The following is a 72089-nucleotide window of genomic DNA, read 5'->3' as shown; positions in this document are numbered from 1 at the left end:
AGCAGCCTCAGTACTATGATACGGTCTAAATCCTGACTGGAAATCCTCACATATACCATTATTCTCTAAGAAGGAATATAATTGTGAGGATACCACCTTTTCTAGTATCTTGGACAGAAAAGGGAGATTCGAGATTGGTCTATAATTAACAAGTTCTCTGGGGTCAAGTTGTGGCTTTTTTATGAGAGCCTTAATAACAGCCAGTTTGAAGGTTTTGGGGACATATCCTAATGACAATGAGGAATTAATAATAGTCAGAAGAGGACCTATGACTTCTGGAAGCACCTCTTTTAAGAGCTTAGATGGTATAGGGTCTAACATACATGTTGTTGGTTTAGATGATTTAACAAGTTTATACAATTCTTCCTCTCCTATAGTAGAGAATGAGTGGAACTGTTCCTCAGGGGGTCTATAGTGCACTGTCTGATGTGATACGGTAGCTGACGGCTGAATGGTTGCAATTTTATCTCTAATAGTATCGATTTTAGAAGTAAAGTAGTTCATAAAGTCATTACTGCTGTGGTGTTGGGAAATGTCAACACTTGTTGAGCCTTTATTTTTCGTTAATTTAGCCACTGTATTGAATAAATACCTGGGGTTATGTTTGTTTTCTTCTAAAAGAGAAGAAAAGTAATCAGATCTAGCAGTTTTTAATGCTTTTCTATAGGATATGCTACTTTCCCGCCAAGCAATACGAAATACCTCTAGCTTTGTTTTCCTCCAGCTGCGCTCCATTTTTCTGGCTGCTCTCTTTAGGGTGCGAGTATGCTCATTATACCATGGTGTCAAACTGTTTTCCTTAACCTTCCTTAAGCGTAAAGGAGCAACTGTATTTAAAGTGCTAGAAAAGAGAGAGTCCATAGTTTCTGTTACATCATCAAGTTGTTCTGAGGTTTTGGATATGCTAAGAATTCGGATACATCAGGAAGATAACTTAAAAAGCAGTCTTTTGTGGTAGAAGTGATGGTTCTTCGATACTTGTAACAAGAAGTAGAATTTACAATTTTGGCTATATGAAGTTTACACAGAACTAAATAATGATCTGAGATATCATCACTTGGCTGAATAATTTCAACACTATCAACATCAATTCCATGTGACAGTATTAAATCTAGAGTATGATTTCGACAATGAGTAGGTCCTGAAACATGTTGTCTAACACCAATAGAGTTCAGAATGTCTATAAATGCTGATCCCAATGCATCTTTTTCATTATCGACATGGATATTAAAATCACCAACTATTAAGACTTTATCTGCAGCCAGAACTAACTCGGATGTAAAATCACCAAACTCTTTAATAAAGTCTGTATGGTGCCCTGGTGGCCTGTATACAGTAGCCAGTACAAACATAACAGGGGATTTATCATTAACATTGGTTTCTCTGGATAATGTTATATGAAGCACCATTACTTCAAACGAGTTATACTTGAAGCCTGCCCTCTGAGAAATCCTGAAAACGTTGTAATAAATTGAAGCAACTCCTCCCCCTTTGCCTTTTAGACGCGGCTCGTGTTTATAACAATAATCTTGGGGGGTGGACTCATTTAAAATAATGTAATCATCAGGTTTTAGCCAAGTTTCTGTCAAACAGAGCACATCTATATTATGATCAGTTATCATATTATTTACAAAAAGTGTTTTCGTAGAAATTGATCTGATATTCAATAAGCCAATCTTTATTATTTGTTTATCCATATTGCATTTGTTTTTTATTTGTTGAACCTCAATTAAATTGTTAACCTTAACTTGGTTTGGACGTTTTTTGTATTTTCTAGTTCGGGGAACAGACACAGTCTCTATAGTGTGATATCTAGGTGAAAGAGTCTCTATGTGCTGAGAATTAACTGACCTCTGTGACGGGAGGCAGCTAGCAGACGGTCGGTTTAGCCAGTCTGTCTGCTTCCTGACCTGGGCCCCAGTTAGTCAAGTATAAACACTAAGACTATGTGCCATATTTCTAGACAGAAGAGCAGCACCACCCCAGGAGGGATGAAGACCATCTCTTTTAAACAGGTCAGGTCTGCCCCAAAAGCTCGTCCAATTGTCTATGAAACCTATGTTATTCTGTGGGCACCACTTAGACATCCAGCCATTGAGTGATGACAATCTGCTAAGCATATCGTCACCACGGTAAGCAGGGAGGGGACCAGAGCATATTACAGTGTCTGACATCGTGCTTGCAAGTTCACACATCTCTTTAAAGTTATTTTTAGTGATCTCCGACTGGCGAAGTCGAACATCATTAGCGCCGGCATGAATAACAATCTTACTGTATTTACGCTTAGCATTAGCCAGCACTTTTAAATTTGCCAAGATGTCAGGCGCTCTGGCTCCCGGTAAACATTTGACTATGGTGGCTGGTGTCTCTATATTCACGTTCCGTACAATAGAATCGCCAATAACTAGAGCACTTTCATCAGGTTTCTCAGTGGGTGCATCACTGAGTGGGGAGAACCTGTTTAATGTTTTGATGGGAACAGAAGAGCGGTGTTTTGACCCACGACTACGCTGCCTCACCGTCACCCAGTTGCCCTGCTGCAGGGGCTCTGCTGGAACCGGACAATGTACAGGAGTCCCTGAGCTAGACGCATCCAAAGCCATATCTAGAGCCCTAACATTCTTACTGTCCTCAATTAAAGTTTGGATGCGTGTCTCTAATTCTGAAATCTTCTCTGTCAGCCTAACTATTTCCCTGCATTTATCACATGTGAATCCCTCATCAGTGACAGAGATAGATAAACTGTACATGTGGCAAGAGGTGCAAATAACAATTGTAGGAGAAGCCATTACTCACCGTGCTTGATGAAATATTCTTACTGCGGTTGTTTGATGAACTTGTGGAAAACTGCAGCGTGAGAGAGGAGAGGAGAGGAGAAAAGAAAACGCTAATGACAAGCTAACCACAAGCTAATCATCCAAGATTTATGGATGATTATGTGTGTGAAGAATAGAACATTGTTGTCATGAAGTTCCTGTTTTTTTTAAAGCATTTGGTCAAAACTAGATTGTTGTTCAAGTAAATACAACTTAGAAATTCCAAGTTGCAGGAAATGTTAATTGATTTAGCTAAACTTAAATGAACCGTTTGAAATATGTACAAAGTATGTTGTAATTAATATTTTTGTTGTTGAAAATAGTGATTCTGAGTTACAAGAACCTGTGTGTAAATTTACAACACTAAATAAACATCAGTTTTTCTACTGAATGCTTGCTTATGGATAATTGTGTTATTTGAGTTCACACTGAGACACTAGAGTGAAGTGTTCATGTTTTATGAATGGGAACATAAAATATCAGTACAATGAGGCCAACTTTGGAAAAATAATTTAAAAAATTGTAATGTGTGTGAATATATGCATTCCAGTATAATTTATATAATAGCTAGAATATTAAATTTCTAAACTACTAAATTAATTCATGAAACATTACAGGATTTAAGTGTTTACTCATGGTCCATTGTTAATTTAGAATTTGGCCTTTGGATTTAACTGTATTAATGCATTAAGCCATTTTTCGATTTATGCTTTCTGGGGGAAAAAAACACTTAAACTCATAAACAATTTTCTTTTTGTCTTTTTGGTTTATACTGTCAGTATCTTAGTGCCATTAATGATATATGGTGCTTACAAGAAAGCTGTGAATTGGTTGTTCCTGGTTGTTGTTTTACATGTGCACTTCTAAATAACATTGTAAGTTCATTGATTAGCTATATTGCAGTGTAATTTAAATTTTACTTGTCATAGTTCCGTCAACTTTCTGAAGATTATGAAATATTCGGGGATTTGGAGGTGCTAAATTGTTCCAACATGCAGGTTTTCCTTCCTTTTTGCTCTGAACAAAAACCATCAAAAACACAAATCTACAGCACTTAAGACATTTGACAAAATCACACACACATATGGCAAAATATATTAAAGACGACAAGGCACGTGACGTCACGTAGCTTCTTATCACACATCCTTGGTCAAGGCAAGGTACGTGACGATCAAACCCAACTGATTGCTCTGTTAACAGGTAAATGCATAAATCACACCTCATATAAACCACACCTCATAACTGTCGACTTTGGCAGGTAATCCTGTCACATTCCAATCGCCATGGAGTGCATGTTACTATACTAGAAAAGGTGGTATCCTTACAATTATATTACTTCTTAGAGAAAAATTTTATATGTGAGGATTTCTAGTCAGGATTTAGATCATATCATAGTACTGAGACTGCTCTCCTTAGAGTTACAAATGATCTGCTCTTATCATCTGATTGTGGGTGTAGCTCTCTATTAGTTTTATTGGATCTTAGTGCTGCGTTTGACACAATTGACCTCAACATTCTTTTGCATAGACTTGAACACTTTGTTGGCATTAAAGGAAGTGCCTTAGCATGGTTTAAATCGTACTTATATGTCCGCCATCAGTTCGTAGCAGTGAATGAATATGTATCATATCGATCACAAGTGCAGTATGGAGTACCTCAAGGCTCAGTACTAGGGCCGCTACTCTTAACGCTTTATATGTTACCCCTGGGAGATATCATCAGGAAACATGGTGTTAGCTTTCACTGTTATGCTGATGATACTCAGCTCTATATTTCTTCGCAGCCTGGTGAAACACATCAATTTGAAAAACTAATGGAATGCATAGTGGATATACAAAACTGGATGACGAGTAATTTCTTACTGCTAAATTCTGAAAAAAACAGAGGTGTTAATTATAGGACCTAAAAACTCTGCTTGTAATAACCTAGAACACTCTAAGACTTGATGGTTGCTCTGCTTCTTCTTCATCAGTTAGGAACCTAGGTGTGCTATTTGATCGCAATCTTTCCTTAGAAAGCCAAATTTCTAGCATTTGTAAAACGGCATTTTTCCATCTCAAAAATTACGGCGTATGCCCTTAATGTAAAATGCAGAAAATGTTAATCCATGCATTTATGACCTCAAGGTTAGATTATTGTAATGCTTTATTGGGTGGTTGTCCTGCACGCTTAGTAAACAAACTACAGCTAGTCCAAAATGCAGCAGCAAGAGTTCTTACTAGAACCAGGACGTATTACCATATTAGCCCGGTCCTGTCAACACTGCACTGGCTCCCTATCAAACATCGTATAGATTTTAAAATATTGCTTATTACTCATAAAGCCCTGAATGGTTTAGCACCTCAGTATTTGAATGAGCTCCTTTTACATTATAATCCTCTACGTCCGCTACGTTCTCAAAACTTTGATAATACCTAGAATATCAAAATCAACTGCGGGCGCTAGATCCTTTTCCTATTTGGCGCCTAAACTCTGGAATAACTTACCTTACATTGTTCGGGAGGCAGACACACTCTTGCAGTTTATATCTAGATTAAAGACCCATCTTTTTAACCTGGCTTACACATAACATACTAATATGCTTTTAATATCCAAATCCGTTAAAGGATTTTTAGGATGCATTAATTATGTAAACCAGAACCGGGAACACTTCCCAAAACACCATATGTACTTGCTACATCATTAGAAAAATGCCATCTACGCTAATATTTGTCTGTTTCTCTCTTATTCCGAGGTCACCGTAGCCACCAGATCCAGTCTGTACCCAGATCAGAGGGTCACTGCAATCACCCGGATCCAGTACGTATCCAGACCAGATGGTGGATCAGCACCTAGAAAGGACCTCTACTGCCCTGAAAGACAGCAGAGACCAGAAAAACTAGAGTTCCAGATACAGATCCCCTGTAAAGACCTTGTCTCAGATGACCACCAGGACAAGACCACAGGAAACAGATGATTCTTCTGCACGCTCTACCTGTCAATTTCCTTGTGGGTGATAGCAGGTAGTATGAGACGCTTGGACCTCACAACACTTCTGCAGCTGGTACATTAACTGGTTCTCAAATTATTTCCCATGTCATGGTGAATCTTTTCTGGGAATCCGAAACGTAAAACAAAATCATTAAAGATCTTGTCCACCACTGTCTTGGCTGACTTGATTTTAGTGGCATAGGCTTGTGCAAAACGAGTATAATGATCTATGACTCGTACTCGTACCCTCCCTTACAGGTTTCCAGGTGTAAAAAGTCTATAGACACTAGCTCAAACGTTCATGTGGTGACAATGGGCTAGGTGCACAAGATGGCGCCGGTGAGCTTCAGCGACGCGAGTGTGTGCGTACTTATTTCCGGTCTTGCGACGCTCGCATTGACTGTAATGGAAACTTGCATACGGATCTTGGCTAGATGTATATAATTAATGATTTTCAAATTTAACAGCCGATAGTGGTATATCAAAAACATGGAGAAACATCCTCCCTATATTTTGCGTACCTCTGTGTGGAAATTCATCAAGATACAACGCGGAGATTGCTTTATTCTTCTGTTGATTATGCGGATCAGAGTCAGGTCAGGTCCACAGGGATTTCTTCTTTCAAACACAAACCATTCAAATATGCAATACTTTTCATTTTCGAAGAGCTGGTTTTGTTCTGTTATGTAAGATAAATGTTTCTGACTGTCAAACAAGACGCACAAAGATTTCTGATAAAGCATGTTTTATTAACTTTATTTGATAACATAATTTATAACTAACTGTACAATTAAACGTAATATAATTATGGTATGTTTGCATTAAATAAAAGATCGCTGTTTGCATTCATGTGTGTTTTTATCTGTTTATTTGTTTTGTGAAAGATCTGTAGCATAAATCATTATCTGTCTATGAGCAGCCATGTATATTGTTATTGTTTTGCATTAATTATCAGATTAAACATATTAAAATGAGTCACTTATTTTTTCCTGTGTAAAATAATAAAATATGTTGTGAAAATAACGATGAAACAGACTGATGTATGTGTACAATTGAGAAATGGATATTTCTGAAGATAAATCGCAGACCAAGTCTCACGAGGTAAATATTTAATATAAAAATAATAATAATAATGCAAACATTTTCGAGAAATAAGTAATTTGTACATTTACATATTTGGTAAGATTAAATACATTATATAGCTGTGTATACACGCCATGAGTTCAACTTTCATCTCGTGAACAGTAGGGAACATTAGTGTATTTAATTCATTCACCGGACCCAAACATACACAAGTTTCAAATCCACTGGCTCAGTTAACATTTGTAGTATAGTGATAATAGCAGTGTATATCTTATTTGCATATGAAGTGATATTATAAATCCTGTAAACATATAGAAGGTAATATTTGGACTTCTCCGGTTCTCTGCACTGACTTTAAGCACAACCGGAAATATCTACGCACATCCAAGATGGCGGAGATATGCAACTAGCCCATTGAAACAAGAGGAGCTCTTGTGACCTTGTGTGGTTTCTTCCGCATTAGGCGCTCACATTCCTTGGCAATGAAGTGCTCGGTGTTCCTCTGCAAACGAGCCCAGTAGAAGCAATCCCGAATCAAGTTCACTGTCCTCTCTACTCCTGAATGTGCCATTTCTTTATGAAGCTCCTTAAATACAGTCTGGTGATACTCTTTTGGCAAACGAGCTGATCTCTTCCACCGGCTTTTCTGTAAAGTATGCCATGCTCATTGATGTACAATTTTTGCCACTGTCTCAGGAGCATTTTCACATCTGTTGACTCAGTTTTAAATACTTGTTTCGGTGGTCTCTGATCCTTACTTTTATACTGAAGAACTCGGCCTATTACAGGATCTTTTCGCTGACTTTCTAAGATCTGATTTAGTGTGAGCGGTTAGTTTGACGTAGACACAGCAGCATCACTCACCAGCTGGAGAGTTTGTAGTTGAGTTGCAGTAACCCATGCCAGTGGAGTGTCTTGACCCACCAACAGTCCCTGAATAAATGCACTGATGACCTCTTGACTCACTCTTCCAGTGCACTGCTCCATGAATTGATTGATCTCCACTGGCATCCAGGACAGACCATCAGCGTCCGTGTTGCTCTTGCCAGGGCGGTACTTTATGGAGAAGTTGAAATCTGCCAGCTGAGCCACCCATCTTTGCCCTGTGGAGTTGAGCTTGGCAGTGGAGAGAACATAAGTCAACGGATTATTATCAGTATACACTGTAAAATGTGGAGCATGGTACAGGTAGTCTCTTAAACGTTAACATATTGCCCACTTTAATGCTAAGAATTCTAACTTCCCTGAGTGAAGGTGTTTATTCTTCCCAGGCATAGTTAGACTTCTGGAAGGATAACCAATAACCACCAATTTACTGTTCTGTCTCTGGTACAACACTGCACCCAGCCCCTCTTGCGATGCATCACAGTGCAGAATGAATGGTTGGGTGTGGTCTGGAAAGCCCAAGATTGGTGGGATGGTCAGTTTGTCAATGAGGAAGTTCAATGTCTCTTGGTGGTTTTGAGTCCACTGTATAGGTGTGTTTGACGGGGGGCCACCTTTGTGTTGTCTGCAGCTACATTTCCCTCTACCTCTTTAATCCACAGCTGATGTTTCCCCAGGAGGTGATGACAATAGCTGGTAAAGGGGTTTCGCCAATCTGGAAAAATCAGGTATGTACACACGGTAATGACTTACTCATTACAGCCTTTTTCATTTTTTCTTGTCACTCTTGTTCTAGGTTTGCAGCCTCATTCACTCGCTCTATCAGCTCTTCATCTTTGGTTCTAGGGTTGCTCAGGTAAGGCTTAAGTTGCAGCTTCACAGCTTCACAGCTTCACTTAGTAGTCCGGTCTCTATTGAGCGGAGGAATTTTCTTTGAATTAATTCTGGGCTGAACTGCTCACCTTCATCTTCCTTACTCAGTTTCCACAGTAACTTTTCTCTGAGCTCGATTCCTCTGAATAGAAAGTTCTAGGCTGATTCTTTTGGGTCTTGTGAGATGTTCATGAACTTTTGTAACAGGTCAGATGGTGTATCGACTTTGAAATGCCCCCTCAGTATTGCCTTTAAGGTTGGAAGTGTGAGATCTCGTTTAATTTCTAACATGTTTCTCAAGTGAAGGCCTGGGCTCACTGCAAGTGTTACAGCTTCATTGATTTCTATCTCGGAATGACCTTTTCGCAGTCCGGACTCATTCTGGTTCTAGGCTGGCGTAAGACAGTTTCTCTCGCTGTCCAGCTACCCCAATTTGTCCACAGATCCCGAAACTCTCTCCTTAGACTCACCTCAGGCAGTGCAGGTGCTGTTACTGTACTAGCTCTGGTCTCCTCCTTCAGCCGCTGTTCCATTGTGACAATCTCTTCCTCAAGTGACTGACACGCTTGAGCTTGTTCCATCTGCAGTCTGGAATACTTGTCTTTCAGCAGGTCTAACTCATTATCTCATCTGGTGTAATGTTCGATGCAGCTCTAGTTGACTGTATGAGCGAGTCTATTAGCAACAATAGATCCTCCAGACACTGAAGAAACACCTCTTTATCCTCTGCTTCTTCAATATCATCCAGCGTTTTCTCTGTCAATCTAATGAGAGCCCGTCGTGTTTCTTTTTCAAACCCTCTGGCCGGCTCCTCATATTTTAGGTGTTTACAAACTGTAACGAGATCAGAGTTGCTCAACTTCAGTATCACTATGCTGATTTGATCACGCAGCTATCTATGCCTGCCATTTTCCACAGGTTTTTTTTCTTTTTGATTCGTCACTGGAGCTTACTCGTAATTTGCAGCTCCTGGCTGTCTGGCTCGCCAAAACATTTTTAATATGAATAATTTAAAGATGAAGTAATCTTTTATTATTTGCAACATGTAAATCTGTTACTTCATGGAACGGATCCTTCCTTCACCCTATGTTTAATATAGCACCACAGAATCAAAACTTTCTGTTTGTTACTTGTGATTTTTGATGCAGAAAATCAGCCTGACAAACGATCAGATAATTTCTAAGTCATTTTGAAATTGTAATTCCGCTATCTAAACACCAGAGGGAATTCGTGGTTCAGAAATTTCAGGTTACGCCCTGCTTTCTGATTCCAGCTTGCATGAGTGCAAATTCGCCATCCTGTGGCCGTTTCAGATAATGCGCTCTAATTGCTAATTTTTCCCCCTTGAGGTAATGAATTAGCTGTTTAAATTCTCGATAATTATTTGCATTTACAGCTTTGCTCCTGCGAATATTATTACAGGGAAACAAAAGAATTTTCCCTGCCTTTGACTGTTTACATTTACTTTGAGTTTGGTTCAAACATGATTTGAATTAAAATGTAATTGTTTAATAGTGGAAATCTAGATGTTTCAGGTCAACTACTGATTGACCCACTTAGAAGGTAAGCCATCTAGTGGCAGTCTCCTCTTAAATCGACTAACAGACCTCTGTCTTTTCCATTCTGTTTTGAATTGCATGTCCACTTTTACCCTTTTTGATTAATCTCACCCCTGGTTGATTAATTTCATAATTATGAATGATAACTTACAAGCTATCATGGGTTATTATAGGATATTATTCAGATTTTCCTTTTAATTCTTACATGCTTATTTTAAATTTTGATTTAAACCAGTTTAGAATGTTTAATTTGAATTAAGTTTTCTGTTCAGCAGGTTAAAGACAGAGAAGCAGTACTCCCCCCCTTGTGTGGTGAAAACCAACTACTCCTTCTCCCTTGTTTCATTCCTGTCTTTTATTTTGATTTTTATTATTTTTCTTCGCTCTTTTCACTTAGGTTATTTTGATAATTACCATTATTATCATAATTACTTTGTTTTGTTTTATCATTATTAGGTAAAGCTGTTACCTTTCCTTTCTACATATATAGTTACTCAATTGATGTTAAACAAACCAAACCTTAATTAACTTTAAGTTTCCTTTGTTCATCCTTTGTGTATTTGATTGTAGAACTCCCTTGGTGATTGGACAGTCATCTCAGGTTTCCAGTGAGCAAGGGGGCCGACCGGCGTTACCAACACTGGCCGTGAGTGAAACTCGGTCCCTCTTATCTCTGTCCGTTTGCGGCACGCAGTGGAGACATCAGCAATTTGGCACTCCAACGGTGATCAATCAGTCCAGCCGACACACGACGCAATCTCTGGGACCAGTACCTAAACCGGGGGCTAAATCGGGGCCCACTTTCTTTTCTAAGAGAGGGTTCTGGGGAACAGCCCAATTTTGTAGTGCTGTCTGGCGGTTGACATCTTGGTGTTGCCGGTTGTGTTAAAAGTCACAAGCTGTTTGAGAGGGTGCAGCGTCAGAGTAACGGAGGGCCAGGGACACTGCGGTTGAGTGTTTGGGAGCGCCAGGGAGGCTGACCATGCCGCTGGATTCCACCAGGTGAACCAAAAGTGATAAAACCTATCCTCTTATTATAAGCCACAGAATATTAGATATTCCCCCGGATATATTTTAAGTGTTTGACCCTTTTGCTTCTTTAAGCCACACCATATTTCTAGGTTTCCTACCCAGATAGCCCACTCACCTGTTGGCCCTATCTTAAAACCTAGCAGTAGGCTTAGGCCTCCTTATTCTCACTAACACATTGGTGTTTCTATTGTTTTTATCTCATTTCAAGTGTTGTTTCACTTTGATCTTTTTCTACCCTCTTTTCTGTTGTGATTTGTTTCTTTCATTTCACATAGAGACAGTAACCTGTGAGCCACCAACGAAGTTAAATAGTAGAGCGACCACCAGCAGCCGGTGTCATCACACGACCCGCTAGGCTACTGCCTGTCAAATCTCCATTTCAGGTCCTTCGTTGACCCAAGTTAATTGGCTACTTAACTGTCTGACTGTTTGCATCAGTTAGCCCCAAAATTCTCATAAACGGCACAGCCTGTATGAATATAGCTCGTTAAAGGTAGAACGAACTTGCATTGGTCTTTTTGTGTGTGTGTGCTGTGCTTCTCTCACCGACAGAGAGTCAGGATGTTCCAGGCATCCAGTCCAGCAGAGAAAAAGGGGGTGTAAGCTCACGGCTCAAGAAATCACCAGCCAGCTTACAAGAACAGCTGTCAACAACAGAGGGGAGAGAACCCTTCCAGAGAACGCATGTCACCAAACCCTGCACTGCTCACAGAGAACTTCACAAGCTAGCCAGAAGCATCTCTACATTCAATCCAGATCCTGCAGGAGGACATGACATTCATGCTTCTTTACAAGCCATTGACTTTCATTTGCAAACTGTCGCTAACGTGACAGATGTGAACACATTGTACCTGTTAAAAATCACGTCCAGCCGTGATGTGCAGTGTTTTCTGGATCGTCAACCAGAGATTGTCAAAGCGTACTATCAGCAACTGCTACAGACTTTGATTCTTGAATTCTCTGATCCAAACTCAGACCATGGGCTCCTTATTGCTATGGACCTCAAACAGGGCCGATTTGAAACCCACAGACTTTCTGTAGTCAGCTACGAAAAGCCTACGTCGGAGCATGCAACGAACCAGGTATGGAACAGGATGTCAACTTAAAAACTCTGTTCCTCCTAAACCTACATGCCAGTTGGAGTTTTTATCTCAGAGTCCCAGCGTGTCCACGTAACAGGACTACACGAGTTACGGAACTTAGTCCACAAAGCTTGCACCAAGCAAAAGACTATTTGTGAAAAGACTGTGAAAAACCCCAAAGTCTCTGTCTCTGAGCACTGCTTGGAGTTAACCCTAGATGGCGCCCTACAACACCACAGTCACAGACATTTTTACAGAGAGTCAATACCGTTCCAAGCCAGCAGAGGGCAACACAATCGTGGTGGTGCTCATCCAACGCACCAGAGCGAGCGATTCCCACCATCCAGGACACAAAGCCCCAACAGCCGGCAGTGGAACCACTCTCGACACGACACTGGTAAGCTCAATCCTGAGCCCACGTCAGAAAAACACAGTGCAGCCACGTCTGAGACAGCAGAGATCCTGAGGGTGCTGAAAGTGCTTCTTCACATGAAAACTCACAAGGAAGATGAGCCTAGCACCCAGAACACGGCCCGTCATCTACAGACCACAGAGCTAACTGTCACAGCACAAAGTGACAACAACACCCAAGCTCCGCAGCCGACAGCTGCACACCCTGACCGAGACAGCACAGGTCCTCACACCAGGTACCACAAACACAAGGTACCAGAAAATGCTGTTTTGACTACCTGCCTTCGCAGTGAGCTACACAAGACCGGTCCTCACCACCCACCGATCGTAACACCTGCCCTGATGCCAACATTCCTGGGCAGCCTTGTCAAAAAGGGGGTGGGCCGAAAAGGAGTCAACAGGGAAGACCTGATCGACACAGGATTAAACCTGATGGTGATCTCATCTCACCTTTTCAAAAGACTCCAATTTGAAGCTAAGAGACAAGATCGAACTCTTAAACCTCAAACTTATGAACTGAATGTACAGGTGTACAGACAGAATGACATCCAGTTTGAACAGGTTGTTTCCATTCACCTGACAATTGTTCCGATGAGTCTAATACATCCCATGTATGTCCCACCAATGAACACTCATACATTGCTCATCGACAAAGACCTGCTAGAACACTTTGACCCTTTTCTGAACTTCAAACAGCTAAAAGACTTTGCTCAAGTGCGAGAACCTCTTTCTCTCCAGCCACACAGGTTGCTAGAGCCAGACTGTCAGGTCGCAGAGGTCACGGGAACTCCCACAGAGCCAGACGGTCAGGTCACAGAGGTCACGGGAACCCCAGCAGCCAGCCATGAGTACAACGCCCTAACGACAGGCCCAAGTTCAAGCCTCTGTACCTTAGTCAACAAACAGGGTACGGTGGTACCAGCTTACACCAAAGGGGTCGCTGTTCGGCTCAACCTGCAATGTGCTCAAACCTTACACCTCACGCTGGGTTTCTTCCAATCCTCACCTGAATGTGTGGAACTCGGACTCACACTTACAAACAACTAGCATGTCAAACACCAACACCTGTTCTAGCAATGTGGAACCAACACCTGATACACAATGTGATCGGGTACTGGAAGAAGGTAAAAGGACACTCGAAGTTACCAAGTCTAGACAAGGACTTTAAAGATCACACTGACACCCTTGCCAAAACTGGCACACTAAACAACATTCTGTGGTCACTCCCAACCCACCCACCCACATTCAAGGTTGAAGGGATTACACACAGCATAAGAACTTTACTAGCTAAACTGCCTACCTCAGAATCTCTTACGGTGGATCCGTTGTCTACACAGACCAACATAGCGGACATGCGGGCTTCTGAAACCTCGATAATGACTTTGCTTTACCACCTCTCAGACCCCTCCATCCACCCTGGCAACCAGTCTACAGTCACTGACAACCAAAGCCCCAGACCACTGCATGATACACAAACCATGCTGCGTGCACAGAACAATATTGTGGGTTGTGCACCGTCTGACATCACAATGCCAGGGCTTGTAATGCCACGGAGCAAAAGGGGGATAATGCCAATATATTTCCATGACGCAGCATGTGCTGCACCACGCAGCACCAGAGCCACTGACAACACACTGAGGCATGCGTCATGCCAGCAGCAAGATGTGGCAAAACATGGGCGAGGGCGAGCTAAACCCAGTTGCCACCCACGAAGCAAAGAGACTGCCCTGTCCAACCAAAGACAGGCCTTGTTTGTTTCTCTCCCTTTCTCTCTCTCTCTCCCTATTATCTGTACCAGGATGCTGCTGTGGTTTGCCGTGCCGTGCTGTCAGCCAAAGAGAGGACAGCTGCCACAGAGAAAACCGCTGAGACTCCTTACCACCGATGACAGGGCACACTACCCCAGCACTGTAACCGAATACAGCTGTACAAGGTTCCAATGGAGAGAGGACTCCCTCACTCACACCGAGGCCGATGTCAAACACATGTCCAGCCAACATGAGAAAGTGACTGTTACACAAATGGAGTTAAGTGGACACCACCACCGCTCCAAACAGTTCCCGGGAGCTTTGCTTAGAGCCGCTGCTGCCGCCAGAATGTTTAACATTGTTATGTCCAGTGTCAGTGCAGCGAACCAGACCGTAAACTCCTTGAAACCACTGTTTACTGTCTTCCAGAAGAACTTTACCCAGACTCAGCTGTTTACAGCATTAACAACAGACATGCTGTGGGAGGTTAGCTCCTCCAATGACAGCCTAACCACGAGTAAAACCCCACCATACATGATACCCTTAAGCCTTGTGTCAACTGTACTGTCTTACGCCATCGCCATGCCAGCTGACCTGCTACAAATACACCTGGCCAATTCTCTGGACAGCGCCTTCCTACGGCACGTCAACCCCAAACAGAGAGAAGTGAATGTGCTCCTGAACCAACCCATCAGCGAGTCAAGCCAAGTCTACAGACCTAAAGACATTGTCAGTGTCAGGATGTGGAAAAGCAACACCCACACCAAGACACACATTCCAAATGTGATGGCCTACCACGACAGTGACACACAGCTGTACCTGGCCCCAAACATGCACATGTGTACTGTGCCAACCTGCTCGACCAAGTAATGAAAGGTACCACCCAACACATTGACATTACTCCTGTCGACACAGCCCTCCAAGCACAGCCTCGTCACCCCGTTCTGAACCCGTCATCTGCGGTCCGAGCCTGGACTGCTGCCGACACTGCACGGTGCATCTCCACCGTCATTGGTCCCGCCCTGACTCTTGGCGTGACCTTCATCCTATACAGGATACTCAACGAGATGCAAACCTCTACAGCCAAACTCACGACAACTGTGGCTGGAGGTCTCCAATGGAATCCCCGGAAAGGGGGTGCCAAGTCAAAGACAACACCAAACCTCATCAAGCTGAGTCCTCAGCTTCAGGAACCACCTGCCATCATGACCCACCTGCTACATGACCATCACGATTCACCTGTCATCTGCCCATCCTGATGATTGCCGTCCGATGATGTCCACACAGGGACTTCATCTGATGAAAGGGGGAGGTGTAACAGATATGCAGGTCATCGATTCATGGGTTAAATTCAGATGAAACCCTGTTTACACTAAAATGCCTGGCCTGGCGCCATCCTGGCTGGACTTAAATTAATTTACGATACCCGTGCAAGCCTCAAAGGAGAAATGAAAACCCCCAACCAAATTCCTGAAGACAAAGGAAACCTTTCGTAGAAGTTCCTTACTTTCATCATTTTATTAATAATATGTATTTTGAATATGTTTTGTGTGTACTAGGGGTGCTCCGATCACGATCGGCCGATCGTTAATGCGCATCTGGTGAGTAAAGCCGATTTTCTAATCAGCGGTTAATTCCATCAGGTGCGTGATTTCACATAGAGCAGCTGTTACTACACAGAGCCGTTGTTAACTGAGAAGATGGGCCAATAAATGCTGGAAATTAACGTGATTTGCGCATCTTCTCTATTAACAACGGCTCTGTGTAGTAACAGCTGCTCTATGTGAAATCACGCACCTGATGGAATTAACCGCTGATTAGAAAACCGGCTTTACTGAGGAGATACGCATAACGATCGGCCGATCGTGATCGGAGCACCTCTAGTGTGTACCATGGTTAACCCTTGTTATGCAAGGATCTGTTTTCTCCTCACCAACTTTCTCAAAGAAAGCCATGTGCTGCAACCCCCAGTCCCTTGCAGCTCGTAAAATTTTACGACCACACAGGACTACACAGGACAGGAAACCTAATCCTTACAAAAGAATGGTAAAATGTACTCAAATGTAGTCTTAATGTGTATATTATTGTTTTTGAGGTTTCCCATATAAATTGGGACTATCTGCAGTGTTATCATGTGTTAATCAAATCTTTAAATGTGTGTAATTCTGCATTTGAATGTAACTTCATGTTTTGATAATTTATATATATTATGTTTAGTATTTTTCTAATCGTCATGCTGTGACAGACCCATTTATCTAGAGCAAAGTAATGAAAAATGTATTTAATCTGGAATTACGAACTTGCTAGAATATCCCTGATGAAATCTGACCAACCTTAAATCATTAGGGGGGGTTGTTTCCACAGAGACAAAGGAACTTTTTCCCGCTGCAGATCGCGGACGTTCATTGGCTGTTCACGCGAACAGAGGCGGGAACTATCTCGCGATATCTTCTTCTCGTTCTTGGTTCTCGGACACTCTGCTCTCTTGTGCGACCCTCCTTCAGAAGCTTTCGTTTTTGTTGTTTTCTTTTCTTTTCTTTACTAAACTTTTTTCAACTATTCGCCTCTCCACACAAGGAAGACGAATTCTGGAACATTGTTTGTTGAACCTTTCAAATACCGCGCGAAGACAGAACAAAGGACCACGTGGCTCCATGCTCACGCCAAGATCCAGCGCAGCTTGCATGCGCGTCACACGGCCTCCGGCACACGCGCGCAGTTTTCAAAAGGACCAGCGCACAAAGCGTCACAAAAAGACAACGCTCACACACGATGGGCCATGCAAGTATCACTTTTCTATGGAGATTTAAATGCTGCTTTAAAGTGTTGCTATGATCTGATTGTTGTTGGCTTCCAAAAAGGTTACTGACTGATTTTCATACCTGAGCTCATTCTGTGATCTCTCTCGCGTTCTCCATTTTCTCTCTCCCTCTCTCTCTCGCTCGCTCGCTCTCTCTCTCTCTCTCTCTCTCTCTTTTATTTGGATTCCATTATGTCTTGTATAAAGGTTACTGTCTGTATTGTCGTACGCATATTTACTCTGTGTGATTTGTAGTTTCGATGTATCACTAGTTGAATTATTAAAAACCCTATATTCATGTTTGGCTTGGACTCCACCCCACTCACATTACGAGTCACTGAAAGGTCTGATCTTTAGCTACAAGCTTTAAATTTAGAAACTAAATTTATCATAAGGATAGGATAATGTTTTCATGGCCAGAGAATATTTTTCCTTGAATCATAAGGAGTGATAACTTTATTCAGGTCAATCTGGTTTGCTGGACAAACCACTGTTTGATTTGCAGTAATTCACAGTAAGAGATATCACAATAATTGATATGAAGAATGGAATATTGACATATTAATGAGTAAGTTACAGTGCCCTGTAATTAGTTATTGGTATAGACAACTGAGATATTTTTCATAATCAATAAAATTAAATGTAACTGTCATCTGAGATATATATTAATCATATTTCTGATTAATTATTCAAATTCCCTATATATCATTTGAGTTAATTACTATGTAAAACTCGTTGTTACAGCGGCGAAGCTGGTAATCAGCTTCAAAGGATGAAGCAAGTGCCGGCCAGAGAAGCCGGAAATGTGGCACTGCGACGCAGCGTCTCGTTCCTTCGAGGAACCAGGGTTACATACGTAACCTTAGACGTTCCTCTTCAGGAACTCGAGCTGCGTCGACAATGTTTGGGGAACGAGAATGTGCCTAGTGTGGAAGAGCACAGCTAAAGCAAGAGAAGGAGAAGGAGCCTGACAGAATCGGGGACAAACTGTCCAATGGCCAAACTTCAGAAGGAGTGAGTCTTGACCCCCAGGAGAGAGATCAGAGGACTCAAAGCTTAGGATAGCATCCTGATCACCGCTTAGCATAAGCTTCTTCTGGCCGGAGGCCTCAGCCTCAGCGCACCATGGAGGAAACATGTAACCAGAGGGTTTCTGCTCACTGACTGGCCACCGAGAGGGGCGCGGTAGGCCACCATGGCCGCCACGTAGACCTTCAGGGTGGAGTGGGTCAACCCTGCAGAGAGCCGGCAGGAACTCCAGCACTGTACCATCCGGGCAGTTAACTGGGTCGAGCTGGCGGTCTCCACACCAAGAAGTGAAAAGCTTCCACTTCAAGGCATTCAGTTTCCTCATTGAGCGAGCTCTGGATTGGAGAACGGTTTTACAACCTCGGTTGAGAGACCGGAAGCTAAGAGTTGTGCCTGCTCAGAGACAACACCTACAGCCTCTAAGCTCCATGCAGGGGCGCACCCTCTGCCTGCAAGAGGAGATCTCTTCTGACGGGAACCTCCCATGGAGTACCGTCAAAAAGAGAAATCAGGCCCAGGAACCATACCCTGCACGTCCAGAACGGGGCTACTACAGCAGCCGGACTCCGTCCCGGCGCACTCTCTCCAGAACTCCCAAGAACAGAGCAATCGGGGGAAAAATGTACAGATGAAGCCTCGGCCATGTCTGTACCATGGCGTCCAGTCCAATGGAGCTGGATGAGTCAGAGGAAGCCAGAGGGGACAGTGCAATGGCTCTCGAGTCGCAAACAGATCCACCCGAGTCTGGCAAACATCTCCAACTCTGCTCCATCACCTCAGTGTAGAAGCCGCCATTCCCCGGGCCTCGGCCCCTGCCTCAACAGGATGTCTGCTCCCATATTAAGATGCCCAGGAATGTGAACTGCTCTGAGCGAGAGGAATTCGTCCTGGGCCCACACAAGGATCTGGTACGCTAGTTGTATAAACAGCGTGAGTGCAGACCTCCTTGGTGGTTGATGTAAGAGACCGCCACTGTGTTGTCGGTGCGCACCAACACATGGTGACCTCTTAGGTCTGGGAGAAATTAACGAAGTGCACGAAGCACGGCCAGCATCTCCAGGCAGTAGATGTGCCATGTCAGATGGCGACCACTCCACAGACCACGGGCAGGGTGGTCACTCATGACCGCACCCCAGCCGGTGAGGGATGCGTCCGTCACTAGCATCCCGCGGCGACAAGGAGCTCCCAGCACCGGGCCCTGGGACAAGAACCAAGGCTTCCTCCACATATCCAAGGCACGTAGGCAGCGCCGCTTGCGAAGTGGGTTTCCCCTCAGGAAGAACCCCTTGGTCTTGAGCTACCACTGTAGGGGTCTCATGTACAGCAGGCCAATAGTATTCACGTTGGACGCAGCTGCCATCAGACTCAGCAATCTCCGTGACTGCTTGACAGTGAGTGACCGGCCTTCTCTCACTCTCGCGACTGCAGTGAGGATCGACTCCATCTGAGCAGGTGACATACATGCCTGCATCGTGGTCGAATCCCACACCATGCCCAGATAAGTGGTTCTCTGAACTGAAGAAAGCACACTTTTCTTGGCGATAAGTCTTAACCCCAGCTTAACCCCGAACCGTCATCTGCTCAGATTGAGCTGATATCAACCAATCATCAATGTGGTTGAGTTTGGGAAAGTGTGGGGTGAGAGTGCAAGGCCAGTGGAAGATCCTTATTGGTAGGCTTTTGCCCCCAAAAGCAAACCTCAGGAACTTCCGATGAAGAAGGATGGAGATAAGTGCATCTTTTGATAGATCGTGACACACCAGTCCTCGGACTTGGCCTGTGCAGGCATACTAAACTTCAGTCCCCTGACTGAGAGGTTCAAAAAGCACTGATCTAGAAAAGGACACAACATCCCATCCTTCCTCGGAACAGTGAAGTACCGGCTGTAGGACCCGGACTCTGCAACCCAAGGAGGGACCACCTCGATGGTCTCCACCTTCAGAGAGAGTCTACTTCTGTTCCATTACCAGAGCCTGCTTGGGGCCCACCAGAACTGGATTCTGTGGCCTCTCACTACAGTGTGCAGGACACACTGAGACACATTTGGCAGTAGCTTTCACGCTGCAATATATTCCACTAAGGGAATCAGCCTCTCAAGACTGATCTCTGGTTGCATCAGAGCAATTAGCTCGGTGCCCTGAAGCGTCAACTCCCTCGAGAGCTGACACTGCGCGCTTCACTCTCAAGCAAACAACACATGTGTCCCAAGGTTTTTTTTTTGTTGTTGTTTTGGCAGGGAAAAACACACAGCCTGAACGCTGCCTGCTCTCGCCCAAAACTTCTCTTGATTGAAGCTTTGACAATGGAGTTTATCAGTGTACAAACGACACTAAATAAGACTCACAAACAGATAGCGACTGACACACACACAGGGCGCTTGCTGAAGACACAAGGCTGATTACCAGCTTCGCCGCTCATGCTTTTATGCTTCCTGGTCTCTGACGTCACCCGCCTATGACGTCCCGCCTTTCCTTTGGACTAATTATACATGTTATTCAGAGACGTCACGCTGGACGCGTTCCCCAAAAGTTCTCGACGCAGCTCGAGTTCCTGAAGAGGAACCAAGATATAATACTGACCTATTTTCCTAGATCGCCAAAATGTTATTTCCACTCGTGATTAGATTTTGCATATTAGTGTTCTCTGATCTCGGTACAAAAATAACTTTTCCACTTTTTGATTCTTTGTAAAGTTTGGTTCTTTGTGAAGTTTCGCAATGTCAAAACATGTAAGTAGTATGGATAATCCAGATAATTACACATAATACCTTAACCTTTATCCTTTTATTTTGTGATCTACTCAGGGGCGTAGCCGTCATTTCAGAAGTTCATTTCATATATATATATATATATATATATATATATATATATATATATATATATATATATATATATATATATATATATAAAATACAAAATTCAATATTGCTAATTATATTGTATGTTGCTTAAAATTATATATATATATATATAGAGAGAGAGAGAGAGAGAGAGAGAGAGAACTAGAGCTGTGTATATATATTTATACTTACACACACACGCGCGCGCGCGCGCACACACACACACACGCGGGGTACGCCCATGGATCTTTGTTTGGGGTCCAAACTTGTATTTTATGATATAAAAAACATGTTGCTGAATACAAATCCAAATAGACATGTACTACAGTCTGAGAACCAATAAGGGAATCTTATTGTTAAACATATTATTAATTTTTATTGTGTAAGTAAAATTGTATTTGGGGCGGGGGGCTGGGGGATGGTCTCAGTGAATTTCGTTACAGGTTTGCCAAATATGACGTTAGTTCATGTTTCCTGGTGTGAGCGTAGCCTATAATAAACGTGAATAGGTTTGAGTACTCCCTCATTGTGGAAGCGAGTCAGGGACCAGACACACATCGACCATGCTGCAGCTGAAATGGGTACGGTAAGATAGTTTTGGTGTTCATGTACCGCTTATGTGTTCTCTTTGTAATGAGGTTTATTCAGTCAACTTTTTATTGCATTTACACGTGTAATTAATATGCCTTGAACCTATAAATCATAATAACGTTTATTATTAGTAGTAGTAGTAGCAGCCTAGTAGTAGTAGGCTATAATTACTAGCAGAATAATGTTCATGTAAAATTTTATAAGGTGGTTTTATTGGCAGCTGGAAATATAAACATGATATTGCACTTTCTCTGTCGTCCTATATGTTGATACATTTGTGAAATTAACTGAAGCGCTTTTATAATTTTGCAACCTCTGACTTTTTCAGTCAAATATTTAATTGGGTGCTTGCTTATTCGTATTCTCCGGTATGTGACTTCTCTCACAGTGTGTCTGTATGCAGGTATTCTCCGTTATATATCTTCTCTCGCGGTGCTCTGTGCGTGAGGCTTATGTGATCAGGCGTTCCGGCAAGGCCGAATCATCAGATGAGTCTTTTTCGGGATGTAGGTTTATACTTCTTTAATACCAGAATGTTTTTTTTATACTAGATTATGTGCACTTAATGTATAAATTATTATACAGTTCTAAAATTAAGCTGTATGCAATTAGTATATAGCTTCAAACCACTTATTGTATTGGTTTAATACATATGAATGTGCATCCAGTATGTTAATTAAAAATGTGCATATGAAGAAATAAATAACATTTGGTTTTCATTGACATTTTAAGGACTCTTTCGCTATATGTTTATACCTAAAAAAAAAATTGTTTTATTGTACTTAAAGTGGACCCCTGAAGGGGTAACATAGCATGGCCAAGAATGTTATAGAGAGTTACCACAGCTGCTACCAAAGGTACCTATATGTACTGCATGAGTTTCTGTTTCTGTGGGCTGCTATTCATAAGTGGTCGGCCATATTGGATACACAGATCAAGAATAAAAAATTACACTGGGTGTCAGTGTAAAGTCCAAGACCATCGGCTCTATTGGGGCATTTACTAAACAGCAAAACTTAAATACAAACTTAACGAGAACACTTTAAATTTATAGAAATTAATAGAAAATGTAAACGACAGTTTATATTTGTAATATTTTGTAGAGTGAACTGTGATTGGTCTTTTCTTAGATACGCCACCATTTATAGTCCTGAAAAAATAATTAGCATTTTGAACTTTTTAGAATGAAGCCTTTCGATTAATCAGTAAAATAATTGTATTTCATAAAGATTCATTATGACCTCATTTTAATCACAAACTTTTAAATGAATGTCATGAAAAATGTTAAGCATAACTGATCCTAGATTAAACATGTTTTAAAAAATTTGAAAATTTACTAGGTTAATGTGCAGTCAGAAAAAAAAATTATGTGATAAAAAAAAAATAGCCATTTAGTTTGACAGGTCTTGAAATGTATAAAATGTACATCACATGATGATGTGTTAAATGCATGCAATAACTTTGTCTTCAAGCCATGTGAAATTAAAGAGGTTTCACATTAGTTTGATTTGAGTTGTTGAGCCAAATCAACTAATCCTACCTAATTGTAAACGTCAAGACAGCACTCTAGTTTATATATTTTAGTGGAGCATGGACAAAAGAGCAATTGATCTTGCTTGATCCATCATTCATTGTTCATTCTAGAATTTAATTTCATAATGTCATTTGTTCGTTTAAACGTTCTAGTATAAATGCATTCACATTATTATTTTATTATTTTTTTGTAATTAAATAATTTCACAAAAATTGGTAGTAGTAATGAGCAAGGAATATTCAATAAATTGTTTCACTTACTGTTGCTCTCTCAGCTGGTGATTGAAAATTAAATAAATATTTGCTTTGCTCTACCCTAATTCAATACTGATATATGCAGAGAACATGAATTGCATACATGTGTCAGGGCAGAGCACATACAAATGTTTGCAAAAGCATAACAAGCTTTGTATTTTGGTGATGTGTGTTTTTAGATTTAAAATATCTCTTTAATCTGTATGTTCTATGTCTCTTCTCTCTTAAACTGTATTCGGTCCCCGAAGTTCTCTCTGACCACCCTTTTAACAGCCTGTCAGGTTCCTGCAAAAACAGGTGCTTTGAACTAGTGGAAAGTGAACCCCCGAACTGTCGCTGTGACAACCTGTGTAAAACATACAATACTTGTTGCTCAGACTTTGATGAGCATTGCCTGAAAACAGGTAAGAGCTACAGTATCTACAGTACATTTTTTACCTTTAATTTTGGAGATACACCAAAGTCTGAGGCTTTATGGTGTAAAATGAATTAGAAATGTTTAAGATTTTGCACTGTTAGGTCACTAATGAAATTGTGATATTAATGTCTCATTTGAACAGATGAACATGGAAAATTCTCAAATCTCAAAAATAAAATAAAATGTATCAAGGTTTTCCACAAACTTGAGGCGTACCAAATACTTAGACATTTTCAGTCTTGTTTTCTCAAATAATGATTCTCAAATTAATGAAGCATTTTATTTATTCTTTGACCCCACTGTACTTTTTGTCTGTCTAAATGACAGATGCACCTCAAATTGCTTGTACCAGGCTGTATCAGTTTCCCTAATTTCACATTGCTTTGGTTTTATCTACAAGAAGTTTTAAAGACATTTTTTGTGCCCTTAGCGGGGGGCTTTGAGTGCGGTAAAGAGCGATGTGGTGAAACTCGTAATGAACAGCATGCCTGTCACTGCTCAGAAGACTGTATGACCAAAGGAGACTGCTGTACCAACTACAGGTCTCTCTGCAAAGGTAGGAGGTTTTAAGGTTATTTCTGCAAACTTAATCTGAATGTAATTCGCAGAATGATTAGCAGAAATAGTTTATGTGGTGGAGTACTCTTTTTGATTTAGAAGTGCCAGTCACCCATAGCTGTTATCTTTTATCCAAACTGTGCATCATGGATACAGTATTTAAATAATTTCCCATCAAGTTCTTAAGATAAACCACTACAGTTATAAAAAGGTGGGGGTTGGAATGCTTGTGAGTAACTGTAGAGCAAGAGCACTGTATTGCCTCACCATCAGACGTATTTGCATGTCTATCAATGTCACCATGTGCTTTATTGACTGACTTTCTCCCTTTATTAGGTGATGCTCCCTGGTTGCAGGGAGAGTGTGAAGAAATTAAAAGTCACGAGTGTCCAGCTGGGTGAGGGACATCACTGAATGGGCTGCCTATCCACCCCACCTTTTATATTCAACACTTTAAGTGTATAACTCTTATATCTTAGGTTACAGCTGTACTTAACATACTAGAAGATAGGCTTTTTTATGCTGTGAAGTCCTGAATGATGGCAAACACTGTGGTGTTAAAATATGGATTTTGGGCTTCTGTGTGACCAAACAACCATCTGGGATGACAGGGTGGTTTGCATAACAATTAATGTTAATGCATGGACATTAAGTGTGACTTTTTGAGCCTAATCATATGAATGGTGCCTATGGAAGGCTTGAAGGCTGTAAAAAGAACTGTCAAATTAAAGGCTTACCTGTCTACACAAATATGGGCAAATTTTAGCAACAAATATTAATTTCATTTTGTTTGTATTTGGTGTACTAATGTTTATTTCTATGTATAGGTTTGTTCGGCCACCTGTCATCATGCTATCTGTTGATGGCTTTCGTGCGTCTTACATGAAAAGAGGACGCATGGTGATCCCCAATATCGAGAAACTCAGTAAGACTTATGTCTTGTCATAAAAATTTAAAATAAAAACTGCCCAATCACTGGCCAACAGTGTACAGCAGTTGATTTTGCAATTGAGTTTGCCTGTGGTAAACACTGGATCTCAGACAAAGTAAAATTTGGGCCCATTCTTGTTCAGAGAACATGTTCATGTATTCCATGTGTGCTAAATTACCTCATTAATTGTACTAAACTGATTGCCTTTGGCTGATTCTAATAAAGACTTAATTTCTAATTTCTCTTGTAGGGTCATGTGGAACTCATGCACCATACATGAGACCTGTGTACCCCACCAAAACCTACCCAAATTTGTATACAATTACAACAGTATGTATTTAGTTTGTGTACTTTGTGTTACATTTTTGCTCATAAGTGTATATACCCCTTGCATAATCTGCTAGATGTTTATCTTTAAAAAAAAAAAAGAAAAAATAGGGGGGAGTTTTTGTGGTAGGATTAAAATATTAATATTATAGATAATATTATTTCTGTTGCCTCTAAAACCATTTGCTTTGAACATATTTCTTTTGTTTTTTCTTTGATTTAGGGGCTTTATCCTGAGTCTCATGGAATTGTTGGTAACTCCATGCATGATCCTGGCTTTGATGCCAACTTTAACATTCGTGGGAAAGAAAAGCTCAACCATCGTTGGTGGGGAGGACAACCTGTGAGTTGCCCTTCAATATCTTTTTTTTAAGCACAGTTCATCCCAAAATAAATTGTGTCATCATGTACTTGTCACGATCATTACATGGAGTGCCCATGAACTTTTGTAGAGGGCACTCCAATCAGGACCATTCCACATCAACCACCAGATGTCACTCGAACTCTAGCACCTCTCATCTGTTGCACCACACCCGAACTACATTCCCCATGAGTCACTGCATCACAATCACCCTGCCACACCTGCACATCATTTATCAGCCAATTTCCTTGCCACACCTGCACCTCATTTACACACACATATAAGCAGCACACTCACTCTCACTCTCTGCGAAGTCTTGATTTGCTGTGTCTGTCATTTCTGAGCGTTTCCCTTGTGTTTGAGCTCTCTGTACCTGACCTTTGGATTGTTTATACCAACTCTGATTCTCTGCTGCCTGTCCCCGACATCTGCTTGTTCCTGTTTTCGATTCTGGTTATCCCTATATACCTGACGCCGTTGCTGATCATTGCCTGTCTGACCATTCTCATTAAAAGTTCTGCACATGGATCCGAACCTCTATGTCTCATCATTACAGTACTCACGTTCCATATAGGACTGCCTCATAATATTTGACTAAACATTATTAGTCAACTGATCTGGCTAATAATTTATGTCCGGAAAACAGTCGTAAGTGGGGGTAAAGGATGACCTTCAAAAGGTTGCCAGACTTTACTGGTAAACGCTTGTCTATCGTTTATCGACAATCAACATGTTTTATCATTTAAAACATGTAGGTGATTAGTAGCCTAATATTAGCTATGGCTGCTCATTTTAATATTAGAGTTAACTTAGATAAATGTGCACTTTGTATTTTGCACTTCCAAGTTTGCTTGCAGAGGGTGGAAATTAAATCATACTGAAGTACATACTTTTATGAAGAATATCTCTTTGGATTTGAGACTTTAGTCTTTGCAACTCTTCAGATCTTCTTTATGCACCAAGAGCTTGTAACACATTTAAAAAAATTAAATCGCATCACATAAAGTGATGTGACATTCAGCCAAGAATGGTGATCCATACTCAGAATTCGTGTTCTGCATTTAACCCATCCAAAGTGCACACAACACAGCAGTGAACACACACCCAGAGCAGTGGGCAGCCATTTATGCTGCGGCGCCCGGGGAGTAGTTAGGGGTTCGGTTCCTTGCTCAAGGGCACCTAAGTCATGGTATTGCCGGCCTGAAACTCAAACCCACAGCCCTAGGGTTAGGAGTCAATCTCTCTAACCACTAGGCCACAACTTCCCACATATCCCTTTAAGTGCTTAATTTATGTTTTAATTTCTTATTATTATGGTATAATATTTTTTAATGTAGTACAATGTTACAAATAACATTCTCAGCCCTGAAACTCAAACCATTTTCTCTCTGTATATGCATAAGAGTAATTAAATTAATAAAATAAACAATTGATTAGTTGACTAATAGCTTAAACGAATGACCACTAGTTGGCTAGGAAAATCTTTTGTCAGGGCCAGCTCTAGTTCTCTCTCTCTCTCTCTCTTTATATATATATATATATATATATATATATATATATATATATATATATATATATATATATATCTGAAATGAACTTCTGAAATGATGGCTACGTCCCTGAGTAGATGTACCGTATTTTTCGGACAATGAGTCGCACCTGAAGTCGCATCAGTCCAAAAATACGTCATGATGAGGAAAAAAAACATATATAAGTCGCACTGGACTATAAGTCGCATTTATTTAAAACCAAGAACCAAGAGAAAACGTTACCATCTAAAGAGAGAGGGCGATCTATGCTGCTCAGTGGTAGGCTACAGGAGCACTGGGCAGCATAGAGCGCCCTCTGGCAACTGTAGACCGTAATGTTTTCTCTTGGTTAATTTCTCTTGGTTCATGTCAAATTAATTTTGATAAATAAGTCGCACCTGACTATAAGTCGCAGGACCAGCCAAACTATGAAAAAAAGTGCGCCTTATATTCCGGAAAATACAGTAAGTAAACAACAGTCAGTGCTCTCTGGTAATCTTGACATTAAATCTAGCTTTGAATTTGAAATATGCTCAAACTTCAACTGTAAAAGTTCAATCCAGTGGTACTCATGTACATATGTAGACTACTTTAAGCCATATTCATATCACCATGGTGAAGTCCTGGCCTAATGGTTAGAGAGTTGAATTCATAATCCAGACATTTGCGAGTTTGAGTCTTAGGCCGGCAGGAATTGTGGGTGGGACTAGTGAATGTACCACGTTCTCTCCAACCTCAATACCACGACTGGGGTGCCCTTGAGCAGGAGCTTCGGACTGGGGGTAAAACCAGTACTGATTACCAGGGCCCCAAAGGAAGAGAGGGCCCTTGAAAAGTCTGGAATATATATTTATAAAGTATATTAGGACTTTCTGTGTATAGGGCCCGGGATCTTGTGCAGTGCCCCTGCCCTTGAGCAAGGCACCAACCCCCAACTGCTCCCTGGGCACCTCAGCATAAATGGCTAACCACTGCTCCGAGTGTGTGTTCATGGTGTGGATGTGTGTTCATTGCTGTGTGTGTGCACTTTGGATGGGTTAAATGCAGAGGACGAATTCCGAATATAGGTCACCATTGGCTGCATGTCACATCACTTTCATTTTAAACTGTGAACCATTGTGTTCAACCATTCTGTTGACGAGAGATAATAGATTATAACTAGTACCTCAGTGGCACAGTATTTGTTCATAATGTCAGTGAGATTTTTAGATCTTGTGCAAGCTACATGAAAACAAAAAGGACATCTCCAACACATCTGTCAGCTATTAACCCAACAGCTGGAGCCAATTTACTTTTTTCAACTTTATTTCTTTTGGCTGATTCTATACCCTACTGACTTAGCTATGACGGTAAATGAGGCCATCATAGATGGAACTTACCCAGTCTCGTCTCTGCAGCTTTGCCAAAACACTTGTGAAAATTACCCAACACATAGAATGATTGTCTCTTATTTGTGAATTTGAATTCCTACAATTTGTTTAGTTTAGTAATTTTATATATGAAATGAGATATGAAAGAAAAAATATTTCCACAGAAGACACAGAACACATGTTGTTTGATAACTTTTATTCCTTCCATTTCTAGATCTGGATAACAGCAGTGAAACAAGGAATAAAGGCTGGTACATTTTTCTGGCCAGTGTAAGTCAACATGATCCAAAGTCAAATGCAAACAATGTCTTTTTGAAGATCATATTTAACTTAATTCTGTAACATGGTTAATCAAATAACTTGTGTGTACCATTTATGTTATGGACATTAGCTGTAGCTCAAATTGTGTGGTTTGTTGAGGAGAGGGTGCCATTTCATGATTTTAGCCTGGTAGATATTTAAATGTAGGAAAGAAATCCCATAAACGTATAACGGATGAGAACTTATATCTAGGAACCATAATGTCATGGAGACTTGGAGGTAGGCATGTGTGCCATTAAAACAAACTCCCACAACACCCTAGAAACCACAAAGCAATGACATGTGAAGTTTGTACAGGCAAGCACCACACAAACTTTCTTAAAAGAACATGAAAATCAAATTATACAGCTCGAAGAAGTTCTTCAAGCCTAAATTACAAGTTAATTGCAAGATATCATAAAACGGAGGAAATCACGTGAATGTTTTTGTTCTGATGTTCTCTCTGGCAAGTCCTGGACTTGCCTGGGACTGCAACACAAATGGTCCCCTCATCTGCACTTACAAAGGGCCTTTTTTTTCACTTGGACTTAGACAGAGACAGCTTGAACTGTTTTACTAGTAATTTATGAGAAAAGGTTCTATGTGTCAACTGCATTCCACATTCACCACTGTGGATGGGCAAAGTGCCTTTAGAGCTACTTGCTTAGTCCTCAATCCTTGAAGAAATTAAATTTTTCATTTTCATCTGAGCCCATAGGTTGAGGAGGCCTGATTTTAGCGCATTAATTTACATAATATTGATACAACTGGAAAGGAGGTCAGGAAAAGTGGAGGGGGTAGTGGAGAAAGGGTTTCCTGTAGAGATTGACTGAAATAATCATTCCTGCTCCGGAGTCTCTCAATGCCCTACATAATCACTCAAAGACTCTTAACCGTATACATACATATTTACTCTTACATATTTAATTGTACTGCCCTGCTGAAAAATCTTTTGGAAAATTTAAGTTATATATAAATTATATATGTGTATGTACCAGTTCTGATGTGTGGTGCATTAACAGTGGGATTCCATTGGAAAGGAGAGTTCTGACCATGTTGCAGTGGCTTCACCTTCGGGATACAGAGAGGTCTGTATGTACTTAACACCCCCAAAATGCCTTGTGAATATTCATTATTGTTTGAACAATTAATTTTACTCCACAAAGAGCATATTCAGAGCTCTGTGTTTTATAGTGAATGTGACATGAAACTTTGCCTACAGAAACATTGCTACATGTATTTCTTTTTTTTAGGTTCATGGAGTTAAGACTCATGTTATTAGTTTTTATTTGCCTTAAGGTTAGACTTTGCCTTATAGTAACTCTGACCCTACAGCAGTACTGTCACTGTTTGTTTTGTTTTATTTTTTGGGTGAGGGGGGGGGGGGGTTAAAAGGTAACAGTGTGTGTGTGTTTGCAGGCCATATGTTTATGCAATGCATTCTGAACAGTTGGATTCCTATGGCCACAAACTAGGACCCCACAGCACTGAGGTAAGCAGAGTCTACAGGAAATAATAATAATTAATAATAATAATTCCTTACATTTATATAGTGCTTTTCTGAGCACTCAAAGCACTTTACTTAGAATGGGGTAATCTCCTCAACCACCACCAGTTCTAATATGCTGCAAATGTAACAGTAATGGAAACAAAATCTCAACCCAGATACAGACTCATTGCAAAAACTGCTTACATTCACTTTCTATAGTGTGTGAATTCAAATTTAGTTTCAAGCAAATCTGAAGTTTTAAGACTATTGATGTTGCTGGTGTATATTTGACATTGAGCATTACACAGATGTTGTTTCATTCTACAGATTGACAGTGCACTGAAGGACATTGATAAGGTGATTGGTCAGCTAATGAATGGCCTGAAACAGATGAAACTGCACCGTTGTGTCAATATCATCTTGGTTGGAGACCATGGTACCACATTAAGAAATCCTTGTTTGTGGTTTCTATAATTATACAATTTTATTTGTAGATAAATTATAAATATTTTATATATATTTCCTTCTTCAGGCATGGAGGAAGCTCATTGTGACCGGACAGAATTCCTGAGCTCATACATGTACAACACTGAGGACATCATCCTAATTCCTGGGTCTCTGGGAAGAATCAGAGCCCGAAATCCAAACAACTCAAAATGTTAGCAATTAAAAAGCAGAATGAGTTCTGGCCTGCCCTGGCCTAGTTATCTTAGAAATCACAACATCTTGTTAACAGGAAATATTGTTATGCGTTTTTATATATATGCCTGGGTTGATCCACATAAAAATAATCTGACAATTTGAGAAAATAATTTTTGTCCCTTAAAATCAATTTGTTGATGTTGTTGTTTTTACAAATTTGGTTAAATTTTAAGTTTTGTTACATTTCTTTTTTTTTTTAACCCAACATGAAACCAAATTTACATTTGTGACACAATCAGCACACGTTAGTCCTTAGAAAAATGTTTTATACTAAATGTGCCTAAAGAATTTTCCCTTTGTGGCTGATGTGTGAGCTGGGTTAATTAAATGTCACATTACAAGAGAAAAATGTGTTGAGAGCATGTGAATTTGTAAGGACATTAGAATAGATTACAGTGCACAATTTATAGAAATTAATTTGTTTTAAAAGTATCAGGCATCAAAAAAAAATTTTTTTTCTCTCTCTAGATGATTCAAAAGCAATTGTAGCAAACCTCACGGTGAGTGACTTTCTGTAAAATACTTTATAATAGTATGCTTTTGTAAATTTACATTATACTTTACCAAACCTTTTTATAAGAAAACTGTTTCTGTTTGTCCAAATTAAGAGACTCCATAATTAATGTGATGACCTACATCTGTTTTTACTCTGCTCTTACATATCTGTGAAGTTGAGCAGAACATAAAAAGTTAGATAAAACTCTTTGCAAAAATATTTTCAATAAACAAAGTTAGTTTTGAGGAAATTCTGATATTATTTATCTGAATTTAGTCTCAAGTAGTCTCTAAATATATTTTGGGACCACTTAATTGATTAATTTAAAATGTAATTTCAGTACAGAATGCACTGTTCTTCTTCACAAACATGAAACTTGTTTCTCCTACAGTGTAAAAAGCCAGACCAGCACTTCAAACCATACTTGAAGCAACATCTTCCCAAACGTTTGCACTATGCCAACAACCACAGAATTGAGGAAGTTCACTTGATGGTTGAGAGGAAATGGCACATAGCACGGTATATTACCTACCACATAATAACATTTCAGTCTTCATGGCTACAATGGTTAAAATGTCCAAGTTTCTTGATTGATAGAGATGCTTAAACCTACTATGCAAAATAAAATTAAAAAAATTCTAATAAAAATACCAAAACATCCCTAAAACAAGATAAAAATTAGTTAAAATGTTGTGTATCACGAAAAACAAAACAAAAAACAAAGATTTTTTTTTACAGCACTGATTAATCAAGTTTAATGTTAATTTAAGTAAATATTAGTTTATATATATATTTGCATTCCTTTTTGTAAACTGTTACCCTTTTGTCTTATTTTAGCATGAACCTAAATTTCTCACTTAGATTTCTGCTTAAGAAAAATGTGCCTAAATCAAGATATATTCTCTGAAAATAAGTATTAATATCAGTTTTGCCAGTGATTTAGATTTGTCTTGTTTTAGGTTTGTTCAGATATTTTGCTGTTCGAAAAATACTAATAAAGGAAATTATTTTTATAAATAAATTATATGCAATAGAAGTACCTTTTTAGTTTGTCCCTTGCCTTAGATGCTCCTAATGACACCATAGACCCTAGTATGCTCATTTGATACTTAAATGGGATCCTATAAACTCCAAAAAAACTAAACAAAACAAAAAAACGATGAGGACACTGTAATTATCCAATAATTTCCAATGCTTCCAGCATAGATGTGGATGCAGAAACAGAGAGGCAGATCCAGAAACAGTACCTTACAGCAGGGTTCAGACAACCTCCTCTGTTTAGTTTGGCCGACAGTAGAGCCCCAAATGAAAGCAAGCATTGAGGCAGACTGGTGGAGATATAGTCCTGTCTAATTGGTGGTTCCATGAAGTGATCTACTTTATAAGTTGGGCAGCCTAGGTCTTTTCATGAAACATAGCATTAAATTAACTAGTCAGGTTTTAAAAACTGAAATCAAATAAAATATTTACGAGCAGTTTCTCATTTGTTATTTGAAAATGCCACATGGGACGAACACTTATTGCTGGAATCCCTGGATTTACTGTAGTGTATTCTCTCCACTGAGTAAAAATGAAGGGTTTACAGTCGGGTGATTACTCAGGTTTAGTGTACTCAAGTCATTTGGGTTCTGCCACGTAGCTTTACCCAGCATGCTCAGCAACTTTTAAATACTGATTTATTCTAAGGAATTTAAACAGTGGACTTTTATGTTTAGCCTAGTATTTAAGCATTTCATCTACAAATACTAACTTGTCGTTAAAAATTCATTGACTCTAATAAATAAATATTTGAAACAAATTTTTATGTAGGAGTGGGAGGAAAACAAGGTTTAATGTTTATATAGTTGAAAAATGTTTCTCATTGACATGAAGTACCCTCAATTTCTCAGTGATGTTGTGTCTCTCTGATAAAGGAAGTTCTATGAATCAAAAAGGAATCCAGGGAAATGTGGGTTTGCTGGTGATCACGGATATGACAATAAAATCAACAGCATGCAGGTTTCTGTTTTTATTTTCATATATATTTAACTGAAAATGTTGTGTTAAACGTTGTGGTTAATTGGTGACTTTGATCTACTTCTCAGACCATTTTCCTTGGGTATGGACCATCTTTCAAATTCAAGACAAAAATTCCACCGTTTGAGAATATTGAGCTTTATAATGTCATGTGTGGTGAGAACATCTTTATTTTCTTCATTCTGTAGTGTTCCTGATTACAACATTAATTTTGAGTTTCAGTACAAAAGCACTTCTCTATATTCATAGTTTTGCATAATGTAAACTCATCAAAGCATAAACAAATTTTTGCAAAGTTAACCACCATAGAAAAACTTTACAGTGGCCTGACATTTTTACATGTAAACATGTATAGTTGTAATTAAATTAAATTTGAGCAGGACATGCTTTAAGGAAGTTTAATAATAAATACAAAAACGCATACAACACCACGCTGCTTAATTTATTACCCATAATTATCTTATTTCTGCTTGCACAATATTTCTTTATATTAATCAATGTATTAGTGGCGTAGAGAGTAAAGTGTGTCTGGCATCAGGGATCAGTTAGGTATGATATGAATTAATTAAAAGGAGATAATTTAATATAAATGTAATTCGAATTCAAATAAATTCCTTTCTATTTTTCAAAAATGAAGAATACCCACAACAAATATGTAAAAATTGTTCAATACCATAAAAATGCATACTTGGCAACTCTAATAACTTGTTTTTTTTAATGCTGTGCACATAAGATATTTTGCCTCCATGTTTCCCAGATCTCCTTGACTTGAAGCCTGCTCCTAATAATGGTACTCATGGTAGCCTTAACCAGCTCTTGAGGGCCCCTGTACACATACCCAGCATGCCTGAAGAAGTGTCCAAGCCAAACCCTGCAGGACCAATCACATCTCTTAACGTTGACCTGGGCTGCACCTGTGAAGACAAGGTCAGCAACAGAGTATTTTCAGATCTTGATAAATCTTCTTACGTGTCTATTAGGATATGTTTATTCTGAGAACTTAAAATTATATGTTTGCTAAGGATTATAATTACTGCCATTACTGTTGTTCATACTTAAATAATATTTAGTTTTGATGTGTAACTTAAAGCATTTTCCGTTTTTATCTGGCGTGCATAAAACAAACTCAAGCAGTTTCACTAAAGTATGGACCCACATCTTATTTTGGGACCCCTTGGGAACCACTCAGCAGTGTGCTAGCCACCATCTAGAGTGCTATGTGATCGCATAGCAACCATGGGCAAGCACTACATTCTTGAGAAATTATAGAAGAATATTGGTTTCTGTTGAAAAATGGCAGTTCAGGAATATTGAGCACCATTTTATTATTGGAGTATTAATTAAGAGGTGGATAACTAGACTCTAAAGTATCTACTGTTACATCTTACATAATATCACAATTTAATTTGAATTGCCAAACACTCAAAAAATCTCATAAAGTCTGCTTCATGTTCATGTGCACATGATTTAATCAGTTATCACCAGTTATCACTGTTGCATTCTTTAATGTCTGTATTTTTTCCCCTTTGAGTCCTGCTCACAAATAAAAGTTGGCTGCCATTGCTTTTCTCTAGAAATGTCTAAATCAAGGGTTTTCAAAGTGTTTTCAGAGCTTCCCCAGCAGTGCAAATGGAGTACTCTACAATTCATAGTTATAAAAATGCCCAACTAGAGGGCAAAACAAACCTGTTCTCCAATGAATGCCATTCATTTTTACAAAGTTTGTACTAAGTACTAATGTAGTTATTAAAAGACAAAATTCATTATATACCTCAGTGTCAATGTGAACTATATGTAGGTTAACAGAATCACCCAGAATATGAACACAAAGCACTAAATTGTCCATTAAGCATTTTCCCATAGAAAACCATTATAAATATAATAATAATATGCGTAATATGGCTTAATACATTAAGATGTATGTTCATATTTAAAGGTCATCTGCTTGCCTGTATATATGCTATATTTTGATATTTGGTAATTTAATAACACTTAATACATCAAACCATGTTAAACATTTTTCATGTTAGATGTTTTAGAATGTCCCAAGTTTTAGTGACTTTTTATTGATTAAGTGATTTTTAATAGGCAGTAGGTGCAGTTTGTTCACATATCACATAATCAATGAACAGACTTTAATTTGAAAAATGACTGCTTACAGTGGCAAATAATTTTCCTGCTTGCCAAATGGAATGTGGCTACTAGACCAAATAACTGGTATCTTATCTTCTTTCGGCTTTCTATACCATCTGGCCTTGGCTAGCTTGGAAACAAATCTCCCGGGCGAGTATTGCAGCAAGACTTCTCTCGCGTTCCTCCCCTCTCTCCCACAGACACCTGCTGATTGTTGACTCTGTCTAGGACCTGACCAAGGCTGTCTCCATGGCAACTTGCTGTGACGCTGTATAATCTGTGGACTGAGGCATCTAGAGAGAATCACAACTCTCCAGGCCTACTAATACTCAGACTCTTACATATAAACAGATATGCACTCACCTCGCACCCCAATCCCTCGCCGACTTGTGACGGTACGCTCTCCTCCAGGGCCCACTCCTGAGGGCCAAACACCCCGACGGCGTGGTGGTCTCCCTCTGCCCTGAGGGGCTGGATGATCCAGATTGCCATGTGGAATTCCTCCAGGAGTGTGGGATCAAGAATATAGTTTCTTGGGACCCAGGATCAATCCTCCGGGCCATACCCTTCCCAGTCGACTAGGTTTCCGGCAGGGCAGGCGTAGTCTGATGTCTCGGGTGGATAGCCATCCGGGTTGGTAGGTTGAAGTAGGTGTCCTACAAAGGTCGGCTGCCATCTTCTGCCTGCGCACTGCGCATTGGAGGTGGTTTAATAAGCCTCATACCAGACTCTCTCGCTCTCCCGGAACCAGTAATATACAGCAGGAATATCAGAAGGTTCCCCAGACCCAGGGAAGAGTGGAGGCTGGTAAAGGAGTATGCATTGGAAAGGTGTTATCCCTGTGGATGGTTTGTGGAGGGAGTTTTGGGCGTACTCGGCCCAGCCTAGGATCTGGTGGCCATAGCAGAAAGTCCGGAGAAACCATCCTATCTCCTGTATTTTCCGTTCTGTTTGACCATTTGATTGGGGGTGGTAACCAGATGAGAGGCTTATGGGTCACACCCAGGAGAGAAAAGAAAGCCTTCCATACACGGGAGATGAACTTGGGTCCACGGTCTGACACGGTCTGAAGCTGGTATGTTGTGGGCGTTCTGGTGCACTATGGCTGCCGTTGCATCATCCAGGTGGATGCTGCACACTGGTGATGGATGAGGAGATTCCCCCGACTATGTAAAGTGCTTTGAGTCCTATATAAATGTAAGGAATTATTATTATTATTATTATTATTATTACTATGTCCTCTGGGAGACCAAATGGGTGGAATACCCAAATGAAAAGGAGCTCAGCAGTTTCTAGGGCTGTGGGCAGACCCTGTAGGGGAATGAGGCTGCAGGATTTAAAGAATCTATCCACTATCTATCCACTAATCCACTAGGATACAGGTGTTACCGTCAGATGGAGGCAGATCTGTGATGAAATCCACTCCTAGTGGTGACCAAGGACAGATGGGAATGGAAAGTGGATGGACTTTACCGGTAGGTGACGGGGACTCTTGGATATGGCGCACTCGGTGCATCCATGGACAAACCTTCTGACATCTGCTGCTATGTTGGGCCACCAGAAGCGGTCTTTGAGTAGCAAAAGAGTTGCGTCAGCCCCAGGGTGACCAGTACCTATGGATGTATGGGTGGTTAGAATGAGCGCAGTGCGTTGGTTACGTGGGAAATACCGAAATCCTGGGGGGCAGCCTGGCGGAGCAGCAGGAGGGACTTCCACAGCGACTTGCGGAGAGGACCACTGAAAGGGGCTGGAAATAAGTTGAATAGGTATTATGTTTTCGGGTTCTTCTGTACCTTCCTCGGGACCATGGAGACGGGACAGGGCATCGGCCTTGATATTTTGAGGTCCAGGTCTGTAAGAGATTGAGAAATTTAACCTGGTGAAGAAAAGTGCCCATCAAGCTTGGCAGGAACTCAGCCATTTGGATTCTCTAAGATACTGTAAGTTCTTATGGTCCTTGAGGACAGTAAATGGATGAGTCGCACCCTCTAGCCAGTGTCGCCATTCTTCCAGTGCTAATTTAATGGCCAGTAACTCACAATTTCCAATGTCATAATTTCTCTCCGCCGGGCTGAGCATCCTGGAGAAGAAGACACATGGATGGAGTTGAGAAGGAGTAGTGATAGCTTCAGTGGCAGCTGGAGTCCAGGACAGAGACTTGGGCTTATTATGGGGGAGATTGGTTATAAAACTGGTGATGGTACTGTAATTTTTTATGAATACTCTGAGCACTGTGTGCATGAAGTTTTGAAAGATAGAGGGGGCATTGACAGGGACATATGGCTTGACCTGGTATTCGTAGTGGCCAGTTGGGGTCACGAATGGCGTCTTCCACTCATCTCCCTTACGAATGCGGATGAGATTATATGCACTGTGTAGGTCTAGTTTGGTGAATACAGTGGCTCCTCTTGAGTTGTTCCAGAGTGGCTGGGATGAGGGGAAGTGGATACCGGAACTTGATGATGATCTGGTTGAGTGCTCTATAATCTATGCAGGGCTGCAAGCATCCAACTGGATGGGACCCCACAGTAAAGGCAGAAGCCATGGGTCATCCGTCTTTGATGTTCTTTGGGTGTTTAAAGTTGGTCTGCATGGGTTCGGGATCGTTATCAGGAGGGATCTGGGTATCGGCACAGTGATAACGAGTTGTTGTGCTGGCTGGTGAGCACTTCTGGAGGCAGGATTGTATACGATTTGCACATCTGGTGGCTTGCTGAATAAAACTTTCAAGATCTTGGGAATCATCGAACGTCGCCAGTTGGAGGTGGAGTCTGGGTTCTAGTCCCAGACGGAAGCCTTAACGATGCCTTGTTCCATCCACTGGCGGCTGCAATGGTTCTGAAATGTAGGGTGTACTCGTGCATAGACATTTTGCCTTGTTTTAGGTGGTATAATTGCTCACCGATTGTGGTACTGAACACTTTTCAGAAATGTGCGATGAAATTTTCATAGGTTTGGGTTGCGGGACCAGCTTGTGACCAGTAAACGTTGAAAAACGTTGGATGGCGAGTAAACGTTGAAAAAGGAATCCATTGAAATCCTCCGCCGCGCCAGAGAAGGGCGCTGGTCTGGTGATGGGGCTCGAAAACACCACACTAGGTGGAGACCCAGAAGTAGCGTGTTGTGTTGGTTGTGCCCGGACCAGGGAGACTGGTGGAGGGATGTAGGGTGACCAGGAGAACAGACAAGTTGCACACACCTCAGGGTTCACACAAGAGAGAAGAACTTCAGAATGGGTCATAGGAGACATTCGGGAGAGATGCTGGAGAGACACTGGAGAAACACAGGGGTCTAGGAGAAGGAGTCAATGAAAGGTAAGTAGCAAGGTTTGTAGTAGAGCTGCACGATTAATCATTAAAAGATCGCGATCTCGATTCAGACACCCTCTCGATCTCATTTCTAAAAGACAACGATTCCCTGAGTCTGTTAAACCTTTGACAAAGTCTTACCGGATCATTCAAATCCGTGCGCGCACTGCCGCTGACACAGAGAGAGCTCTTACCATCTTCACAAACAGTCTTTTCAACTACACAGTATTATATCTGTCTTACAGTCATTTATATTATCACAGAAATACTGGGATAAAGTTTATAGTTTAAATATAAACATTGATGTCTATATGGCAGCGATCAAAATATAACAAATCCCCTTTTGAAAGTACTGCGCTTTAAATAACGTTTGTGTTGATTGCATTGTTTCACCAATAGGTGGCGACAAGTGTCTTAATTTATTTGTCAATGAATTAATTTTTTGTTCAAGAGAATCGTTCAAAAACGCTGATTCATCCAGAAATGAAACAAGTGTAGTAGGTTTATGAGTGAGTCGTTGAATCAGTGATCAAAACAACTTTTTCATCATTCTAATATTAAAAAAACTGGGGTTTTAAATATATTATATATACACTACCAGTCAAAAGTTTTTGAACCATAAGATGTGTAATGTTTTTTTAAAGTCTCTTCTGCTCACCAAACTATATTTATCTGATCCAAAGTACAGCAAAAACAGTAAAGTTTTGAAATATTTTTACCATTTAAAATAACTGCTTTCACTTGAATGTATTTTAAAATGTAATTTATTTCTGTGGTGTGCAGCTGTATTTTCAGCATCATTACTCCAGTCTTCAGTGTCACATGATCTTCAGAAATCATTCTAATATGCTGTTTTGCCGTTCAAAAAAAACATTATTATTATTATTATTATTATTATTATTATTATTATTATTATTATTATTATTATTATTATTATGTTGAAAACAGATGAGTAGATTTTTTTCAGGTTTCTTTGATAGAAAGTTCAGAAGAACAATAATTGTGTGTAATAGAAATATTTTGTTATAAATGTCTTTGTCACACTTGATAAATTTAAAGAATCCTTGCAAAATAAAATAATTAATTTATATACTTGTGATAATGATAATGTTAATAGTAATAATAATAATAAAGAATCGTAGGAGAATCGTGATCTCTATATGAGATCAAAAAATCGTGATTCTCAATTTATCCAGAATCGTGCAGCCCTAGTTTGTAGTGAGTCAATACAGGTAGCTTAGAGGTTCTGCTATGCAGCTACAAAATCAGACAACTGATTGACTGAGGTGTGTGTTTTTATGTGGAGGTGATCAGATGGGATAATTGTGCACAGGTGCCGGTGTTTAGTCAAGTCAAGTCAAGTAACCTTTATTTATATAGCGCTTTAAACAAAATGCATTGCGTCAAAGCAACTGAACAACATTCATTAGGAAAACAGTGTGTCAATAATGCAAAATGATAGTTAAAGCCAGTTTATCATCAAATTCAGTGATGTCATCTCTGTTCAGTTATATAGTGTCTGTGCATTTATTTGCAATCAAGTCAATGATATCGCTGTAGATGAAGTGACCCCCAACTAAGCAAGCCAGAGGCGACAACGGCAAGGAACCAAAACTGCATCGGGAACAGAATGGAGAAAAAAAACCTTGGGAGAAACCAGGCTCAGTTGGGGGGGCCAGTTCTCCTCTGACCAGACAAAACCAGTAGTTCAATTCCAGGCTGCAGCAAAGCCAGATTGTGCAGAAGAATCATCTGTTTCCTGTGGTCTTGTCCTGGTGGTCCTCTGAGACAAGGTCCCTCTGATCTGGATACAGACTGGATCTGGTGGCTACGGTGACCTCGGAATAAGAGAGAAACAGACAAATATTAGCATAGATGCCATTCTTCTAATGATGTAGCAAGTACATCGATTGTTATGGAAAGTGTTCCCGGTTCCAGTTTACCTAATTAATGCAGTCTAAAAATCCTTTAACGGATTTGGATATTAAAAGCATATTAGTATGTTATGTGTAAGCCAGGTTAAAGAGATGGGTCTTTAATCTAGAATTAAACTGCAAGAGGGAGTGGGTTGGGATTGGCTGATTGGTGAGCCTGACCGACTTTTGACAAAAGCACTATAAAAATATATATGTAAATAAATAGAAATGTGACAAGTATAAATATAAACAAACAGAAATGTGACAAGTATGTACTGCAGTTCTCTGGATGTTTGTACAGGTCTCTGCGCCAGTCACATGACAGAAAACTATTATTCAGCTGATGACTTAAATCAGCTGGGTTACATAAAGAAGACATCTGAAAATGCGTAGAGCTGGGGAGGCTCAAGGAATGGTTTGGAAACCCCTGACCTAAAGATTATTTTAACATTTCCAATTCCTTTTATTGGATCAAAGTGATTCCTTCCCTTGCCTCTAAAAGTGCTTTTGCCTTCTGCTCAGATGTAGATCTATTGCTGGAGGTTTTCACCTTTAATCTTTTGCAGTTGCGTTCAAAAAGTAGGGGGCAGAGGGCATTGAAAGTGACCCTAGTAAGAGGCTATAACCTGGAGTCACTGTGGCTCTGTCTGTTACAGAACAAAGTGGAAGAGCTCAATCAACGACTGAGACAAGTTATTGATGGTAAGTCCATTCCCTTCTCTCTTGACTGGTTTAGTGATGCTGTATGAGCTGTGTTATGTACAGTTACTTGCACTTTGATTTAGCAGCTATGGTTTACAATGTGTTATCTTAAAATGATTTGCTGATTGAAAGGGAATAGTTCACCCAAATACAAAACTTTGTCAATATTTAGTCATTCTTATGTAATTTGCATGCTGTTATCGTTTCCAAGAAATGCAAAAGGGGATATTTTGTAAGGAGAAATCTTTTCTTTACAATGACAGTTCATAGTTACCACAGCTGTCAAAAGCCCCTTTCACACTGCACGTCGGACCCGGCAAATTGACGGAACATTGCCGGGTTCAGTCCCAGGACGGGCGCTGTGTGAACAAAAGCCAGATCTAATGCCGTGTCGAAGTGATGACGCACATAAATATGTGCAAACTGTAATGAAGCAGATATCAGTTTGTTCCTCTCTTTCCGCGCTGACGCTGAGATCGTTACTAGCTTGAGTGAAAGTATAAAGTGCCTAGCGTTTTCAACTCATACATTACACGTCATGCCCTGATGTCAGGTGTCGTTAAGGGATCTTTACAGGTCCTGTGTGAAAGCACGCACATATCCCGGGTAATTACTGGCAGTGTGAAAGTGCAAAATATAGCGACCCGGGGACACTTGCCAGAACACTTTACCCGTATATTTGCCGGAATCATAGTGTGAAAGGGGCTATAAAGACATGATGTACTGTATGTATCTAGGAGTTTATAGTTTGACTTGTGCAATGTATTTTGGAGTCATGTGATATATGACCTACATTTATTCATTGATAATTACATTTTATGTATTTAGTAGATGATTTAATCCAAAAGTGCTTACATTGCATTCAGTGTACAATGGCATTGCCACAGACTCTACTATTTGAACTACTATCCAACAGATCTCAAATATTATTTACGCTTACATTCAAATTTGAATATTATGCCTCTAGATATGTCTAAAGGAGCCCCAATATTCACTTTTCATTTTATGTTCCTGTAATGTCTGTTTTGTTTCATGTTCATGCTTTCATGTCTTTTATTTTGTTATTGTTTGTAACATGTGTAGCCGCACTGGGTTGTACTAGAGCTGAAGATCTTTGCCCGAACTGATGGGACCCGTCGGGACCCGACGGGTTCGGTCGGGTTCGGGCTTAATTTCTATCATCTTACGCGGGCTCGTGCCGGGCTCGGGCTTGCGCTCCGGTTTGCGAGGTAAACGAGCGGTCATGTGATGTGTTTCGATTAGCGCGAGAAAGATGAGAAAATGAATGCTGAGCAGGTGTAACGGAGGCATGCCTCTGGTGATTACGTTTTGGTTGCACCATCAACTTAAGCAAAGTCTGAGGTGTGGAAAAGTTTTGATCATCACGTTACACTTATAATGAGAATAATCAGTGAATGATGACGCACCATCAGTGAGCGCAGGAACGCGCTGAAGACATCTACAGTGGATTCAATCATTTTCCTCCACAAAAACATGTAGACCTAGCCTAATCTCTGTGAGTAAAGGTTTTTCAAACGATAACTAAATATTCATTGAGTCTTAAATGCATAGGCTAATGTTGACAGAGTATTTACGCTAATGTTGGCATTATTCTTTTATTAAATAAAGCAAATCCGGCTGAGCCTTTATCTTAATTTTGTTATTGCCAAATACCCATCTTTTTTTATAATTCAAGTTTTTATTGTTTTTGTTCGGTACATGACAATATCATACAAAACAAAAAGTACAGATTTATACAGATACTACATGTATGACCAGGATAAATACAGTGGCTGAGACTAACAGAGATTGAAAAATAAAATAATAATAATAATAATAATAAAAATAATAATAATAATAATAAAATAAAAAAAATCTAAATTATTGCGTTACACGGAAAGACAGCGTCACGTAAGACCAGAAATCCTCCCAAACCGGAAAACCCACAGTGACCCCTGCTCTGGTCTTATTATGTAGTTTGTTAAGCAAACGTTCATATGAAGCTGTCTTAGTCATTATGTTAACCCATTCTTTTAACTCTGGGGTTTTGGGAGCCTTCCAGTTTTTCAAGATGACTCTGGCCGTCACCGAGACCCCCACCATGATCACTGCAAACTCTACATTTGTAATATTTGGCAACTGCTCCTTATCCCCCAGTAGACACAGCCTGGGTGATAATGGTATTGTAGTTCCAAGCCATTTGCTCAGAATATTTAAAGTTTGTAACCATAAAGGCTGTATAAGCGGACATTCCCATATACAATGAATAAAAGTACCTCTGTCTTTTTGACATTTCCAACAAACATTATTATTTGTCAGACCCATTCTATTGAGTCTGAGAGGTGTCAAATAAAACCTGTGTATGATCTTATACTGTGTTAATTGACCTCTGGCTTCTCTTACAAATTTACCTGTATTTGACAAAATTATTTTCCACTCTTCGTCCCCAATTACAGTCCCAATGTCCTTTTCCCATATTGTCTTTAAATGAATGCAGTCATTGCTGAACACATGGTTAGCCGTCCTGTAGAATATAGAGGCTTTTTGTTGAGGATAAGGCAGTTTTAGAAAGTCCAAGATATGGTTTTCGTCTGTGAGCTTTATTATTGTGGAAACACAATTTCTAATTTGAAGATATTTCCAGAAATGGTCTTTTCCCTTTAAATTACACTTCTGTACAAGATTATTATAAGACAGAAATACACCCTGCTCAAACAAATCTGTCACAGTACACAAGCCATTCAAATGCCATTTCTTCCAGTATATGGGTGATTTCCCGACACAGATTTATACCATAAAGAAGAGTATGGTTGCCTACAATGTGATAATTAGTGCATCTTGTGAATCTTTGCCCATACCTCTCTTGAGTGCTTCATGATAGGATTTGTGGTTGTGTTTAAACACTGAGACAAGTTCTCAATAGGGCTGTATGGCCAAGATAAGGTCTTCTCAATAGTAACCCAATCTAATTGAGTATTATTATTCCAATGCTTGGCCAATTTGGCCATTTCAAAGGATATCTGATAGAGCCGAGGATCTGGTAACCCTCCCTTATCCCGAGAAGCACATAATTTATTAAGCTTTATCCTGGGCCTTTTCCCATTCCATAGGAAACGTTTAACCATCATATCATATTGATTAAAGATCAACTGTGGTACTGTTATTGGTAGCATCATGAGCACATAGTTAAGCTGAGACGAGACTGCCATCTTAATTATATTCACCTTTCCCCATAAAGTTAACTGAATTTTCCCCCATTTGTCTAAATTATTTCTTATGTTTTGTAGCAATGGTGCCAAATTAAGCATTGGAATCTCTTCTAACTCCCTGCTTATCTTGATACCCAAATATTTTATCCCTCTTGGGATCCAGCTAAAGCCAAATTTAGTTACCATACTTGCATTACATATTCCGGATATAGGTGTGGCTTCCGACTTTTTCCAGTTAATTTTATATCCAGATACTTTAGAATATGATTGAACGGTCTCCATTAAGTGGGGTAAGGACTTATCTGGATCTTTCACCAAGGCCAGAATGTCATCGGCATATAAAAACCATTTGTGCTCTTTATTGCCTCCCTGAGCGCCTGGAATGTTTGTATTAGTCCTAATGGCAATGGCCAGTGGTTCCAGTGTGATATTAAACAGTAATGGCGACAGCGGGCACCCCTGTCGTGTCCCCCTGGTGAGGTCAAAAGACGGGAAAACTTTACCATTAGTAATCACGCATGCCTTGGGTGTCTTATATAATGTTTGAACCCACTTGATGAAACAGGGCCCAAACCCAAAATTTAACAGCGTTGTGAATAGAAATTCCCAGTGAACCCGATCAAACGCTTTCTCTGCGTCAAGTGAGAGGGCAACAATTGGGTCGGTTTTTTCTCTGTTTAGCCAGATTAGATGAAGTAATCTTCTCATGTTATCTGTTGATGACCTATTCATCATAAATCCAACTTGATCAGGGTTTATAATATTGGATAACACCTTCTCTAACCGTAATGCAAGAATTTTACTAAGGATCTTACAGTCTACATTGATCAAACTTATTGGACGATAATTTGAGGGTTCGGTGGCGTCCCTATCTTTCTTAGGAATCACAGATATTAGTGCATCGTTAAAAGAAGAGGGGAGGGATCCGCTAGCATATGCCTCATTATATACTTCTGTTAAAGTGGATGCAAGTAAATCTATATACTGCTTGTAATATTCAACAGGGAGCCCGTCTAACCCTGCTGACTTTCCATTCCACATAACAGATACAGCTTTTCTGACTTCAAGTTCTGTTATTGGGCCTTCTAACTTATTCATCTCCTCTGGGGACAACTTAGGCATTTTGAGCTTGGAGAAAAAACTAAGCAAATCTTCTTTTTTCGGACTAATATCAGCAGTATATAAATCTTTGTAAAACTTCTGTAATACATCATTTATCTCCTTTGTTGATGTTACTATTGTGTTTCCTTTCTTAATACCTGTTATTAAGTTACATGTATTCTTTTGCTTCAACTGTCTGGCAAGCAGTTTACCAGTTTTCTCCCCTTCCTCATAGAAAGTAGTTCCCAATCTAAATAAGGCATATTCCACCTTTTTAATATAAATTTCCTGGAGTTCAAATTTAAGTTTACAAATATCTTGATACAATTGGTTTGAAAAACGTTGGGATAATTATTTTTCATAATTCTTAATTCTGTTATCCAATTCCTGTATTCTGTCCCGGTCCTCCCTTTTCCTTTTAGACGCATAAGCTATTATCTTCCCTCTGACATATGCCTTAGATGCCTCCCATTCAGTTGATCTTCTATCAGTACTACCAGTATTAATTTCGAAGAAAGACTTTAAATCTTCCTTCAACGATGCCACAAAGGCCTCATGGGACAGCAGTGAGGTGTTTAATCTCCATCTGCCTTTCCTCTCTTTGTCGCAGTTAATATCAATGCCTAACTTCACGGCTGCGTGATCGGATAAGGCAATAGCATTTATTTTGCAGTGTGTAACATGCTTTGTCATGGTTCTTGAGATCAGAAACATATCAATTCTGGAATGAGATTTATGACAATGTGAGTAGAAGGTGTATTCCTTCTCGCGAGGATTCACCAGGCGCCAAATATCCACTAATCCATTATCTTCACTCATCATGTGAATTGTCGTTCTGTCTTTAGGATATGTTTGCTCTCTAAATTTACTTTTATCTATAAAAGGATCCCAAACTTGATTAAAATCTCCGGCTAGTATTATTTGGGCATCCATATCCCCCAAAGTCTTATTTAATTCATAGAAAAAATTAGGATCCCCTATATTTGGAGCATAGATGTTACATAGCACCACTGCAATACCATTTATTGTGGCCTGTACACAGACCATTCTCCCCTCATCATCTTTGACCTCATCAGTCGGAATAAAATTTAAATTCTTGTTCACTAATATAACGACGCCATTCCGTTTGCTGGAAAAATAACTATGAAATACATGTCCAACCCATCCATACTTCAATTTTAGAGCCTCTTCCCCTTTAAGGTGTGTTTCCTGAATAAATGCTATATCCACTTTGTGATGTTTCAAATAAGTCATAACTTTGCCTCTTTTTATAGGACTCCCACAGCCTTTTATGTTCCAAGACATGCATATTATATGATTTCCCACCATAGTGCACTATGTAATATTGACATCAGGGTAGAGGGAAAAAAAAAAGAAAAGATTTGGAACACTGTATATTTGTGTATATTCACCTATATAGACATTGTTGCCTAGCCAATAAAATAATGATTTCTTTATAGTAAACTTTGTCATGACCGAACCTTTTTTTATGAAAAAAACACAAAAACCAATATGAACACCGTTAAGTAACTTAAAATGCTCCCTCAAAACACAAACTGGGAGCTCTGACCAATCTATGGTCTTTAAGCCAAAATATAAAAACAAAGTGTTGCAATTATAACACGCAACAACAGAAAATAACTCCTATTGGTCCGTGAGGCACCACCCATGCAGCTGGTTATGTCGCTGTCCAGCTGCACGCTGCTCAGGCAGCATACCATCTAAAGCCCAAAACCCACTCGCGTTTGATTTCCACCCATGGTTGACTTTTATATGTTCCTCATCGTCCATAAGCATCACTGTCTTATAACAGCATACCTGTTTATGTCTCACCTTTACGCAACGTGCTAATGAAGCGTTCTGCTTCCTCCGTGCTGGTGAAACTATGATTTCTACTTTTCCAAGTAAATCTCAGTGTAGCGGGGAAAGCAAGCGTGTATCTTAAATTTAGCTGTTGAAGCGCTTTCTTGGCAGGAAGGAACGTCTTTCTTTTTTCAGCCAGCTCCCTCGATATATCGGGAAACACGGACAGTCTACGATCCTCCCACAAAAGTCCACGACACTCCCGCGCGGCTCGTAGTACTTTCTCCCGTGCTGACTGCCTCAAAAACCTGATCAGCACCAGTTTCGGCGGTTGATCCTCACTTGGCATGGGGGCCAATATTCGATGAACCCTCTCAATTTCGAACTCCCCCTCCATATTGATCCCCAGACCTTCACTCAGTACCTTCTTCACACATGTCTCCAGGGTGCCATTCGTCCCGTACTTTTCTTTCAGCCCCACAAGCCTTACATTGTTCCTCTTGCTATGGTTTTCAAGCATTTGAACACGTTCCCACAAAGCATTTATCTTCTTTTCTTTGGCGTCTTTGTCTGTCGTCAGCCCTCCTGTCACGTCTTCCAATTGTGAAATACGGCCTTCCGACTCCTCCATTCTGACCTGCAGCCCGTTCACAGACTCTTTTAACTCCGTCATTGTCTCTTTAATGGCGATCGTGTCCGCTGCGACTGACTGAAGGGTTGTACTCATTTTAGTAATTTCGGTGAAAACTTTTTCCAAGCTCACTTTAGCGTCAGTTTGTTTTTCGGGCGAATTCGAAGCGGTAGCCTCAGTGGGAGGTAGGGTCTTTCTGGTCGCCATGCGGTTTGCTTCCTTGAAATATTTAGACGTTGTCGCCATCGTAATGCCGTTGAAAGCGTGATTAAGTCTCTAGGATTTGTATTATAGACATTTTCAAAGTATTCTTTCCAACGAAATGTCAACTATTTCATAATAAACTATGCAATAATTAGCAAGTGGGTAGGAGCTTGTCTAGCGAGCCGCCATCTCGCTTGAGGTACTCACGTGACTCCCCCAAATACCCATCTTAATTTAAAATTTATCTTAATTTTTTTTTTTTAAATGACTCGTTTTTATTGGTGCGTTGGTCTATTTATAGGTTAAATGAGCCTCTGTCTAGAATGCTGAGATGTTACGATGTCACAGAGGACTTATTTTATTTCTTTATTCCAACTTCCAAGTGGTCTAGTCTACGTTAGTTATGAGTAAATTATGTTAAAACATGAATAAATTACTCATTGTTGACAAAAGGCAAAAGAGCTGTGTGCGTGCACACATTTGAATAATGTCGGGCTGTAAACGGGTTCGGGCTTTAAAAAAGCTGTCAATCAAAATGTACATGTCGGGCTCGGGCCGAAACCTGTCGGGCTCGGGTCCTGTCTGGCCTAACTTTTGAGGCCCGATTACAGCTCTAGGTTGTACATAATAATAAACTCAAATGATATATAGGGAATTTGAATAATTAATCAGGAATATGATTAATATATATATATATATATATATCTCATATGACACTTACATTAATATTATTGATTTTGAAAAATAGCTCAATTGCATTTATCAATAACTCATCACAGGGCACTGTAATTTACTCATTAATATGTCAATATTCCATTCTTCATTTCAATTATAGTGATATCTCTTACTGTAAATTACAGCAAATCAAACAGTGGTTTGTCCAGCAAACGGCCGTAAGATTAACTTATCAATTTTCAATAAAGTTATCACTTCTTATAATTCAAGGAAAAATATTCTCTGGCCATGAAAACATTATCCTATCATTATGATAAATTTAGTTACTCAAAGTAAACAGCATGTAGCTAAAGATCAGACACTTCATTGACTCGTAATGTGAGCGGTTCAGAGGCAATCATGAATATATATGGGTTTTTAATAATTGAACTAATAATACATCAAACTACAAATCACACAGAGTAAATACGCGTATGACAATACAGACAGTAAACTTTGTACAAGACATAACGGAATCCAAATTAGGGAGAGAGAGAGAGAGAGAGAGAGAGAGAGAGAGAGGGAATGAATGAGAGAGAAGGGAGGTGAGAGAGAGAGAGCGTGGTCACAGAATGAGCTCAGTTATGCAAACTCACAGACAGTAATATTTGAAAGACAACAACGATTCAAATCATAGACAAACTTTAAGCAGCATTTAAATCTCCATAGAAAATGATACTTGCAGGGTCCAGCGTGTGTGGCGTGTGTCTTTTGAGGCCAGCGTGCGTGTGCTGGAGCCGCGTAAACGTGGTTCTTTGTTCGTGGTTCGTGTCTTCCGGGGGTTGCTGCGGAATCGCGCGGTATTTGAAAGGTCCAACAAACAATGTTTCAGAATTCGTCTTCCTTGTGTGGAGAGGCAAATAGTTGAATTAACTTAGTAAAGAAAAGAAACAAAACAACGGAAACGAAAGCTTACGAAGGAGCCATGGGAACGGCTGTCCTCCGTGCTGAAAGGGACGGCGATAGGACAGCGGCCCAAGGCTGCTCAGAGGGACGAGCGGAAGAGACGAGGGTCGAAGCAGGAGAGGAGAAGAGAAGAGGAGGAACTTCCTGGGTCAGCTCTTATGGCTTGAAATGGTTCACGCCTCTGTTCACGTGAACAACCAATGAACGTCCGCGATCTGAAGCGGGAAAAAGTTCCTTTGTCTCAGTGGAAACATCCACCCTAATGTTTTAGGGCTTATCAGATTTCAGCAGTGATATTCTAGCAAGTTCGTAATTCAAGATTATTACATTTTACACACCTTTTATACAGGGGGATAGTTGGGTCACAACATGACAATTCCAAAAACACCAAACAGTACATATATAACTGATAGAAACACGAAGTTACATTCAAATGCAGAATTACACACATTTAACGTTTGATTCACACACGGTAAAAGTGCAGATAATCCAATTTATATGGGGAACCATCTAATGCACCAAAAAGCAATACTTAATACATTGAGAATACATTTGAGTAGATTTTACCATTCTCTTTCTAAGAGTTAGCTTTGATTCCTGTTTCCCAGTGGGATCATAAAGTTTTATGAGCTGGTCAGAGGTAGGGTTACAGACTCATGATTCTTATTTGAGAACATTAAAATTAGGATAAATATTTCCACAGTATAAGCTAGCAACTTATACTCTTCACATAACAAGGATTAACCATTTTATGCAACGCACAAGCATATTCAAAATACATATTATTAAGGACTTTATTATTAAGAAAAGTTTTTGTGTGTGTGTTCAGGAATGTGGGGGTGGGGGGGGGGGGTTCGTTTCTCCTTTGAGGCTCACCCACGTGACTCTGGAATTTCTTGTCGTAAATAATTTAAATCCAGCCAGGCTGGCGCCAGGCCAGGCATTTAGTGTAAAAAGGTTTCATGTTATATGCCTGCATTTAACCCATGAATCAATGATCTGCATATCCGTTACACCTGCTTCCCTTGCCCACTTGTCTTCATACGATTGGTTCCTCTTGTTCATTGTGTAATGTTCTGATTGTTTTTTCTTGTCATTTATCAGTTCTGTTTACTCATTGGTTGTCTTAGTCATCTGCCTTGTTCCCCATTAGTTTGTTCATGTCATGTGTCCATCTTTGTCTGATATAAGTAGTCAGGTTTTTGTCCTTGTGCCTTTGTAGTGTTACAGATAGTCCAATGAAGACGAGCATAGTGAGAATCCAAGTGCAGTTTATTTACAGGTGCAATCCAAAACACCCAACATAATCCAAACCAGAAACAAAGACTTGACTTGAACAGACTTAACTTGACGTGGCATGAACAGACAGGACTCACCGACAGCAGATACATATGTCAATACATGACAAAGGCACAAGGACAAAGAATTGACTATTTATAACAGACAAAGATGGACACATGACATGAACAAACCAATTGGGAACAAGGCGCATGACTAAGACAACCAATGAGTAAACAACTGATAAATGACAAGACAAACCAATCAGAACATGACACAAAGAACAAGAGGAAACAACTGTATGAAGACAAGAGGGCAATGGAAGCATGACACAAACAATAACAAAATAAAAGACATGAAAACATGAACATGAAACAAAACAAACATTACAGTTCCATAGAAGAAAGTAAATCATGTGAGATACCATGTTGGTAAAGGGTATTGTCAAATGTAAATGAATTTGGGTGAATTAACACTTTTCATTTTCATGTGATTCCAGACCCAAAATTAGTTTTATGAGTAAAATTTTTGGTTGCATGTAATTTTAATGGATGTAGTAATATTTTTATCTTTGTTTTCCAGATTAAAAGATTAAAAAATGCTTTTTCCCCCTTTTTTTAGACAACAAAAATCTTCCTTACGGTCGGCCGGCAGTCATGATCCGCACCAAATACTACATCCTTCATCATAGTGACTACATTAGTGGTTACAGTGAAGCTTTGTCCATGCCTCTCTGGACATCTTATACTGTATCTAAGCAGGTACAGTTTACAAAATTATGTTAGTCTGTTTATAGTTGACTGCTGTATTAGAGTTTAAACCTGACTGTTTGGATGTTCTGTTGCAGGTAGATTTCACCCCTCTGACTGAGGCTCTGAGCAACTGTGTTCGCCCTGATATTAGAGTTCCTTCAGTCTACAGTCAGTCCTGCTCAAACTACCGTGCAGATAAACAGATCTCCTACAGCTTCCTCTATCCACCTCGTGAGGTTTCCTACTCTCTCTCTATAGTGTGCAGCCTAGCCTAAGTAGTTTCATGTAACGAAGCAAGGCCAGTTCCAGGAACACACCAGACAAACCTTTTATAGCAGTGGGCTTAATCTGTTTCTATCCTGATGATCAAGTTTATTGGAGTGTATTAAAGAATAAAATTAAATATAACTCTTAAAGGGGACCTATTATGCCAAATTCACTTATTTTTTGCTATTTTTTATTATTTTTAACAGAATTTTGTGTCTGCATTATTTGTATACATCTTTCCTATATAGTAAAATCCCACCCACTCCTTTTTTCCCCCATAGTTTAAAAGCAGGATCCTCCCATGAGTGAACAGTCTGTCGTGTTTATCTAGTCACTAGAGCAGCTATGGGTTACACTAAAGTTGTACTATATGTATCATGTATCTTTATACTGCATATCAAACATCATTACAGTTTTTACCGTGTTGTTCATCCATTGTTCAAAAAAATCTACACAATTACATTAAAGGGTTGGTTCATTGCGATTTTACTTTTTTAACGTTAGTGTGTAATGTTGCTGTTTGAGCATAAACAATATCTGGAAAGAAGGAGAGAAGAGGAGCTCATTTGCATTTAAATATAGACACACAAAAATAGTATGCTTTGGCTTACATCCAAAAAGTTACATTTATGTCATGATATAATAAATGAGATATGGCGTATTTTGATTTGAAACTTCACAGAAACCAGGGACACTTCTAGGGACACTTGGGACTTATATTACTTTGTTGAAAGAGTTTTATGATTTGATGTTTGTCTAATTTTTTCTTACGTGATCTTATAATTTTTAGAGTTGTCCTCCTCTCCAGAAGTGAGATATGATGCTGTACTCATTACCAACACTGTACCAATGTATCCAGCATTCAAACGTAAGTGTACCTTAAAGAAACTATATCTAGTTAGATAGGATTCTTCACCCAAAAATGAAAATTCTGTCATTAATTACTCAGCCTCATGTCATTCCAAAACCAAGACCTTTGTTCATCTTTGGAACACAAATTAAGATATTTTTGATGATATTTGAAAACTTACTGACTCTGCATCACTGTTGTTTTCACACTGCGTGACTATATGGGGTACCATTCAGTTGCTGTTGTGTTCACATAGCATGATGGATCGGCAAAGGGGTTTCACAATGCATGACTTAACAATATGCAGAGAACAGGGACTGTGTGTTCTGAAAGGGAAATTTGGAGGTAAATAATTTTGCAGTAACTTATGCTGATGTTGCGGCTGGTCAAGCAAATGTTTGTGCTTGTTTCTGTATGATATAATTGTATATATCTATTAAAATACTGATATTCTGGTCTATAACTCCTCCCCAAACTTCCCTTTTTCTTGTATCTTGCTTTCTCATTGGTTGCAGATCATCGCCGATGTGTTTTCAGTCAAAAATCATTGTACACAATGTGACTGTGAATCGCTGACAGCTCCAGATATTTAGCATGCAAAATATTTTGCAGGCGTCATTAACGTGCCGGTTCCCTCCTTTCGCGTCTTTGACAATTCACACTGCGTGATGGTCACTCGCATGAATGAGTTTGCTTCCAATTTTGGGCATTTGTCTGCAATTTATCAAAACCTGTCGGCAAGTGAAAAATCATGCTTAAATTATGCAGTGTGAACTCGGCATAAGGTATAGCTTCATAACATAACGGTTAAACTACTGATGTCCCATGGACTATTTTAACAATTTCCTTACTACCTTTCTGGGCCCGGGAACATTTCAGTTGTGATTGCTGTCTATGCAGGGTCAGAAAGCTCTCAGATTTTATTATAATTATCTTAATTTGTGATGCATCGAAAATACATTTTGATCCAAAAATAACAAAAATTACGACTTTATTCAGCGCTGTCTTCTCTTCCGGTCTGTTGTGAGCGTGTTCACGGCATTGTTGACGTATGACACTGCTGATGTGTTTTCTGGTGTGCCCAATAACAAAGATAACACATCAGCAGCATTGTACGTCAACTATCACAGCAGTCGCGCTCACAACAGACCCGGAAGAGAAGACAATGCTGAATAAAGTCGTAATTTTAGTTATTTTTGGACCAAAATGTATTTTGATGCTTCAACAAATTCTAACTCATCCTCTGATGTCAAATGGACTACTTTGATGATATTTTTATTACCTTTCTGGACATGGACAGTATACAGTACATACAGAAAGCTCTCAGACTAAATCAAAAAAATATCTTAAACTGTGTTCCGAAGATGAACGGAGATCTTATGGGTTTGGAATGACGTGAGGGTGATTATCATTAATGACATAATTTTAATATTTGGTTGAACTAAACCTTTAAGTGTGTTTCAGTGTGTGCACTCGCCCTTGTAGGTGAATTCATTTCTACATCTGTCTGTGATTTGAAAGCAGTATGTGTGTGTGGTAGGACTTTGAAAACATGCCACTTTATGAGAGCCACCTCTGTTTCAGGAACTGTGCACATGTGTTGTATCCCCTCATAGGAAATGAGACTTGAGAAAATACTTGCACGAATATTCACAGAAAAAATAATTTAGATGTAAATAAAATTTTCTTTAATATGCTCAAATGGACTCCCCACATGGAGTCTACCTCTCTGGAATCTATATATGTCTATATAGAAGGTTTGGCAGCAGAGGTGAAATGAGAAGACAGTGATGTATGCTGTGTCTGCTTTAGATTAGCTGTGCTGGACTCAGGCAGTTAACTGAGCTGCCACCCACATAGAGACACAACCCTTCCAATATATTACAGCACAATATGTGTTCTGTTTTTTATTTATTTATTTATTAGGTACATTCATATATAAAAAAAATTATAATAACATTCATAGTAGTAACCAGGGCCATCACTAGTTGGGGCAGAGACGGCGCAATACTTTTTTCTCTACCCTCTCTACTTTTTTCTCTAGACCAATATGTGGGGTGCTAAGAGAAAAAGAAATGGGTCTAAACTGGGGCTATTAAAATTTTTGATGGGGCCTAGCTTGGTTGTAGCACCATCACTGGCTGGGGGGGGGGGTACAGTTAACGGGCTGCGCATTGTCAAAAAAATCGTATAATTTCACACGTTTTTAAGCCCTTTCCATTTAAACATTCAAAAGAATTTAAAGCATTCAAAAAGATCGGAAACACTCAACTGAGTAATCCCAGGCATCTTCGGTGTGCATGCAGAGAGATTGTCTCACAGACAGCAACACCGAACCTAGCTCTCCTTCACCTGAAATTAGAACATTGATTATATGTTCTTATTTATATATGATTCGCAATTGTACTTTTGGGTATTCCGTAGTGAGGATGTTAAGACACGTACGGAAGTGCTTGGTCTAAAAAAAACTACATGTGATTAGTATATTCAGTTCTCCAGTAAAGAATCAAAGTTATACTAAACTGAGTTATGTGTCCATCATTCAACAATGAACGAACAAATAAAATTAGCAGTTTAAACAAGCAAACAGAAAAAGACGTGAAAGAGCCTAATTCAACTACTGTGCGCAGTGTTCTGTGTGCACACCGAGAGACATGTCTCAAAGTGTTTCAACACCGAAATTAGCTTCTTCTTGCTCTTGAGATGACAAATACATACAAAATAGTGTCAAAATACCCTTCTTGGAGAGTATCCTCGAAAAAACTGTTGGTTATGTCTAGAGTGAAAGTAAACAGTGGAGAAAGAAATGGGATGTCTATCATTATAATGATGAATTGTCTCTTAAAGTGGCCACGCTCAATTTACTATCTGCTGTCGGTTTCCTTAATGCTAATCCAAATGAAAGAAAGTTAACCACTCACTGCTCTTGACTGAATTACTTTGTAGTTTTAACAATAATTTATCCCCACTGAAGCCAAAAAGTATTCAGACATTTTGAGTAAGTATTTTTTCTTTAATTGCTAATGTGACCTTTTTACACCACACACTGAATAAAATTAAGCATTCCCTGGTAATTGGTCAACAAAGTATTGATAGTTGTGTTAATATTGTCATACTAACAGTTGTCTGAATTTTTGGTTGATTGTAATTCATTACATACCTTTCTATGAAAGTTATCTGATATTATCCAGAAGAATTTGTTCTGACACAATCTTACATTTGATTATTTGGGTTCTGTACCTGGACACCTACAAACTTTACAAATTTTAAACATTGTGTAAACAGCACAAATAAATAAATAGAAGGAACATACTAATTAAATTATTTCAAACAGGGCCTACTGGGACAACCTGCACCGGGGCCCCGCAAACCCCAGCTAGGGCCCTGATAATAACAACAGTAATAATAAAAAAATAATAAGTGAGCATGTTGATCCTTAGAGAAGTGATACCAGGGCCGCTGGTGGTCAGATGTATGTATTTATTTAAACAACATGTCATCCTCTCTTAGTACTCTGTAAAAAGTGGTAACCTACGGTGACCCAGTAGTGCACAACAGAGTGAAAATCTGTTGAAAATTATCACAACACAATGGAAACAAGCCACAACACAATGAAATTAGCACAACACAACGGAATTGGTCATATGCACACAAACATATGTATTTACTACTTTTTAATGCGTGAGTTCCTCTTTAATAAATATGGCACTGCTTCTTTTTAAGCGTTGTTACAGTTGAATAAGTGAAAGTGACATTCAGCCAAGTATGGTGACCCATACTCAGAATTTGTGCTCTGCATTTAACCCATCCGAAATGCACACACACAGAGCAGTGAACACACACACACACACACTGTGAGCACACACCCGGAGCAGTGGGCAGCCATTTATGCTGCGGCGCCCGGGGAGCAGTTGGGGGTTCGATGCCTTGCGCAAGGGCACCTAAGTCGTGGTATTGAAGGTGGAGAGAGATCTGTTCATGCACTACCGCCACCCACAATTCTGTCCGGCCCGAGACTCTAACTCACAACCCTTTGATTGGGAGTCCGACGCTCTAACCATTAGGCCAAGCCAAGGGATTTAATGCAGGGTCTAATGATCTAATGAAAACCAAATTTTGATATCCAGTATATTTTCACGAACTCTTAAAGTTTCTATGGGACAGTACATTATATATCACCCCATATTATGGTGCCATTTTAATAACACTGTTGACATTAAGTGCAGCTAACCAGCCTTTTTGACATAGGCTGTTTACAATAATTACACTCACCAGTGTCTAGTTGGGACACACAAAAGTAAAAATGATGTGTTTTGCACTGTTGTAATAACTAAGTATATCTGGGTCAAAGGTATAGGTCAGGGCTTTATTTTCCCAATCCATTGAATATTTTTAAAGAATATAATAATTAACATTCTACATTACACTATTTCGTTCTGTGAATGTACAATAAAACTTATGTGCAAACATCTACCACTATATAGACTACAGCCTATAAATAATATCTAACGACTATTTATAATTATTGTAAAGAAAATACATAGTATAACACTCCACTATGGGGAAAGAGGAGAACAGACATGAAATGCAGTGAAGCACTACCCAGGCAGTTGTCATTATCCTTCAAGCAGTGTAATGTTAGGTGCACAGAGAAGTCTCTGTGTCTAGTGCAGATAAAGGATTCTGTGGTGAGTAGAGCAGTTCTTCCTTGCTCAGTGGAGAGAGGGGGGAATTTAGCCAACTAGATGGAGAATCCACGCTCACTTGGGGAAGTCAATCTCTTTCTAGATAAAGAAGAGACACAGAAGTTGGCCATGCACCCAATGAGAACCCATACTACTCTGTTGGCGTTTATATCCCCCTCTAAGTGATCCCCCTCATTGACATCAGCTGGGATCACTAGGTGTCCTCAAGATTAGCATTGCCATGGGTGATGAGTGGGGAGCAAACAATATCTTGTCACATAAAATTCAATTTAATTTATTGCTATTTTCACTTCGTGTAAACAGTGCATTCATAAAATACTTTCTATTCTCAATTAGTGTAAATATCATCTAAATATGCTACTTACACTGCAAATAGCTGCTGCATTCCATAAAGGTAACTTTATATAGTGGAAATGGGCTAACAAAACCTTAATTTTTTTACATTTTATTATACAAGTAGAACCAGGAGTGGCCACCATGTAGACCTTCAAAGTTGAGTGGGTCAACCCTGTAGAGAATCTTGAGAAATCTTCAACTTCAAAATGTACAGTATCCTCGTAGAGGGAGCTCTGGATTGGAGGATGGTCTCAACAACTTTGTTGACCCCTCAGGGGCCACATCCATAACTTCCACAGCACCGGGCAAGGGTGGACTATGGTTCCTCCCACTTGGAAGAGGAGGTCCTTCCTGATGGGAATTTCCCATGGAAAGCCTTCGAGAAGGGACACCAGGTCCCAGAACCATACTCGGTGCAGCCAGAACAGGGACACTAGCAGCAGACAGCCCTCTCATGGTGAACTCTCTCCAGAACTCCTGAGAGCAGAGCTCCCTGTGGAGCTGGACGATTCAGAGAGAACCAGAGGGGACAGTGCAATGTCTCCTGAGCAGAGATGTATAAAGTACTAGAGACCCATACTTGAGTAAAAGTACAAGTGCTCTATCAAAAAAGTGACTTGAGTAGAAGTTGAAGTGCTCTTTAAGCACCACACTTAAGTAGAAGTACTAAAGTATTCAAATTTTTTTGTACTTAAGTATTGCAAGTAGTCTATTTTAAAATGTACTACTCAAGTACTGAAAGTAAAAGTAGAAGTATTGTGTTATGTAGCTATTAAAGAAAGTAGTCAAAAGTTTGAACATATTGTTTTTACTATTTCAAATGATTAACCTAAAGGACAATCACAATTCCTTTGACTGTAACTTCTTGTAAACAAAAAACGGTTACTAGGGTTAGTTAGCCCAATTTGCAAAATTATGTCATTAATAACTTACCCTCATGTTGTTTCAAACCCGTAAGACATCAGAGGGTCATTTAGAATTTTTTGAAGCATTGAAAATACATTTTGGTAAAAAAATAGCAAAAACTACGACTTTATTCAGCATGGTCTTCTCTTCCGTGTCTGTTGTAAGACAGTTCAAAACAAAGCAGTTTGTGATATCCGGTTCGCGAACGAATCACTCGATGTAATCGGATCTTTTTGAAACAGTTCACCAAATTGAACTGAATCGTTTTAAACGGTTCGCGTCTCCAATACGCATTAATCCACAGATGAATTAAGATATTAACTTGTTTAATGTGTCTGACACTCCCTCTGAGTTAAAACAAACCAATATCCCGGAGTAATTCATTGACTCAAACAGTACACTGAGTCACTGACTGAACTGCTGTGAAGAGAGAGCTGAAGATGAACACCGAGCTGAGCCAGATAATGACTCGTTCACGAGTCAAGAACCGTTTCTGTCAGACAACTGGTTTATTGAATCGAACTGTCAGAAAGAACTAACATTACTGGTCATCCGAGAACCGATGCAACCGGTTCTTGACTCGTGAACGAGTCATTATCTGGCTCGGCTCGGTGTTCATTTCTCTCTTCACAGCAGTTCAGTCAGCACGCGCATTCTTCTTAATCGCTTGATTCGCTCAATGATGTGCCAGCTTCATCAAACCTGCCATCTACAGTTCTGGCAGTGGTTTGTAAAGGAATGATTCGTAACATTTTTATAATTGTAACGAGTAACGATGCAGCACATAAAAAAAATATCGGAGTAAAAGTATTAAACTCAGCGAAAATATGTACTGAAGTAAAAGTGGAAGTAGGAGAAAAAAATAATACTCTAGTAAAGTACAGATACCGCCTTTTAGTACTTAAGTACAGTAGTGAAGTAGTTCTACTTCGTTACTATACATCTCTGCTCCTGAGTCACAAACAGGTCCACCTGAGCCTGGCTAAAAACTCTCCATATCTGCTTTACCACCTTGGGGTGAAGTCTCCATTTCCCGGTTCCCATTCTGAACTTCAGTCGCATGACTGAGTGGTTCAATTAACACAGATCTAAAATGGGACTCAAACCTTCATTCTTCTGTCCGAACGATGAAGTACCGGCTGTAGAACTTGGCCTCCTTCTTCAAGGGAGTGTTTGCTTCTTAATATATAAAGCGTGAAGAGTAGCGGCTGAAGAGTACTGAGCCTTGAGGTACTCCATACTGCACTTGTGATCGATATGATACCTCTTAATTCACTGCTACGAATTGATGGCGGTCATAAAAGTACAATTTAAACCATGCTAATGCACTTCCATTTATGCCAACAAAGTGTTCAAGTCTATGCAAAAGAATGTTGTGGTCAATAGTGTCAAATGCAGCACTAAGATCCAATAGAACTAATAGAGAGATACAACCATAATCAGATGATAAGAGCAGGTCATTTGTAACTAAGGAAAGCAATCTCAGTACTATGATACGGTCTAAATCCTGACTGGAAATCCTCACAGATACCATTTGTCTCTAAGAGGGAATATAATTGTGAGGATACTACCTTTTTTAGTATCTTGGACAGAAAAGGGAGATTCGAGATCAGTCTATAATAAACTAGTTCTTTGGGGTCAAGTTGTGGTTTTTGATGAGAGGCTTAATAACCGCCAGTTTGAAGGTTTTGGGGACATATCCTAATGACAATGAGGAATTAATTATTGTCAGAAGAGGATCTATGACTTCTGGATAGACTTGTGCTGGTATTCGATAAAGCAATATACCACGGTAATGAATATGCACGATATTGTTATCGGGGGCACTTCTAAATACCATGAATAATTATATTACAAATTATTCTGAATTTGGAATGCATTTTAAGAATACTATTCCCATCAACTGGTCAAAATGCACAACACTGCTGTATGCTGCTTAAAAGACTCTGTGTGCTCTGATGTAAACAAGCACGTAAGAGAAGCACATGGAGGAACACGTAAATATCTTTTTTCTGAAACATATTTAAATAATTTTAAATAGCCATTCAGATTTGTGTATTTGCTATGATGTTCATGTTCACATTGCCAAATACTTAAGTATTAAGACTTAAGTAATTCCTCAAATAAAAAACGGTAGTCAAATAAAAGCCTGGTCCTCTGATAGTGGCCGGGGGCGTGGTCAACAAGGACAAATAAAGGCTGGTCTTAAATAAAGACCGGGGAAAAATGTGCGTGGATTATCAGCAAAGTCAGGAAACGAGCGTACACGCCCATTGCCGGAACGGTACTCGTTCTCGAGTCAAGAACCAGTTGCATCAGTTTTCGGGTCAACAGTACACCGATAACTGTTTCTGTCAGACGCGTCCGATTTGAGATCCGAGGAACTGATGATACTGCACATGCGGGATTCAGCGTGAAGCAGACTGACACACAGTGCGTCAGAACCAAACTTATTCTTTTGATGATTGATTCTGAACTGATTCTGTGCTAATGTTATGATCTCTGTCCTGGAAAGCTATTGCTTTTAATTTAAAACGGTTTATATATGGATTATTTATCAAAAAGATGTAATATGAAATAAAGGCCTGCCTCTAATAAAAGCCTGCTTCAAATAAAAGCCTGTTACCTTCTGCAGTTCAGGTAAATAAAGGCCCCGGTTTTTATTTGAGGAATTACGGTAAATTGTTTTAATCTGGACTACAACGTGCGATAAATATAGTTGGAATGTTTTTTTATTGTTAATTCACACTTTACATCAGAGCTTCATATTTAACATTAGGTTAATTCATTGGTTAACATAAAGTGCCAATGACAAATTCTTCTGAACATTCATTAATCTTAGGTATTCCAATATTTAATAACACGTTGTTAAAATGTAAATTTGCAACTGTATTATTTAATAAGCTAAAATGAACTATGACTTGGGACAGAAAAGGACTGGTTAATATAGGGAGGGTAATGACTATCAAGTTAAGACACCTGAGTGCAATTAACAGGAGTGAAATTACTGTGATGAAGGGACAAGGCTAGTGGGAATTGTAGTGTCTACGGTGAGGTGCCTATGGGGAAGTGAGACCACTAGTGGACACCCAGGGAAACAGAGACCAGACAGCGTGACACCTACTAGGGCGATTATTAGAACGATTAATCGACTAATTGTTGATTATTTTACTTATTAATCAGTAGAATCTGATTGATTATTCAGCTCTTGCAATTAGTTAAAATATTGTTATACGTAATAAATAAAAGATAGTCTAATCACTTCAGCTTTGGGAAATAATATTATCTAATTACAATCATTATACAATTCATTTATACAAATAAATATATTTGACACAAAAAATGAGATGACAGAGAAACCTTCTTATTTAACATTTAATTACTATATGATGCAAAAAAACTTCAATCCGGGTCAGACAGTGGGTGGTATTTTAGTATGCAAATTTATTCAAAGAATATAGAAAGTGAGAAGTCAAATCATCACTCACAAACAGATTATTAAGTATTACAATCAGCTTCAAATATAGAAAATGCAAATCCAAAATTAATATAGTTTTAAAAGCAATCCATATATGATGGATTTTGCCCATCTAAGATTAGTAAAAACGATTATTATATTTGAAAAGTAATCAAACTGTTAAAATATATTTAAAAAATAATAATACAAAGTATATACGAATACCTGTATATCAAAAGTCAAAGTAATAAAATTCCAAGTATCTGAGTTGCATAAACCTGTAAGAGGTTCAAAGGATTCAAGTGAGTCCCGAATACAAGGAGAAGGTATAGATGAGAAACGAAGCTCAGCTAGTATAGACTAGACTGAACTCTGTCTGATAAGGGAGGGGACTGCACCTCTCTTATAACCCTTCAAAACAATAAGCCTTGTGACTAAAACTGCAGCCACATCTAAAATAGATATAAAAACATCAGTCATATGCCTCCGGTCTATACAAAAATATCCATATATGCCGCGTGGCTTGGTTTCACTTCCACATTTTGGAAGGTCAGCATATGATTACTAATGTTTGGACTATGCTCAGTTGAATACAGGGTTACAAATACCTCAGGAGATTGGCTGTATTTTCTCCCTTATCAAAACTTAAATGGATTTATAAATAACTAAATATGCAGACATGTGGAACTAAAAACCTAGACAAACAGAATCATAAAACTCAAAATATAAACTTTAAACGTTTTGTGGAACTAGATGGAAAGCTACTGCATTTTCTATTTCTATATTTCTGCAGAAGTCTTCTAAGGTCTGCAGCAGCCAGTTAAGGCCTTTGGAACAGGCTGTGCTGTTCTGTTGAGCACGTAGCAAGTTTACACGTGGCAGAAATCAGAATTTTGATGCACCACTATATTATATTTAATTACTAAAATTAACTGAATGACACCTCATTCTCTCTAACACCTACTTTCGTAAGTATATAATATGGATAAGAAACAAAATGGTAAAATGATAGGTAAATGATTAGATGTTTCATTTTTGGATAAACAACTTTATTCACAATATACACTACCAGTCAAACATTTTTGAACAGTAACATTGTTTTTAAAGAAGTATCTTCTGCTCATCAAGTCTGCATGTATTTGATCCAAAGTACAGCAAAAACAGTGACATTTTGAAAGATTTTTTACTATTTAAAACAACTGTTTTATATTTGAATATATTTAAAAATGTAATTTATTCCTGTGATTTCAAGGGTGAATTTTTTGCATCATTACTCCAGTCACAATATCCTTCGGAAATCATTCTAATATACTGATTTGCTGCTCCAAAAAACATTTATTATTATTATTATTATTATGTTAAAAACAGCTGATTATAATTTTTTTTAAGTTTCTTTGACGAATAGAATGTTCAGAAGATCAGCATTTATCTGAAATATAAATCTTTTGTAACATTATAAATGTCTTTGTCAATTTATAGCATCCTTGCTAAATAGAAGTATACATTTCTACAATAAAAATAGCAATAATAATAATAAATGTTTCTTGAGCAGCAAATCGGTATATTAGAATGATTTCTGAAGATCATGTGACACTGAACACTGGACAAAATACAGCTTTGATCACAAGAATAAATGACATCTTAAAATATATTCAAATAGAAAGCAGTTATTTTAAATCGTTAAAATATTGCACAAGATTGCTGGTTTTGCTGTATTTTGGATCAAATAAATGCAGGCTTGGTGAGCAGAAGAGACATCTTTAAAAAAAAAAAAAAAAATCTTAACATTACCATTCAAAAACTTTTGACGTAGAGTAATCTCTTAAAATACCTTAATGGTTTATGATAATCAAAACAGTCCTGAGCTAGAAAAAGCAGCCAGACTGTTCAAGTTTTTTTATTTTACTGTTTGCTTCGCGATGAGAGGAATAAGACATAAATCACCCCAAAAGGATGTGATGTGGTTGAGGATTTGAGAAAAAAAAAGAATGAAGCACTTTATTCAACAGAGATCATAAACATGAGTAAGTCTCTTTTTATTTATTTATGTACTTGTACTAGTTTTCACATAACGTGTAAACATTTTACTAGTTAGACTTTTTCCAAAGACTTTTTCCAAACTATAATTCCTGACTAAATGTATAATCAAGTGAAACATTATGAAGTTTCAATAACAATATACAATACTATACCATTCAAAAGATTGATGTAAATAATATAAATGTAACAAATAGATAACTGTAACAAATGTAAAATCAATGCTTTTCTTTCAATTTATTCCCCCTAAAAACCCAGAAAAATATCCTCAGCTCTTTTCAACATTAATAATAATGATAACAATAATAACAGTATTTTTTTTTTTTTTTTTTTTTTTTTTGTAGAAAATAAGATTGTTAAAATGATTTCTGAAGGATTGTGTGACTGGAGTAATGATGCCAAACAATTTGTTTGAAAGTCAGCTTTGATTGTTTCTAATAAACTGTTTAACTGCTCCCCCAAGTGGATATTAAATTATGTTGTGGGATAATTAAATATAATCTTAATAAACTACAAACATAAAATTATATACTTTTTTTGTTCTCACATTCTTTCTTGTAACTCCTCACTCACAGTGGCACAGCTGAATGAGAGGCTCATTATGCAGCTCATTATGCAGGCCTTTGTCTTCTCAGGTGTAAATCACAATGATATTCATGGTAGTTGATGCCTACTCACATATGACTTTTACCAACAAAAAGTGTGTTAGAAAATTTAAATCAATATATTGTTTTCTGTGAGTGAGTAAACAAGATGATTTTCACATAATTTAGAAAGAAAAATTCTAGGCTACAAGCTCCAGTTCTCAAAAATGTGTTTTATGGCCTTTTCAAGTGTTTTAACATTTTTAGTTTTTCACTAACCACGCATATTTTTTTTTCTCAAAAACAAAATCATGTACATACATGCATTTCACATATTATTATAGCCCAGTTTGTGCTGATTACAGTGAGATTAGAATTTACCCATTCAGATATTTATAAGAAACTGAAAAAAGCACAAAATGTCACAAATGACAAAACTTCTCCAGGCCCCAAAAATACCCTTAGACTCCAGAGGGTTAAGCTTTGATCTCTGCAAACCAAACTATCACTTTAATCAAATATTTAATAATAATGTTTAATACCATATCCAAACGCCATTCGGTTTCTCTGAAGCAGCGCTGAGTGAGCGCTGTATCTCGAGGAGGGCTGAATTACAATCTTGCACAACAGCGCCACACTGGCCAAACTGCATTATTGCAGGCTCCAAATTAGGTCAAATTAAATCAAACAAATATTCGACAACAAAAATATTTGTCAACATTTTTTTATTATCGACATTGTTGATAACGTCGACTAATCGTTTCAGTCATAATCCCTGCTTCTGGAAGCACCTCTTTTAGGAGCTTAGATGGTATAGGGTCTAAAATACATGTTGTTGGATAGATGATTTAACAAGTTTATACAATTCTTCCTCTCCTATAGTAGAGAATGGTGGAACTGTTCCTCAGGAGGTCTATAGAATGGTTACAATTTTATCTCTAATAGTATCGATCTTAGAAGTAAAGTAGTTCATAAAGTCATTACTGCTGTGATGCTGGGAAATGTCAACACTTGTTGAGGCTTTATTTTTTGTTAATTTAGCCACTGTATTGAATACATATCTGGGGTTATGTTTGTTTTCTTCTAAAAGAGAAGATAAGTAATTGGATCTAGCAGCTTTTTTTATGCTTTTCAGTAAGATAGGTTACTTTCCCACCAAGCAATACGAAATACCTTTAGTTTAGTTTTCCTCCAGCTGCGCTCCATTTTCCAGGATGCTCTCTATGATCATTATACCATGGTGTCAGACTGGTTTCCTTAACCTTCCTTAAGTTTAAAGAAGCAACTGTATTTAAAATGTTAGAAAAGAGAGTGTCCATAGTTTTAGTTACATCATCAAGTTGTTCTGAGGTTTTGGATATGCTAAGGAATTTACATACATCAGGAAGATAACTTAAAAAGCAGCCTTTTATGGTAGAAGTGATGGTTCTACCATACTTGTAACAAGAAGTAGAATTAAAAATTTTGGCTATATGAAGTTTGCACAAAACTAAATAATGATATGAGCCGATGGGTCAAAGGACCATGGTGGACTCCAGGGCTCTGAGGCTGGAGGTGGAGACTGGGGAACCTCACGCCAAGGCAGAGCTGGAGCCTGGAATTCCCGATGTAAATAAGAGCGCCCAGATGGCGCTGACTAAGGGTGAGCTGATGGACCGACAGACACCAGCAGAGATAGGGTTGAGGAACTGGATGGTTTGAACGGAGGCAAGAGAGGGAGGCTGGGAGGGAACACAGAAGGACTTGGGCTGGGCAGAATCAGTGGAGTCGCAGGAGATTCAGGGCTGGGCAGAACCAGCGGAGATGCAGGAGATTCAGGGCTGGACGAAACCAGCGAAGACACAGGAGAATTGGGTAATGCCTCCCGAAACTAATCTATTAAATACATCTGGAAAATGTTCAGAAGTTCCTTATAGTATTTTCCAGTGACTAGTTGCAGCTCACCCTCAGTGGCGGGAGTGTGGCTCAGGCAACATTTCCGTGTAGTGGAATGATGGCTGGCTGGTCTCTGGTTTGAGAGTGGGGCTGGAGATATCCTCCTCAGCGGGCCAGACGGTGAAAGGTGATCCGTTATTCTCCAGCTCCCACTCCACGAAAGCAGCGAAATCCTCTTTGGGAAGTGGGTAAGTCCCTGGTATGGTCCTCCAATGAACGGTCGAACTGCTCCAGGCATAGGAGCTGGAGAGTTGGTATAGCCATACCAGGAGAGGGGAAAAACAAAACAAAAAAGAAAGCGAAACGCAGCTAGACTCACTATTAGGTCCACTATTCTGTCACACCTGCTGGAGTGTAAATCAAGTGCACGACGAAGGAGATAGCTAAATGGTTCTTTTAATGATCCACAGGAAAAAAAAGTACACATCTAAACAAAAATCCAAATAAACGGACATCAATAGCAGACAAAGGAATTTTTTCAATGGGTAACAGAAACAGGTTTGGGGCTAATTAATTTACTAAACAAGAAAAGGAACATGACCAAATAAGGAAACTCAGAAAGAACAGAAATCAGTAACTGTGACAACTTCTCAAAGTATATATATATTATATAATTTAAGATATATAATATATAATTTAATTAGTCACAATTAAATTTAGCCAAACAACCAGACAAATAAACACGGTCTGATATGATAAGATTCAATATAAAGAACTGTGAATAACCATAATGCTCCCTCCCCAATTGGTTCTACATACATAAGACTTTCTTCTCTCGAGAAGAAACGTCAGAGGGAGCAGAGCTAAACATCCAGAGTAATGTTTTTTTAGGGACATTTACCGAAAGAACATAGACAGCCCCCTCGAGAGCTGACTCTGCATCCCCACCCCTTTTTAGCAAGGGCAGAGAGAATGAGCAATCCTAAAGCAGCCTGCTCATATGCAAACAATACCAATCTCCTCGGAGAAAGATAGCTATAGCGAGCTCTTACTCAAAGGGGGAAGAGACCATAATATTATTATATTATACTTTAATAATAATATTAAAAACATTAATAATTAATAATAATAATAATACATGTAATTAATAATATACAAATATTAAATAAAAAGACACAATCAGTTAACAAGTTTTTAAGACTGGAGTGGATACATTTTATCCATCTCTGATAATCTCAGGTTTCTATTGTTATGTAGGTTTGTTTGTGCATTAAACTCGAGGCCACAAATAAATCATGTTGTTCCTTCAACCTAAGAAATCATGGCCATGAGAAATAGATATTGTTTCCTCAACATAGGACCTCGAGGCCACAACTTCACATAGTGAACATAAGGATGTCGTTACCTTGACAAAATCAGGGAGGTTATATACATTAGTTTCCCTATGCAGAAACCTGTCTGAAACCTCCCAAAGGAAGTAAGAACAAACATTTGAGGCCACATTTTAATATTCTAAAAAGTAATAATAATAATAATAATAAAATATAGCTGCAAGCAGCAATCACGGGGCCAAGCATTCCAGCGGAAACATCAGGAGCTAAGCATATGTAGCATCAGACCAAATGCAACAATGAATAATGAAATTAATAATTGCATGATTGTAATTGAAATGGCTGAAAATCGTTAATAAAAGTTCCACAGCGAGGAGCTAAGCATGGCATGGAGCATCAGACCAAATGCAACGAGTAAGAAAAGCAATTATTGGAAGAGTGTAATTGAAACAGCCAGTAAAACTCCAGTAAAATGATGCATTATCATTTTTGGAAAATAGGTGGCGCTGTAATCAAATCGCTTTGTTGTGTTCTGTGGGAGGTGACAATGTTGTGGGCAATTTCTTTCAAAATACTTACAGACCTTTAGGGCAATGAGTCGAACATGCCCACCGAGTTTCGTTCCGATCGACTTCCATTAACCTTGTCAAATAGGTGCTTAAAGTTGTTTGGCCAATGGCGGCCATGTTTTTTAAGATAAGTGAAATTCCTCATAGAGCATTTGTGCCACATTGGGCCATATCAATTTTCAAGTTGATTGGATCAACGGTTGCTTAGTTATAGCCATTTGATTTTTTTTCATCCTGTAGCGCCACCAAGTGGCAGATATGGAAAAAAAATAATAATTTGACTAAAGTTTTTGTTCATGCATATGAGTTCTGAGTTTGGTGAAGATATCTCATTTTGTTCCCGAGTTATAGCCTTTTTCGTAAAATTGGTCCACGAATTTGAATGTTTTGGGTCACCTGGTTTTTTGTTCAGTCTTGATCAAACCACTGCAATAATATTCTCTGGACTCTCTAGATCAATAATTTTCAAAAATATGTTGCATTTTGTCCTTTGGTTAGCTATAAGAGGTCATTTAGGAAAGGGCCGTGGCCACATGTAACCTAAAGCCTATAAAACTGAAACAAAAACTCAAAACTTTATGAAACTTGGTTATAACATGTGAAAGATGACCCACCAAGCATGCAAAGTTTCATTAAGATCAGAAAATAGCTGGTGCTATAACAGTTAAAATGGCCTAAAAAACAAAAGATTTCTGTTGTGAATGGCATTAAACTGCAAAAAAAAAAGGGGGTAATATAATCACACATGCATTAGATCTGTATTTTTTCTAAACAATCATGCAAAATTTAACAGAGATTAGGTAAAAAAGAACACTGTAATATTTATAAAGCTTCAAAACCCAGTGTTGAATAAAAAATTGCAATTATAACCACTAGATGTCACCGGAAGACCACTAATGAGCTCACTAAAGACTAAAACATTACAGTTTATGGGCTTGTTGAGGGATTCATCTAGAAAAAAATGTATATTACTATTATTTAATATTACTGTTCAAGCATTTCAGATCACATTGAGTCAAAGTTTACCAATTTATTCATACAGATATATCTAATGTTTATAATTATGCCAGATTATGATTGCAATGAAACCTGAAAAATGACATAGAAGCCCATAAAAACAGAAGACTTGCAATAGGTTTTATCACCCATCATTTATTTTAATTATCTATATATATAACAAAATGTGTGCATCTGTGTGTGGGTTTAAGCATGCTTATTGAGTATTAATATACTAGTTTAAACATTTCATGTTTGTGTGTGTCTGTAATTCTGTTCTATTCTTTTACTGTCAGCCATATCTAGGTTATTTAAAATCAGTGCAGTACTATTATCTAGACTGTGAAATTATACATAAATTGCGTATGCTTCTTTGGAATGAAATTAAGACAACATATAACAGTTATAAAGGTTAAAGAGACAGTGTTGTATGATAAATTGCATTTACGACCACTAGATGTCACTGGAAGACCACTAATGGGCTCACTTATGACTAAAACATTAACAGTTCATTGTCTCGATGATTGATTCATCTAGAAAAATATATATTACTATTATTTAATATTACTGTTCAAGCATTTAAGATCACATTGAGTGAAAGTTCAACAATTTATTCATACATGTATATAAAATGTTTACTATTATGTCAGAATATGAATGCAATGAAACCTGACATAGAAATGTAAGAAAAGAAGTCTTTCTGTGAGTTGTGTGTCACCTATAATTTATTTCAAATATCTACATACAACAAAATGTGTGGGCATGTACTTCTCTCTGTGTGTGTGTGTGTGTGTAATCATGCTTATTGATTATTCATATAATAGTTGAACCATTTCATTTCTGTGTGTGAGTGTCTGTGAGCCTATTCTCCATGTTAGACAATGGCACACACAAGTTTGGCTTAATTACAACAAAGCTTTGCAGAGATATAGCCTCAGACTCATTTTGTGAAGATGCCTGACATCTGAAGCAGCGCTGTACAAAAACGGTTTCGTCTATTGACACGAAATCCATAACTTTTTGTCAGCACGGTCTGAAGATGATCTGATTCAATTTTGGTGAAAATCAGACAAACGGTTGAGGATGAGTTTAAAAAAAAAGGTTTTCAACATGAATCAAAATGGCGGACAGGAAGTTTTGCTTAATATGACATAATTGGTATGTATGTTGTCGGCATGTCCCAAGGAACATTTTGAGACATGTTTCATGATAATAGGCTAATGCAATCAAAAGTTATTAGCATTATTGGAAATGTAATAATTAGCGGTTATTGATTGGTTTATTACTCTTGACCAATAGGTGGCGCTGTGACCAAAATGATGTGGCGTGGTCAATGTGATGTGACAATGTCACATATTAAGTTTTGTGTAAATATCTCCAACCTTTGCAGAGATACAGCCTCAGATGCAGTTTGGCATCTTTCCAGCAAATTCGTTGGTACGCTAATTGAAAACGGTTACGTGTATCGACACAAATTCCATAACTTTTTGCCAGCATGGTCTGAAGATGATCCAA

The 72089-nt window shown here is 39.0% G+C and overlaps 1 protein-coding gene across 4 annotated transcripts; it reads left to right on the top strand.

Moving 5' to 3' along the window:
* The first annotated feature begins 21596 nt into the window (after positions 1-21596).
* Positions 21597-53848, top strand: enpp2 (ectonucleotide pyrophosphatase/phosphodiesterase 2). Of its 4 annotated transcripts, none has more exons than XM_026242826.1 (22): positions 21597-21708; positions 22122-22224; positions 23755-23910; positions 24355-24480; positions 24819-24879; positions 25310-25407; positions 25664-25743; positions 25964-26083; positions 29215-29270; positions 30323-30388; positions 30720-30792; positions 31117-31225; positions 31322-31447; positions 31960-31991; positions 32379-32506; positions 33901-33985; positions 34072-34159; positions 34761-34930; positions 42017-42062; positions 52530-52669; positions 52756-52891; positions 53718-53848. In XM_026242826.1, the coding sequence occupies exons 1-22, from the start codon at positions 21691-21693 to the stop codon at positions 53831-53833; spliced, it is 2133 nt and encodes a 710-aa protein (XP_026098611.1). In that variant the 5' UTR covers positions 21597-21690; the 3' UTR covers positions 53834-53848. The 4 variants fall into 4 exon arrangements, with proteins under 4 accessions (XP_026098611.1, XP_026098609.1, XP_026098613.1 ...); XM_026242824.1 differs by having other exon boundaries at positions 41927-42062; XM_026242825.1 differs by having other exon boundaries at positions 21642-21713; positions 41927-42062.
* Positions 53849-72089: the final 18241 nt, after the last annotated feature.

Source organism: Carassius auratus, unplaced genomic scaffold, assembly GCF_003368295.1.
Source record: "Carassius auratus strain Wakin unplaced genomic scaffold, ASM336829v1 scaf_tig00002058, whole genome shotgun sequence".
NCBI classification, from domain to species: Eukaryota; Metazoa; Chordata; class Actinopteri; order Cypriniformes; family Cyprinidae; genus Carassius; species Carassius auratus.
This window is presented reverse-complemented; position numbering and strand designations above follow the sequence as displayed.

Coding starts and splice junctions, on each gene's coding strand:
- enpp2 (XM_026242824.1), top strand. Junction 25,744..25,963: donor ATTTGTATACAATTACAACA/GTATGTATTTAG, acceptor TCTTTGATTTAG/GGGCTTTATCCTGAGTCTCA. Junction 31,226..31,321: donor CATCTTGGTTGGAGACCATG/GTACCACATTAA, acceptor TTCCTTCTTCAG/GCATGGAGGAAGCTCATTGT.